At 42.6% G+C, this 72,089-nt stretch overlaps 1 protein-coding gene and 1 pseudogene across 3 annotated transcripts; one reads left to right on the plus strand and one right to left on the minus strand.

Moving 5' to 3' along the window:
- The first annotated feature begins 1,082 nt into the window (after positions 1–1,082).
- Positions 1,083–54,354, plus strand: JCAD (junctional cadherin 5 associated). Of its 3 annotated transcripts, none has more exons than XM_028158856.2 (4): positions 1,083–1,148; positions 21,451–21,777; positions 39,629–43,347; positions 49,962–54,354. In XM_028158856.2, exons 2-4 carry the CDS (start codon positions 21,509–21,511, stop codon positions 49,994–49,996), a joined length of 4,023 nt encoding a protein of 1,340 aa, XP_028014657.2. In that variant the 5' UTR covers positions 1,083–1,148; positions 21,451–21,508; the 3' UTR covers positions 49,997–54,354. The 3 variants fall into 3 exon arrangements, with proteins under 3 accessions (XP_028014657.2, XP_008148625.2, XP_054572574.1); XM_008150403.3 differs by having other exon boundaries at positions 39,629–43,335; XM_054716599.1 differs by lacking the exons at positions 1,083–1,148; positions 21,451–21,777 and adding an exon at positions 36,381–36,384.
- A 2,157-nt stretch (positions 54,355–56,511) lies between these two features.
- LOC103294048 (60S ribosome subunit biogenesis protein NIP7 homolog) lies at positions 56,512–58,863 on the minus strand (annotated as a pseudogene).
- Between the last annotated feature and the right edge of the window lie 13,226 nt (positions 58,864–72,089).

Genomic DNA, 72,089 nt, shown 5'->3' on the forward strand with positions numbered 1-72,089 from the left:
TCAGAGAACTGTGGTAAAGATGAAAAGAAAATAACATATATGAGGGGTTAAGACAGGGTGACAGTGAAAACAACTTTAGATATTATTGGTGTTATTGGTGTTATGGCAGCAAGCACAGCCCTAAAGCCATGGTGTGGTTAAATGTTTTTCTAAAATTTTGCTCTGTAGGGTCTCCAGTCTGCTTTGCTATCCATTTTTGACTCCATGGACTTGACTTAGCCAACATCCTGTCCTTACCCCCAACTTGTCAGCAAAGTTGCACGTATTATGTCTTTTATCTGCTCTCCAAAGTGCAAGGGCTTTTGCCTCTTAACAGACCAGGCACCAGTCTAATTTCTGCTGCAAGAGAAACTCGGAGTGGTTGGGAGATTGTAAATGCTCATTCTGGTCAGAGTGCCCATTGACCTCCTCCTACTCTTGGCTTTAGGTAAATCCTACTCCTGGCTTCAGTTTTCTCATCTGTCACAGCTGACCTCTGAGGTCTCTTCCAGCCTTCAGCTAACACTTTCCTTTTTTTTTTTTTTTTTTTTAAAGAAGGAAACCACAAGCACTAAGCTGTTGTCACCATCACTGTGCTTTGCTCTTCATGCCTTCAACGTGTTTCTGTGTGTGCTGTATACAGAGGTGTTCGTCTGTCTGCTTCATGTCTTTGTGTATGTGTGAGTTTGTATATGTCTGTGAGTTTGTGTGTGACTGTATGAGTGTGTGCATTTCTGTGTGACTGTACGTGAGTATTTTTGTGTTTTGTGTATAACTGTGTGTGTGTATGTGTACATTCTTACAGGGTTGAAGAAGCCCAAACCCAAATATCAGGAAAAGACAGGAGAGGGTGGCCAGCCCACCTGTCCCTTCAGCACGACCCATCCAGGCGGGGACAGAGGCCCATGCTGGGTTCTGTGTCTGGGTGCAGCCCTCCCACCCAAAGAGCCAGAGCCTCGAGGTGACCCGCCCGGCGGGGCGGGCGGTGGGCGGGGCCGTGGGGGCGGGCCGTGGGCGGGGCGGGCCGGGCCGTGGGCGGGGCGGGCGGGCGGTGGCTCCGGGAGTGCTGGGCCGCGGAGGCGGCGGGCGGCTGGTCGCGCTGTTCCCCCAGCCAGCGGGAGCGGCGGCGGCGGCGGCGGCGGCGCGGGGCAGCATGAGGGAGACACTCGGTAAGTCCAGGCGACTCCTCACCCCTGACTCCCACCGTGCCTTTGGCCCGTTCCCACGGCGCTTTACGGGCCTCGCCCCCAGCCTCCAGCGCTCGCCCCGCAACTTCTCCAGCCGGACGTCGCTCGGGTCCGAACCGCTCTCAGCCTTGGGGGACATCTGCATCCCTCCTCGAGACCCTCGGCGGTGCCCAGTCCCGCAGCCCCGGCTCGCCAGGAGGGCTGGTCCCAGCCCCTCAGGTGCCCAGCTCGGACGCGGGGCACGGGGTTCCCCGGCGTCGCCGAAGGCCGCGCCTGGCGTTAGGGTTCGCATCGCCCCTCGGCGCTGGGGGGTGGGGGGGGGGTGGGCGGGAGGGCGAGGGTCGCTGTTCCGTCTCCGCCACAGCCCTAGTCCAGCCACCCCCACCCCTTCCTCTCCCGCGCGCCACGGTTTGGCGGAGTCTCCGCCCGGGAACTGACAGCCGCTGCTCCGAGTCCCGAGGTCCCGGGTTCCCACGATACCCGCCGTGGCGGACCTGCCCGCGGGACGTTGGGAGCTGGCCTCCGCGTCCCCCACTCCCTGCTCGGGACCCCGCCCGGCCTGGGGACCCCCCGCCCCTCGGATCAGGACTAGGGATTAGGGCACTAATCGCCGCTGCTCCCCGCAAGTGCCCGGGTGGCCCGGCCCCAGCTGCGGGTAGTCAAGCGAAAAAGAAAAGAAAAAAAAGGGGTGGGGAGAGGGGAGAAAGGAAAGAGCACCGCCGGAGAGTGCTGTAAATCTCGTCATCCGCCGGTCTGTGGGATCTGGAGCTGCCCGCCCTCCCGGGTCTCCCCGCACCGTCAGCTCCCCACCCCAGATCGCTGTCAAGTCACCCCAGAATGCCAGGGCTTCCCTGGGTGACTGGACTGCAGTGAGGCTGGGCACGTACAGCTGAAAGCGCTGCTCTTGCTCCTTGTCACTGGCCAGAGCAGCCGGGCGCCTCGGATTCTTCTGGGGGTTTGAAAAAGAAGCTGATTTCACTACTGAAAAAAAAAAAATAATAATAACAACGGGAACTTTGTGCTAGCGCAACGTGGACATGCCCTAGTCTTGCTCATCCAACCTCTCCAGGAGCAGAGGACTTTGGGGAATTAGCTTAGGCGGATCACCACCCCCCTTCCCCACCACACACACACCCTGCCACCCACACACCCTGCCACCCCCCGCGTCCCCTCCTCTTAACCCCCAGGCCCATATTCCCCTCCCCCGGTCTTGGGAGAGGAAGACGAAGGAGTGTGGACCACATAATTTGGACGTTTTCCCCGCAGCTTTGTGTTTTCCTTTTCCTGGTTTTTTGTCTTTTCAGATTTGCAGATAACCGTAGGGTTAGGGGTGAGGGTTGGAAGATGATTCTTGATAGGGAAAGGGACTGGGAAATGGGAAAAGACAGCCAGGTATTTTCTTGACAGAAAGGGCAGACTCGATGGTCTAAACTTCTAAACTCAATGGTCACAGGCTGTGCAAGTAAAACAAGAAAATGATGCCTTATGCCAGATAGTTTTTGAATTTAAGAGACTAGATTAAGGACACCCAACAGCACAAGGGTGAGTAAAGGTTTTTGTTTGTTTGTTTGTTTTGTTAATCCTCACCCAAGAATACTTTTTTCATTGATTTTTAGAGAGAGTGGAAAGGGAGGGGGAGAGAAAGAGAAACATGGATGTGAGGATGTGAGGATGTGAGAGAGACCCATTGATTGATTGCCTCCCCCATGGGCCACAATCCTGGCCAGGGAGGGAGCCTGCAACTGAGGTATGTGCCCGTGACTGGTATTGAACCCTGAGATCCTTCAGTCTGAGGGCGCATGTTCTAACCACTGAGCAAACTGGCTAGGGTGTGAGTAAAGTTGTTTTTGGTTTTTGGTTTGTTTGGCAAATCACACTCAGCTTCTATTTCATGGGACTTGTGCTGGTTTTCATGTGAAATTGGGAGTTCAGTAAATTCATTTAGTTTTCCATGATGTACACAATGCGTTTGGGCTTTCTATTTACCTTGATATGAGGTGTCTAATTCTTAGCCATCCACTGAACAAGCTTCCCAGAGGACTCTAAATGGTACTCTGGGCAGGCAGCGTGTAGCAAACTGTTTCACTCTGATTGGAGTGGGTGAGCAAATATTTGTTGAACAGAAGCCTTAACCTGCTGCATCTTTCTCCCGCCAAACATCACCCTCTGTGGTAGAGACTGGAAGGTCAGGGCCTTGGCAAGCCCAAGAGATTTAGGGGGATTCAGTGGGTGGAAGAAGCCTGTGCCAAAAAAGAAAGAATTTTGTCTTCCCACCTCCTTGGAACATAACTTAAAATGTCTAAGTGTTCAATGATTAGTTTGACAAGCTAATCAAAGTAATTTAATAACCCATCTGAGTGGTCACAGATTCCAGGGGAAGATGGTAGCTATAAAATGTAACTGGGTAGGGGTGATACCATAAAGAGAATAAATAAAGACCAATTTTTCAGTAAAAACAACAACAACAACAAAAGCAAATAGGAAAAGATCCTTGGAGTCTGATTTTTTAAATGCAACTTAAAATTTTAAAAAGTCCGAGAAATACTACCAGTAAAGGAAGCCCAGGAGTGTGTGGTTCTGCCAAGTTCTCCTTGTCCTTGCTGAGAGAGCCCTCTAGTTTGGGAGGACAGCAAACACCAACCGTGTTGCAGGAGTCCAGAGTTTCTCTTTTCATGAGCTTGGTGGGACTCCATGCCAGCTAATCTGGAGACTGTAGAACCGTTTAGAACACATAGCATAAAGTTGAAACAATTGTTCTGTTGTGATTTTTATTTTGATAATCAAGGGGTGTATCTCTGAAATCCTCCAGGCCTATTGCTGAACCCATTCCTGTGGTTTATTTGCTTTTTTTTTAACAGAAGTCTTTTACCTTTTGAATGGGAAGGGTTATATCACTCATTAAAGCCTTGTTATTGTGCTTCGTTTCAAGGGCCTGCTGACTTGAGGAATGGTGAGGGACACTCACTTGCCAAGGACAGCAGCCCAGGGAAGCTAGATCAGTCTCCAATGCTTTAAACACTAAGTGTCATTTAAAAAACATAGGAACTGCTTCGATACTAAAACCTCCATTATCTTAGTTTGATTTTGTGGTATCTTATTTAAAATTTGGATTACTACCTTTACTTCCTTTAAATATATTTTTCAAAAATTTTGTATAGATAACAGAGTTGGAAACAGCCTGTCCACACTGGCAAAGATAACCATTAAATATCTTTGTAGTTTGTTGCTTATTGGTTATTTCTCGATAAATCACCTCTTAAGCTAATTTCTTATCTATGTAAATAAAAGAATTTAGATACTATTATGAAAAGACACCAAGATGTATTTCTAAGAGGGGAAGAAAAAGAAAGACAGAGCCCTAGCTGGTTTGACTTAGTGGATATAGCATCTGCCTGCAGACTAAAGGGTCCCATGTTTGATTTTGGTCAAGGGCACCTGCAGGGGCTGTGGGCTTGATCCCCAGTAGAGGGGCATGTAGGAGGCAGCTGATCAATGATTATCTCTCATCATTGATGTTTCTCTCTCTCCCTCTCCCTTCCTCTCTGAAATCAATACAAATATACTTAAAAAAAAAAAAAAAAGGAAGAAAGAAAGACAGCCAGAGACAGAAAGAGCATGCAAGAAACTGTATGTATAGGTAGAAGATTGGAGAAGTAGAAACGAGTTATTGCTGGTTATCTCATTGGGGTTATTGGAAACTTTTACTTTTGCTTAAACTCTAAATTTTGTAGTGTTTACTTTTAGAATAACTTTAAATGACTCTTGTAATTATAAAATCAACAAAAATATAAGAGTTATATAAAATCATTTAAACTTTAAGATTTTTATAAAACCTTGGCTCTTTTATCCTAAAGATATTTGGAAACAAAACTAGTGTATTATAAGTTTAATAGACTGTTTTAGGAATCTTTATATGTGGAGTGTGACATATTTGATGATATTGGAATTAAATTCTAACCTATTATTAAGTTTCACAGTTATTTTTTCAAGTAGCCAAAAATTTTAGAAGATTTAAAAAATCTTATATAATTTCAGTTCGTTTCTTAATGACTGCTAATCTTTCAGAAATGTTAATGGAGGTACTTGGAGGTCTCAAGAAAATGTGATGAGGTCCCCAAAGCATAAAGTGCGACAGAATTTAAAGGTGAAAGAGAAGGAGTGTGTTCACACAAGTTGTGGGGGAAAAGACAGAAAAGTCAGAGAAGATAATATTTGTGGAAAAAAATGAAGTGAATAAAGTTTCTTTTCTTTATCATTGCCTTAACACCGACCCAACCCAGCAAGATTGGGTTCCAGGATGCTTTTTGATCTTAGACCCAAGATTTTTCTTTCTTTTGTTTTTTTTGTCACCATATAGAAACAAGTCAATGATGATTGCCTTATTATAATTATTACTTCACAGATTAAATATGCTTTTTTTGTCTTAGGAGATTTTTAACAACTTGAGGGCTCTAGCAAAGCTGGCCATCACACTGTGTGGTTTGGTAATGACATTGTATGAGAACTTACTCTCCCAGAACTTAAACTGGGACTGTTGAGTTCTTTATCTCTTAAGACTGAAAGGGGAAACGACAATACTATTGCTAATAATAAAGTACATAGTTCTATCATTAAAAAAAAAGCTATAGAAAGCGTTAAAAATTCACGTATCAGTTAAGCAACAGGCTCCATTCCAGTACATTTTATATCTTGACTATTTACCTCTTGTTTAAAGAAAGTACTTTGTTATATATTAATCATAACATAGACCAAAAAGTTTTCAGTTGAAGAAATATTTTCAGTGAACTGTCAACAATTTGAGGGACTAATTACATCTTAAGTATGGAATGTCAGTGAATACAGCTAAGTTTTAGGTTCTCTAGAGGAGCAACAATGTCTAATCAAGACCTTTAGAGTGCTATTTGTAATTTTGTATTAGATTTTATCAGCAAAACATGTAATTTTAGGCTTGCTGGAAACAGGTTAAGAATCTTTGTAGCAAATAAGACAAATGCACCATTTACTAGGCCCTTAGAACCTTATGTGATTTAACCATTTATTCTTTTCTTGTTTTATTCTCACTGAGTCATCCAAATATGTAATGTACTTTCAAAGATATTTTCCTAATCTACCCAAGCAACACCTTGTTTTAATTTTTTTTTCTGTTGATGATATAATATTAAGTTAAAGTATATGAAAGTGCCAACATTTGACGATTTTCTCCTGAAAAATGGTATTTCATAAGGTTCATTTCATGGCAGAACCTCATAAAATACATTTTATGACAGAAACTTATTTTAAAAAAGTATAAAATACAATGCTAATATATAAAAACTCTGGGTCCGTCACATCCACAATGACCGGAGGCTCGACCAACCGGAAGTCAGTCCTGCAGTCAGTGCTGGGTTGCTGTGGCGACTCAGCACTGACTGCTATGGCTGCAGGCCTGGTGACCCAGCACTGACTGCTGAGGGGGCTGCGAATCAGGCCTGGAGAGAGGCCTGAAGAGAGAGCAGGGTCTGATCCATAGCCTCTGTGGCAGCTGTTGATCAGCACTTGCCTCTCTCTTTCTCAGCCTGGACAGCAGCCACACCTCCATTTCTCTCCAGGCCTCCACTGGGGCTGCTGATCAGCCCTGCCTTTCTGATCAGGCCCCGTTGATAGACCCAGAGACGCTGACTGGCATAGAAACCAACCAATCAGAACCAAATCTGGGTGAAGTGTGAGGAGCCAATGGCTGCCTAGGAGGCGAAGCTTTTGACACTGACTGGCATAGAAATCAACCAATCAGAACCAAATCTGGGTGAGCTGTGAGGAGCCAGTGGCTGCCTAGGAGGCGGGGCTTCTGACGCTGACTGGCATAGAAACCAACCAATCAGAACCAAATTGGCCAGGGGAGGGCAGTTGGGGGTGAGATCAAGTCAGTAGGGGAGGACAGTTGGGGGTGAGATCAGGCTGGTAGGGGAGGGTAGTTGGGGGCAAGATAAGGCTGGCAGGGGAGGGAAGTTGGGAGTGATTGGGCCAGCAGGGAGTAGTTAGGTGTTAATCAGGCTGGCAGGGGAGTGGTTAGGGGGTGATCAGGCTGGCAGACAGAAGCGGTTAGGGGCAATCAGGCAGGCAGGCAGGCAGGCAGGCAAGCAGTTAGGAGCCAGCAGTCCCGGATTGTGAGAGGAATGTCTGTGGGATCGGGCCTAAACCAGCAGTTGGACATCCCCCTAGGGGTCTCAGATTGGAGAGGGTGCAGGCTGGGCTGAGGGACATCCCCCCCAGTGCACGAATTTCATGCACCGGGCCTCTAGTAAAATATAAATAAGAACATTAAAAAAAAACAAACACCACAATCCAATACCACTGTTGGTATTTTTCATTTCAGTGTTTTTCTCCCTTTTACATATGTATATAAATGAAATTTGTATTACACTGAATCTAGGGGTTTGTATCCTGTCTTTATTATTTAACTTGGTACCATAGACAATTCCCTGTGCCATTATGTATCTAAAAACATAATTTTATATGTGTGTATACATATTATAGTCTATCATGTGGATGTACCAGAATTTTGATCCATCCCTTAAATAGACATTTAGTGTAATATTTTATTATCATAATTAACACTTGGATAAATATCCTTATACAACTTTGTGTATATCTCTGATTATTTCATTAGGATGGATCCTAAGTAGTGAGATTCATCCATAGTGTTTCAAATTTTTAAAGATTTAATGACATATTTATTACTTTTTTAAAAATTTAAATTCTTTATTGTTGAAAGTATTACATATATCTCCTTTTCCCCCCATTGACCTCTCCCCGGCAGCTCCCCACCCCAGCACGTGTCTTCACCCTGTACTGTCTGTGTCCTTTGATTATGCTTAGATGGATGCATACAAATACTGTGGTTGATCTCTTAACCACCTCCCACTTCCACCCTCCCCTGCCTTTCCTCTGAGGCTCAACAGTCTGTTCAATGCTTCTATGTCTCTGGATCTGTTTTAGTTCATCAGTTTATGTTGTTCATTATATTCCACAAATGAGTGAGATCATGTGATATTTATCTTTCTCAGACTGGCTTATTTGGTTAGTATAATGCTCTCCAGGTTTATCCATGCTGTTGCAAATAGTAAGAGTTCTTTCTTTTTTATAGCAGCATAGTATTCCATTGTATAGATGTACCACAGTTTTTTAACCCATTCATCTGCTGATGGGAACTTAGACTGCTTCCAAATCTTAGCTATTGTAAATTGTGCTGCTATGAACATAGGGGTGCATATATTCTTTCTGACTGGTATTTCTTAGTTCTTGGGATATATTCCTAAAAGTGGAATTACAGGGTCAAATGGGAGTTCCATTTTTAATTTTTTGAGGAAACTCCCTACTGTTCTCCACAGTGGCTGCACCAGGCTGCATTCCCACCAGCAGTGTACGAGGGTTCCTTTTTCACCACATCCTCACCAGCACTTGTTATTATTTGTTGATGATAGCTATTCTGACAGGTGTGAGATGATACCACATTGTTGTTTTGATTTGCATCTCTAGGATAATTAGTGACTTTGAGCATGTTTTCATATGTCTCTTGACCTTCTGTATGTTCACTTTCGAAAAGTATGTATGTTGTCTTTTGCCCATTTTTTGATTGGATTATTTATCTTCCTTTTGTTAAGTTGTATGAGTTCCCGATAAATTTTGGAGATTAAACCTTTCTTGGATGTAACATGGGCAAATATGTTCTCCCATGCAGTGGGCTCTCTTATTGTTTTGTTGATGGTTTATTTTGCTGTGCAGAAGCTTTTTATTTTGATGAGTCCCATTTGTTTATTTTCTCTTTAGTTTCCATTGTCCTAGGAGATGTGTCAGTAAAGATTTGCTACGACATGTCTGCTATTTTGCTGCCTATGGCTTCTTCTAAGATTTTTATGGTTTCCGTCTTATGTTTAAGTCCTTTATCTGTTTTGAGTTTATTTTTGTGTATGGTGTAAGTTGGTGATGTAGTTTAATTTTTTGCATGTAGCTGTCCAGTTTTCCCAACACCATTTATTGAAAAGACTGTCTTGCCTCCATTGTATGCTCTTGCTTCCTTTGTCAAATATTAATTGAGCATTATGGCTTGGGTCGATTTCTGGGTTCTCTGTTCTGTTCCATTGGTCTATATGTCTGTTCTTGTGCCAGTACCAGGCAATTTTGAGAATAGTGGCTTTGTAGTATAGCTTGATCTCTGGCATTGTGATCCTTCCAAATTGTTTTCTTCTTCTTAGGATTGCTGCAGCTCTTCAGGGTCTTTTTTTATTCCATATAAATTTTTGGAGAGTTTGTTCTAGGTCTGTGAAATATGCCATTGGTCATATTAATCACTTTTAAGAAAGGAAATTCCCATTTACATATGACCCTCCACATTTATATACCCACAGAAGGAGAACCCGCATAACTCACCATGCCCTCACCAACAACAAATACTGTTTTTTAAAAATAATAATTGGTTAGTGAATAATGACATTCTTGTTTAATTTACATATCTTTTATTATAGGTGAGGGTGAACATTTGTTTCATATTTTTAATGAGGTATTTGTTTCTTTATTAATTTTCATTTCGTGGTCTAGGCAAATTTTTAAAAGCAAGACAAATTCTGGTTGATTTAATAAGGTTATTCATATTTTGTTTCATTTCACTGTCAAGGGGAGTCTTATAATTGTAAATATGAGAATAAAATATTTTAACTTTTGCAAATGGAAAGGGAGGAAGAAATGGTACCATTTACAAGTCTCAGTCTCTAATGATAAGAATGCCCATAATTGAAATAACACCACCTAGACCATGACATCCACAGGAAGGGTGCTGACGGGTCTTATGATGTATTTTTATGTTCTCCAGCACAGAGCCCAGTGACTGGCACTTTCAGTGTGGAACAAGAATAAGTGCAACACCTGTGCTGTGGAACTTCTGGGATGGAGAATTGCTAGATGGTGTGTGTACTCCCTGGCCTCTCCCCATCCCCCAATACCCATCTCCTCTTCTCAGTGTGTGGCCATTTAGCTCTGCTCTCTTGGTTGGCCTCTGTACGGGAGCTAACGAGGCCAAGGTCAGAGGTTCTATCTTCATATGACCTATTTAGCTTTGTTTGTGTCATGGCCACAATCTGTATTCTTTTCACTGTGGCCAGCTGACATAGAAATGCATGCTGTTCATCACAAGGGAGAACAGGCTAGAAGGGGGAAGATTTCTAGAGCTAGAAGGACCCTGAAGAACCTTTCATTCAACCTTCTTATTTTACTTTATTTTTTTCAGGGGAAGAGACTGAAGTTCAAACAGGTTCTTCCCTTTTCTCTTGTGCAGTGTCTCGGGGTCAATTCAACACAACAGATATGTATTGAGCAACATGGGAAAATAGAAATTTATCCCTACAGTGAGTGGGTGGGCAACTGAACTCTATGCTTAAATGCTGATGGATTGTTAACACTTTCCTAAATCCCTTCCATGTGAATATAAATGATATGGCTAATATTTAAAGAACTTAGAAATCTATCACAATAAGATTGCTTTAAATTGTCTCATTCAGGTCTTTGGAAGGGACAAGTAATCTGATGAAGATCCATTTGAAAATGATTTTGGTAAAGCAAATTTTGTAGGAATTGGTTGGTTAAATCAAAATCAAATTACTTGTCATCTTCTCTGGCCAATAATTATTTCCGCCTTCTCTACTTCTCCTAATGAAAAGACCATTATCTTAGTCACCAACACTCAAATTCATTTTACTTCTTCCCTTAATAATTACTCTTCTTATTTCTTTATTTCTTAACCCTCTCCTACCACCCCTACACATTACTATAGAAGGGATTTGTAACTTCTTGTCTACACATCTGTTCTTGGTCTGGCCACTTCGGTCCACGTTCTTGCTACATTCTTTGTGGAACAGCCTTACCCTTACTTGCCCAAAACCTTTGTGGTTTTCCATTATCTGCTCAATAAAGTCCAAATTCTATTAATGATGTAAATAAGAGTGGCTATTTCTATATAGATAATTTTTTTCTTTTAGAATTCATTTTTTTTTCTCCTGAAAGTTACTCCTCTTCCATTTAGCAGAGATATCATTTGTCTGGCTTTTCAGATTCACATAATAGGTTTTATGATGGCTACATGTTACTGACAAGGACCCTGAAAACTCAAATGATGGGAGAGGTCTGCTGAAGGTCCTGAAGCAATTGCATGGCATATTTGTGAATTATGTGTATTCAGAAATTAATACTAGTATTGCCACTAAGACATTATAGTCAAGTGAGGCATTGAACCTGTGCATGTGTGCACGTGCACATGTGTGTGTGTGTGTTTGGTGTGTGTAAGGAAAGAAGCAGCTAGAAGAACCATCCTAATCCCAGAGAATAAGGGAGATTTTTTCTTCTTTTTAAATATACAGCTTTTCAATTTAATGTCATCATGCTTTCTATCTTTTCTTATTTATGCATTATTTGGTAAAGTGGGAACTTTTGTTGCTATATAGAAGGATGAGCCTAAAATAGTAGCATGGTTTTTGAAGCTAGCTGACCTTTGTTTGATCTTGTATCTGCACTTATAAACTGTGTAATCTTGGACTCACTTATGGGACTTTCATAGATACATCCAGAAGTATGCTGGAGTATAAAATGAAATAAAGTGTTCCAAGCAACTAACAGAGTATCTAGCACATTGCAGATGTTCAATGGATGGTTGATATTATTGTCTTCCATGTGTGCTGCTCTTTTGAGCTTATAGAGCAGTCACTTTCTATTTGTATGTAGAGAGTTTATTGGTACAGGGGAGGATAAATTAACCATGAATTGGAAGATGTTCTTGATGAATTTGTTGTGCATTGACCAGAGAGTATTTTGAGTATTTTACCACCTATCACAAGTATCTTCAGGGGGGGTAAAAGTAATAGAATATAAACCTACTGATGTTATAAATCAATCAGAAAATCTACTACAGGCAAACTTGGCTGTTTAGCACTGTTATTCCTCCACCTCATCTCCTTCAAACCACCAGAATTAGAGACTGCATGTAATAAGCATTTTTCTTTGGGTGTCATCTCATGAATTTAATTTAATTAAACCAGTCTCATAGAGTTAAACAAGAGAATTGTGGGTTCAGCTCTGTCTCAGCTCTGTGTTACTTGTTTTTTGTTTTGTTCACTGTTTCTTCAATTATGTTATAAGTTTCTAAGCTTGTAAGTAGCATTTTTAAAATTAATTAATTAATTTATTTTTAATAAATCTTTATTGTTCAGATTATTGCAATTGTTCCTCTTTCTTACCCCCATAGCTCCCCTCCACCTGGTTCCCACCCCACCCTCTGCCCTTACCCACCTCCACCACTGTCCTCATCCATAGGTGTACAATTTTTGTCCAGTCTCTTTCCACACCCCCCACACCCCTTTCCCCCCGAGAATTGTCAGTCCACTCCCTTTCTATGCCCCTGATTCTATTATATTCACCAGTTTATTCTGTTCATCAGATTTTTTAATTCACTTGAATTTTAGATTCACTTGTTGATAGATATGTATTTGTTGTTCATAATTTTTATCTTTACCTTTTTCTTCTTCTTCCTCTTCTTAAAGAATACCTTTCAGCATTTAATATAATACTGGTTTGGTGGTGATGAACTCCTTTAGCTTTTTCTTATCTGTGAAGCTCTTTATCTGACCTTCAATTCTGAATGATAGCTTTGCAGGGTAGAGTAATCTTGATTGTAGGTTCTTGCTAATCATCACTTTGAATATTTCTTGCCACTCCCTTCTGGCCTGCATAGCTTCTGTTGAGAAATCAGCTGACAGTCATATGGGTACTCCCGTGTAGGTAACTAACTGTTTTTCTCTTGCTGCTTTTAATATTCTCTCTTTGTCTTTTGCTCTTGGCATTTTAATTATAATGTGTCTTGGTGTGGTTCTCTTTGGATTCCTTTTGTTTAGGGTTTTCTGTGCTTCCTGGACTTGTAAGTCTATTTCTTTCACCATGTGGGGGAAGTTTTCTGTCATTATTTCTTCAAGTAGGTTTTTAATATCTTGCTCTCTCTCTTCTTCTGGCACCCCTATAATTCGGATGTTGGTACGCTTGAAGTTGTCTCAGAGGCTTCATACACTATCTTCAACTTTTTGGATTCTTTTTTCTTTTTGCTTTTCCAGAGGAGTGTTTTTTGCATCTTGGTATTCCAAATCTTTAACTTGATTCTTGCGATCCTCTAGTCTGCTGTTGGATCTCTGTATATTATTCTTTATTTCAGTCAGTGTATGCTTAATTTCTAGTTGGTCCTTTTTTCATATCCTCAAGGGTCTCACTAAAATTATCGGCCTTTTCTAGAAAATTCTTGAAAAACATTATAACCATGGTTTTGAATTCTATATCCAGTGGTTTGCTTTCCTCCATTTCTTTCATTTGTGACCTGTTTCTTTGTCTCCGCATTTTGGCTGCTTCCCTGTGTTGATAGAGTGGCTTTGTGTGCTAGGTGTCCTATAGGGCCCAGTGGCTCAGCCTCCCCAGTTACCTGAGGTGGACACTCTTGGTGTACCCCTTTGTGGGCTATGTGCACAGTATTGTTGTAGTTAAGCCTTGATTGTTGTTGGTATCACTGGGAGCACTTGACCTCCAGGCCAATTGACTGTGAGGATCAGCTGTATCTATGATGGGAGAACTTCTGTGCTGGAGACACCCTTATGAGACAAGATTTGCTTCAGTGGGGCTTTGGTGCTCACTGAGTCTGCCCCCTGAGTGTGTCCCTTATGGATCTGAGGAGTTGTAATCTGGATGGTCCTACTCTGACCCCTGGGTACACTGGCTCTTGGATCTCTAAGGAGGTGCTAATTTAGCCTCTGCCTGAGGCCACCCAACAGGAGCTATGGAGAGATCTGCAGATTCCTCTTCTTTGTTTGGGTTTTGGAGGTGCCCAGATGAGGCCCAAGCTGCTGTGGGGCCTTGGGCCTTCTTTTGGATGTTCTGGGTCTCACTGACTCAGCCGTAGTTTATTAGGTAAGTTTAGAATTCAAAGGACCAGGCCATTCATATGCAAAAGCCTCTGCACTCAGTTTGGATGGGGTGGGGTCTCAGTGCGGAGCAAACAGCTATGGCTTCCCGTCAGCCCTGCCCTAAGAGGCCCCTGGGTCTCAGTGTCCTGCTGTAATCTGGTAATCACTGAAAGCACCTCTGAGAGAAAGCTGCCCTTGAGTTTCACCCACTGCCAGACAGTCCAGTTTCTCCCCGTATGAGTCTGGGTCCCCAGAGTCTCACCCAGAACTGGAGTTCAGAGCAGTCAGGAGCTTTTGTCTCCCTCCCGATTGAGAAAGCCAGCTGCATACTCAGTTTCTAGCCCTCTCTGCGTGCACGCCTCCGTACCTCTGCCTTTATTTCCGCAGCTCCTCTGAGTCTCAGTGTGCTTTTCTCTTTCCTTCTAGTTGTAGAATTTCCACTCAGCCAGCCTTCCTGTGGTTCTGGATGATGTCCGTTTTGTCTTTTAGTTGTAGTTTTGAAATTGTTGTGCGAGGCATCAGTTCAGGTGTTTACCTATGCTGCCATCTTGGTTTCTCTCTGTAAGTAGCATTTTAATAACAGAATAGAAAAAAAGTGTTTGCATTTATCTTATCCCTTTGTCTGTGCATTGTACACTCAGCACAGAATCTTTCTTCCATAAAAGAGAATTTTTATAAATCCAGTGTTTCTTCTTTCTGTAACAGTTGACCCTTGAAACTATGGGGGTTAGGGGTGTTACCCCCTATACAGTTGAAAATCCAGGTATAAGCCTTAGCTGGTTTGGCTTAGTGGATAGAGCGTTGGCCTGTGGACTGAAGGTCTCAGGTTCAATTCCGGTCAAGAGCACATGCCCAGGTTGCAGGCTTGATCCCCAGTAGGGGGCATGCAGGAGGCAGCTGATCAATGATTCTCTCTCATCGTTGATGTTTCTATCTCTCTCTCCCTCACCCTTTCTCTCTGAAATCAATAAAAAATATTTTTAAAGAAAGAAAGAGAAAATCCAGATATAACTTTGAATCCCCAAAAGACTTTATTAATAGCCTACTATTGACTGGAAGTTTTACTGATAACATAAATAGTCAATTAAGACATAGTTGGTAGGTTATCCTATATAATAATGAGTTAATATGCTAATTAGACCAAAAGGTGGAACGACCTTCTGGAACGACCAGTGTCTGGTGGGTGGGGCCGCAAGGCAGCCGGGGCACCACTCTCTGCAGGGTGATCAATGTGGGGGCTGGGGAACGGGGCTCTGCAATCGATCACCCCGCAGAGGGTGGTGGCAGTTGGGGCTGCGAGGGCCTAGCCCCTTGTATGAATTTCATGCATCGGGCCTCTAGTATGTATTATATATTGTATTCTTACAATAAAGTAATCTAGAGAAAAGATAATGTTATTAAGAAAGTCATAAAGAAGATAAAAATATATTTATAGTACTTTTTTAAAAAATATTTCTTTATTGATTTCAGAGAGGAAGGAGGACATAGAGAGAGATAGAAACATCAATGATGAGAGAGAATTATTGATCAACTGCCTCCTGCATGTCCCCCCACTGGGGATCGAGCCCGCAACCCGGGCATGTGCCCTTGGCCAGAATCGAACCTGGACCCTTCAGTCCACAGGCCTACGCTCTATCCACTGAGCCAAACTGGCTAAGGCTATTTACAGTACTTATTAGAAAAAAATACACATATAAGTGGACCTGCACAGTTCAAACCCATGTTGTTCACAGGTCAAATGTATGGTCCTAAATAGTTTTTTTCAATCTAATGGTTTGTTTTGCTCAACTCAAGTTGTACAACCAGGCAAGACATTTTCTGAGTGGGTGGCTGGGCCTAGCTCTGATTTATTTCTAGTTAAATCAAGTAATACCACAAAATCCATTAGAAATTACTATCCTAATATCCTAAAGCTCCTAGAAGCCCCATAGGTTTCCTTGGAATAAGTGGCAGCCCATCTATTTTACCCATGAGAAAACCGAGGCTTGGAAGTTAAGTAACTTGACAAAGGCCACTTATAAAATGAAAGGCAGGATGGAAACCTAGGTCATTTTGACATCAAAGTGCGTGCTTTTTCTTACTGTGCTCTGCCACCCTCTCTACATTTGTATAGGACAGCAGTTTTTAACCGGTGAACCATGGCAGGCACACTGATGTGCCACTAGGAATTTTCAAACATGCAGTACCTGACTCTTTTCCCTTAGATTGTCAAATGAAAACAGCCAATACAACAATAGCCATCTGGTATGAATGAATCAAAATTATACCTACTTTTTTATTATCAGATCGGCAAAAAAATAGAATTTATGTTTTGGTGTGCCGCAGAATTTTAGTAATTAGTTTATGTGTTTCATGACATGAAAAAGATTGAAAATCGCTGATGTAGGAGAAAGTCTGCAATCACCTTCCACCGAGATGAGAAGAAACAGCTGAACACACGCTACCCAGAGAACTAGATCCATTAGCATAAGTGTCCCTTTGAGTAGGCTGTCAGCTCTTCTTGTAGTGCTAGAGTTTTTAAACACTTTATAAGTTTTGTCTTTGAAATGGTGGAGTTTAGGGATATAAGCAAGATTATAGTAGGGAAACATGAAAAGACCAAAAGTGAAATAAAAAGAAACAAGAAGCTGTGTCTTGACTTAAGCCAACGAAAGAAGAATAAAGGTGGCAGCAATGCATATCCATTTGTCTCCAGGGACCTGTGACTTCCCTCTGCTTCTGCAGTGCTGGTTGCTCTGTCTGCCAGTGACGCGGTGTTCCCAGGCCTCAGGTGTCAAGCTGCTGGTAGGTCATAGGTAGAGTCAGCAGGGGACAGTACTTTCCCTTCGGGAGATTCATTTCTTTTCTTTTTCTGTTCTTAAGGATAGGAAAGTAGTTTCACTTAGTAGCTATGCTTTTTCTTGGGAAGAACATTTCTGATATGATAGAACAGCTGTATTTGCTGTTGAGAACAGAGCGATGAACTTATTAGATCAAGGAATTTCTCATAGGTTGATAAGGTCTTTGAACTTGCTGAAATTATAGAGGTCGTCTAGTCTAGCCCCCAACCGGTGTAGGAATGATTTTCATAATAGTGCTTTTCACACTGTAGGTTATGACACACTAGAGCACCATGAAATTTCGTGGATGGTGACCATAATTTTTAAAAATGTAATAGAATAGGAAGTGTTATAGAATGTGTTAAGCTGTGAGGGTGCATACTTCTTTAATGTTTCAATTGATGTGCATCTACATGCTTTCAATGGGTGGCTGTTGAAAGAAATCAGGTTCTAAATCCATTCCCTTCACCTCTGCTTAAGAACCTCCCAGCTGGGAACTCACCACTTTGAGAGGCAGCAGTGCCTTCATGCTTGTTCTTGTGGTAAATGTTTCTCTTGCATTAAATGTCTCTAGGTATTCACAGCATGAACATGACATTTACAGTGTGCTCATTGTCTCTTGTCATTGTGTTCGGGCCCAGCCAAGGCTAGAAGTCCGTTCCTTTCCTGAGACTGTAATGAGGCGCATTCACAGCCCTAACCACTCTTACTAGATGTTCCACAATGAGTATTTGGTACAAGGCAACAGCAAAAAAGTAGCAAAGGAAAAATGTCTTAAATGAAGTGGCTGGAAAATTATCCTTACAGGTGATCTTACTGTGCAGATCTACCCTGAGGTGGGGGATTTTTTTGGCCTAGAGACAATCTTCCAGAAGCCTTCCTGTCCCCTTGAGACTGGGTAAGGGTCCCTTCTACATCATCCCGTTCTTATCTCTGTCACAGTGCTATGACACTGGAGAGGTGGCTAGCTTCTGCCACTAATACATGCATATGCCATGTTTTGTTTGCCAATTTTCCAACCGTCTCTACAGCAAAACAATAAGATTCTCAAGGGCAAAAATCATGTCTTATTCATTATTATAGTTTTAGTGCTTGGTGCATTATAGGCATTCAGGAATTATGTGCTAATGTTTTGGACTATATGGAATAGCTTTTACTGTTTTAAGTGACTTGGAAGGAAATTGAAGTCTGTTCATAAAAGACAAGAGATGGGTGCTAGAAAGCAGTCATGACTTTGCAAATCAAGAGTGACATCCGAAGGGTACCAAATGAATTAGGAGATGGTCCAAGCTACATCATTAAAATTAATAACTAATGTATAAGATTTCCATAAGGCAAGTAATCCTTGAGAGACAAACTAGAGCTATTGTAACATAATAAACCCACAATCTTCTATTTGTGTGCTGATTTCCACTTTTACATATTCTTATTTGGCCCCCAAAACAATTTGGTGAGACAGGAAGATAGTGGCATCACCATTTTGCAGACCAGAAAACTGAGCTTTGGTGTGGTTAATGACTTGCTTGCTAAGGGATCGTAGCTGGTGCTGGCATCAAAAGGATCACACCTGAAACAGTACTGTTCGAGCTGCACATATACCTGTCAAGTTGTGAAATCTGCTGTTATAATAACTGACATTTATCCTTTTTAGTGTGTCTTTCCAGCAACCCTTTGAGGTGGTGGATGGGTGATCAAATAAAATGCTGTTGATGTAGAGTGCTGGTATTTCAGGATTGGAAAGAAACTTCAGAAGGGGCCATCTTTTAGTCCAGCAACTCATTGGATACCTGGCTTCTCCTTAGCTCCCCAATGTCCCCTCCTGGTGGCCGCTATAATTGACATGTTAGTGAGGTGGCTCATCTCATCTTAAGTAGAAAAGGATGCTGAAGAAATTAAGCTGAATATGACAGAGGTTAGAGGAACAGGGTGGCTGTTCAGCAGTCTGTGTCTGCTGTTTAGTGTCGGTATGAAGATGAGATAGAAGCCCAGGCTCTGAGTTGGGACTGAGAAAGTAAAGAATGTGAGGCAAAGGGTTGGATGGTGACTGGGAGCACTTACTTGGGTTATGGGGCCTATGGGTCATCCCCTCCCCTCTTCTCCTCTCCCGGGGGCTCCAAGTCCTGCATGATGAAGCTGGCACACTTTGTACTCCTGCTCCCCACAAGCTCTGGCCTCTGTGAAATGAAAAAGTTAGGACTTTCCAGTAATCAATATGCTTTTTTTATCAGACCTATTGGTCAAGTTATGGCTCTTAGGGGTTTGAATCTTTAAAAGATGTTTATGGCTTGATCTGGGCTATCTTGCCGTTTAAGGGTTTGCTAAGTATGATTGTCATACAGACATAGCCATATGGCCCAACTTACCTAACCCCAGAAGGAAAATAAGTGACATACATGTTTGTGAGACTCACTTCTTACCACTCTAACAATGGACTGTAACAACCAACTCTGGTGGACACTGGCATGTCCCTCAATCTATGTGATGGCTAGTTGAAGTGCAGTGCACTTTGCTTTTAAAGAGCCTGACATAGCAAGAGAAAGAAATGGTGAGTGTCACAAGACCTACTAGTAAACTCTAACTTTAACTGTGGTGCCGATTTGATCATGACATTGAGCCAATGAGTCTGGGGACCCTGGTCTAGGCTACCGGGATTCTGTTAATGTTAGTTCTTTACAACTGAAATAATTGTACCCCAAATCTAGTTTAAATGTCAATTCACCCTCTCATACACATACACATGCAGTTAATCTAGTGAACTCCTAATCATTCTTCAAAACCTACCTCAAATGTCCCTTTCTCTCATTTGTGAATTCACTCAACAATTATTTATTGAGAGCATATTATGTGCCAGATTCTGAGGGTGTAGCATCAAACAAAACAAAGACCCTACCTTCCTAACCTTGCCTCTGTGTCCCCATAGTCCTGTCTGTAATGGAATCTCGTTCCTTTGCAGCCTGTAGTCCAATGACTTATTCAATTGAATGAAAGGGCAAGTGCTTGCCTCTCTGGTCCTTCCATTTCTCTCCAAGTGAATGACCCGAGTTGTACAACTCCCGAAAGTACATGCAGCAGTAGTGTCAGGGATGGCAGAATTGCTATGGAGATTTTTCTACTAGTGCAGCAACTGCCAGAGCTTGTCAACCTCACATAAGATATAGGAACCTCATAGAAAAGTATAGCCTTCCAAAGTCTCATACACTCCATGCTGATAACCGAGCCTTTGCTGCTGCTGGAATCCAGCATGTGGTGAGGAGGAAGGACACGCGTAGTCAGAAGAATCATATGCCTCACTAAGAATCCCCACCGACAGGAAGCACACGTGTCTCCTTTCACCTGCACACGGGCAGCAGGCATTTCCTGGCCATTGTTCCAGGGGCCGCTGCAGCGCTATTTCCGTCCACCAGTGAAGTGGGGCTGGAGCTGGCCAACTCTTACAGGCCTGGACTTGGTGTGCTTCTTGCCCAGGCCAGCATCACGTCTGGGGAGCCCGATTCAGATTCATCTGACCAAACTACCTTCCACCCTCTTAACAACAAGAAGACTTAGGAAAGAAGATTCTCTTGTATAAAAAGAAACATGGCAGCCCCACCTGCTTTCAAAAACACATGCTTTCATGCAGGTTCCTGTATTTTTTTTTGTTTTGTTTATATATATATTTTTTTTTTTTTTTTAACTGTGGCCTGAGGACAGTTTATTCCTGGGAAGTAGCTGCCATGAATTCATGTACCATAGCAGGACTCAGATGTGGACACCACTGGCCCAGAGATGTAGAATGTTTCTCCATGATTTATTGGGGAGAAATTTGATTCTTAAAAGTTTAATGTGGAAAGGAGAAGTACTGGATGGTACAGTGGGTTGGGTGTGTATGCTTGATAAGGGTGTCACATGTTTTCTTATTATGAGCCTCACAACTTAAGATCTGTTTTCAGCAGCTGGTTGACCTCCCCGGGGCAGCTGCCCTTGCTCAGTGTATCATGCTCGAGTATGTCATGGCTCCATGTTGATTAAAGGTCCTGTGCTGCCCTTTTAGAGTGAAAGGTATGTCTACAGAATGAAAGCAGGGAAGTATAATAAGATTGAGCTGGACACTAGTAGTTGCTCTTTTTAGAAATACCAAGTAGTAATTGCAGCTTCTGAGTCTGTATTTATTTTGTCCTCTCTCCTTATGCCTGTTGTTTTCAGATGACTGGGGCAAGGGATGGTGGACACTGTTAATCATTTCATTGCTCAGACACCAATCTGGACTCCTCTACAAGAGGCAGTCATCCGACGGGTCCTCAGAATAAGCGCCACACCCTACAGAGCCCCTGCTCACCCATGCTCTCCACTCGAATAAGACAGAGAATCATTTCAGGCAGCAATCCCCATCCCTACACCTTCTGTGCAGGAACTGCACTGCGTTCATAACCAGGGTCTAGTTCAGGGTGAAGGAGGAGGTGATATCAGACGCGGCTGCAGGGAGAATTAGTGAGTCCTCATGAACACTTTCTGTTGTCCCCTCAGTGTGGGTTCTGCCATGACGACCGTTCCAGTCGCTGAGCTTGGATGAGGCCAGTGCATTATGTACAGTGTAGAAGACCTCCTGATTTCTCATGGATACCAGCTGTCAAGAGATCTTCCGGCACCACATGAGGGTCGCCCGCCAGCAAGGGCGAGGGAGAGAGTGGGCCATGGCTTGCTGAACGGATGTGAGGATGCCCCTGCTGCCTTCCTACACAGTAAGGCGTCCCTGGGGACAAGACATGTGAGTGATTCTGAAAATGAGCACCATGCACTGAGAGCCCGAGGAGAGCCCCAGAGCGCCTCTGCTGCCAGGATGTCTGAGGAGGGGTAAGTGTGCACCCACCATGTTCTTCTGACTTGGGGTTTGGCAGTAGGTATGTAATAAAATCATCCACTCCTTATAATTGGCTGGGGTCAGGCGGGGACAGGCTGAGGGACAAGAACGCTGCTGTCTGTTGAGGTACTGGGATGTTCCAGTAGCATTGAGCACAGGGCCAGGCTATAGTAGGCCTTCAACAGGCAGTGGTGAGGAAACAAATTCTGTCCTGCTAAATACTGCATTTCAGTACTCAGCTTCTCTTCTCTCGTAATTTCTTGATATTGCCTGAGCTAGGAATCATTTAAAAACTCTGGAAAAGCTAGTTTATGTCAGGCACACATTCCTAGTACTTTAGGCTTTCTCACTAAGATGTTTCAGTATTTGGTATACAGAGTTGAAAGAGGCTTGTGTTCCCCTCCGTTTGTGAAGAACACCTTTCTCCTTATGTATCCATATAATTCCACTGGCTCCCGAGCCATGTTTCCCTTGCACACATACTGGCCCCAGTGTGGGTCCCATCTGAATATAGCTGCATCTATGGGTGTTTGCTTACACCAACAGAAAAGGCCGGGTTGGCTGGGGGAATAGGAGGGTTAAAAAAGAGGGAATTTCGGCAGCTTGCCACAGAGCCAGCATGGGAGAGGAGCCCTGCAATCTCATCCAAGCCGTTTTGACCTAGAGGAAACCTTTGTCATCACTTCATAAAACTGTTTGTCTTTAATGCTGTGTTGAGACCAGGCTCAGACCAGGGAAGGAGGGCTCTGCCTGTATTGAGCATCTTATGAAATTGTAATGTAACTGGCAAGAAATGGACCTGTCTTTAAGGGAAACAAACCAGCACACAGAAAGGGGAGTGAATAAGTCTAAAGGGGCTGAACTAGCCTTTAATGGTTAGAAGCCACCTTTTTACAGAAATAATCTTTTTTGTTTGACAGCTTTCAGGCAAAAAGTGGGAGGAATTTTGTTCTTATAGTTCAGAGCATCTGACACCTTGGTCATTAAGTAAAAGTGAAGGTGATCACCCCTCTTCATGCCCAGTGTAGTAAAAGTAGGTTTGTGTGGACAAGTCAGACCATTTCTCTGGTTAAGGGGAAGAGTTATCATTGATGGAACCAGGTCAGGGGGAACCCAGAATGGAAAAGAACTTGAAACTACTTTCATATAACCTTGCCCTTCACAAATCACACTTGTGTCCATTGCTCTCTTGAGCTTAAGTCTCTTTTGAGCCATTTCCCTGACCTTTGGAAGAGGGTGCTTATGGATGCGTTGGCTGAGAATTAGGCCAGCTTAGTTACTACAACACAGATTTGCTTATCTGTATATTCTGCCTTGTATTTCAGGGTCCAAAGAGCTTGTTACAGTGTTAGGCATACGAGGCATTTATTGTATAATCATGGATTCAGTTCATTCTTCCCACCATTGTAACAACTGTTGAGAAGCAGAAAGCTTAGTTTCTAACGAGGTACTGACAGTGGCTGTGGAATCCCTGGAATGCATGGCTGTGGAATGCATGTGCCATGTAGGCTGTGTGCAGTCTCCCCCAGTCTTGAAGGTCTAGATCAGAGGTGAGAATTGGGTTCCCTGAGTGGGAGGTGATAGAATCCACTTTAGAGTTCTGTGTGGGCAGTGTGGCTCCCAACCTTGTCCACAGTTTGCTCAGGACTTTCTAGCCCCTTTGTGGTAGCAGGCTCCTGGGGATCTCTAGGTGTCTGGGCATCACCTGCTCTGCCAGAAGTCTTTCCTTCTGACATCAGTGAAGTGCCCAGATGAGTGGCTCGTGTTACTCTGGGATGTATTCATACAGATGACAGAGATCTTGACAGATCTGGCCTCTTCCCCCTATTCTGAGGTTGACTGATTAACTTGGGAGGTGTATTCTAGCTTTGGGATTGAAGGTTGCCTTATAGGGTTGAAAGAGAAAATGCATAGGGAGAGATTAACTGGGGAACTTATATGCATATATATGCATAGTCCATGGATACAGACAATAGTGTGGTGGAGGCTTGGGAGGAGCAGGTGGAGGGTGGAGGGGGTCAATGGGAAAAAAGCAAAGGGGACATCTGTAATACTTTCAACAATAAAGATAAATTAAAAAAAAAAGAGAGAGAGAGAAAATGCATAATACATGCTTACAGATATCTGTGACAGTGCCTAAAGCCTCAGAGACCAGCTGAGTTGGGTTGTAATGAAATGATGTCTTTTATTTGTTGGCTTGTTTTTAAGTAGTCAATAGAGAACTGAAAACAGGAGGTGAACAGGAAGGTGGGCAGAAGGAGGATTATTGTCTCTCATCAGAAAAAAAATGTGCTTTGGGAGAAAATAAATAGGTGCTAATAGTTAACAGCTTAAAAATTAAAAACAAGGAAAAGGAAAATTAAACCAATAATACTTTGGCTTCCATAAATTCTGAATCTGGGTAAATAAATGATAGCGGGCCAGGTCCCAGCCTTGAGTCACTGGATGAGTACAGCGGTGGCCTTGCAGCCTGGCCTGTCCCATAGGACCCTGCTGGGTCTGTGGGGGGAAGGTGAGGTTCAGAATGGCCCTGTGCAACTCCAAGCCATCAAGGTGACTGGGAAGTGTCACAAGGGCCTCTCCTTCCTGTAGTTTCTCTGGTGGGTTGAGGCCCACCCTAGAGTGGGTCCCCACACTGCAGCCGTCCTTAGCACCCCACTGACTTCCCGGGGAAGATGACCATCATAGTTATTTGGAAGACCCAGGGGCTGGACAGAGTCGGTTTGTTTTATTCTGGCAGGATGGTGATGTAGGCATGCTGGCAATGTTGTTATTTTATAGCCAAAGAACGTGAAGCCCAGAGAATGTCGGTGACTTGGCATGGGCCACTGGAAGCAGTGGAGGGGAGCTGCCAGGCCGGCTGCTAGCTGCTTCTCTGCAGCAGCATGGGGCCGAGTGAGGCCTGCCCTGTCTGGAAGGGGCACTCAGTCCTCTGCGTGCCTTTCACAGTTGCTCAGTGCTGGACCGTCCTTTCGCACTTCCTTGTCCTCTGCCCTCCCAACAGCTCGAATGGATGTGAAACTGTTCTCAGAGCCCAGCTATGCCCCTTTCCTGTATGGAGCTGTGTAAGGAATACATCCTGTCACCCCTAAGTTAGAAACACCTACATCACTCTGCTTCTCTGTGTACGGTGCTCAGGGGTACATAAATGAAGTTGGGATTGCCCATAATCTGGAGTGCGGTGAGAATGGTCAGGATTTAGTTCTTCCCCCTGATATTTAACATCATCTTAGAACAGAGTTTATGTAAGGGCTGGTTATATTGAGTAAAACTTAAAAAAAAAAAAAAAAAAGAATGCAGACATGGAGACTTACCCAGATTTCCAAACATTCAGGATATGTATTTCCTAACTTGTGAAGAGGCTATGCTTCGAGCTTCCAGGATCATTAGATCACGTGATACCGAACACCCAACATGGGCCGAGAATGACAGTTCTGTTGTGAGGAGAGGTGAAGGACTGACTGAACTTGCTAAAAAGCTCTTACGCTCAAGCAGTGGAGCCAGGACCAAGAGTCCATTCTTATTTTACACAGTTGTTTATCCAAACTGATGTCTAGAGAACTATTGTTTTCCAAAGCTACATTCAGCGTGTTGCACTGGCCGTCTCAGGGCTGGTAACTTTACAAGCAAAGCACAAATGATGGACTCTGACCCTGATTGTGCGACTCCCTGCCCAGGCGCCTTCCTGGCCCCATTGCCTGCGTTGCCAACCCCCAGCTCTTTCATGCGCCCTGCAGGCCTCCTCCTCTGAGCCACACGTGTCTTTCCTATGTCCTCTTCCATTTCCAGGGTGTCAGCCACACGGGGAACCATATGCTCCCCACTCTCTAAGCCCTGGCCAGAAGCCCCCAGAACCCTCTCCCCATCTTCCCCGGAAACCCACCTTACCAGTTTGACTTTTTCAGCTTCCTCCAGTTGAAGTTACTCTCCCCTGTGTTCTTCCAACACTTTCTCTTAGTCCACAGGATCGTCAGCTTCCTGAGGGCTGACACCATTCTCATTCATCTCTGATTTTGCTAATTCCTGTTAAAGACTTTTGCATTTATTAAACACTCAAACATCTTTCAGAAATACATTGGATGAAACCTAGCCCTTTTATGGCAAGGCAGTTGTGTAAGTGCTGAGTGTTTCAGGTCATTGGCTACGTGAGATGGGAGATGGAGAAGGTTTTGCCAGGGAGAGGAGCTGTGTGAGCCTAGTTTGGGGAGGTTCCATTGTGAAAGGAGGCGTGTCAGCTTTCTGTGCTGGACAGTTGAGGTAGCAGTGCTGATGGCTTTGTTTGGACCCACTAACTCTTGGGGGATGAGCAGATAAATGTAGGGATGAGGAAGTAACTGACTCAGAAAAACTCCCGCAGGCCCACTAGCCCTGGTGGTAAAGTCTCCTTTGTCGGTGAAGTCTGCAGGTGCAGGAAGCTGAGCCCACCTGAGTGGACAGGAGGCAGTTGTTGTGAGAATGTAATAGGAACTCTCATGGACCATCCACAGGGAGGAAACATAGACTCACAGGCCTCATTCCATGTGGGGATGAGGAAGCTGGGAGCCACAGTTGGTCCATTGATGTCTCTCTGGGTTGGAGTTGCCCCCTGGGGGGGCTCTTTGGGTCTCTGTCCCACAATGCTGCTGTTTCTGCATCTCCCTGCATTCTCCCTCCTCTGCTGACCAGCCTCTTTCCTTCACAGACAGTTACTCTTCCCAGGAACTTGGGCTCACAATCGGTGACTTTTGTTCTCCTTTTGCTTCTACATCATGGTTTAACTCCAGAGCCCCTGATGATCACTGCCCATTTCTCTTAGAATTTTGAGAGAAAGAATCCATAGTTTTGGGCAGTGTGGGGATGCTATGGCCAGCCATTGGGAGCAGGGAAGGGGCTGGATAGGGGAAGAGAGGTTGGACAGGGGAGTCTGAGCTTTATCCATTATGGGTGAAGGGGCTCTAGATGAGGGCAGTTTCCAGGCTGGGTGGGGTGCTAACTATGTACCCTCAACCCTGTCCTCTTCACAGACCATTCATTTAGTAGCTCTGAAGACTTGGCATTTCCCCTTTGCATCACTGACTCCATAGAGCTCATCTAGAGGCTAAACCACGCCTAAGTTTTCTCAATGAACAGGTTGTGATGCTGAAACTGCCTGAAGGCTTTGCAAGAAAGTCCTTCACACGCTACAGAAAAAACCTCACAGGCCATGTCAGACATCACTATGGTAATCCTGCGTGTATAGCTGGAAAACCAGGAGTGTCTGTAAAACAGCACCCAGTCAGCATTCTATAGATCAAATCATTTAATGCTAGACTTTTATTATGTCCTAATTTTTGCCATACAATCAACAACAGATACTTATTGAGTGCATCTTATAAGTGGCATCTCTGTCCTCTCTCCAGCAATACAAAAAGGACGTTCCTGAAAGCTTCTATTTACATCTGTGTTCAAAGATTATAATGAAAAGTATTCTTTTAGTCCATCAGTTTGCACTAAGTTTAACTATTTATGCACATACTATCTTGTTCCAAGGCTTGCTTGCCAACACCCACACCCCCACACACACAGACTAAGGAGGAAAAGAGGAGACAAAGGAGAAAAGCTAGCTGTTATCTGTATGTGGAGGAAACTGCTGCTTAAAATCCAAGTAGCCGCAACTACCATTAAACTATATAAAAGACTGTTATCAGGCATTCACGGTTTCCTTCATGTTTCCTTTGAAATATTATAATCAGAGGAAACTGTAAAATAAAGTAACAAAGCAGAGATTTGAATCTAAAAGTGACACCATAATAGGTTCTTCTCTGCTTAGCCCCAGGAATTCTGGTAAAAATTTTTGTTAGTTAACCATGAGAATGACTTGTAATTATCTCTTGCCATCAGCGGCAGTTGTAACTAATTAGAGACAGAGCAATCTAGGAGAGTCTCTGATGTGGTAGTGACCTGGGGTCTCATCTTGGGAGGTTTATATTTGATCAGTAAACATCCATTCTAGCCAGTGCTACTGGATATAGTAAACAGTTAACTTTCAGAGGCTTTTTAAGCTTCTCTCAAATCATATCCTGCTTATAATGGTTTTCCAAAAAAGGAATGCTGCAAGTTTAACATCTGTTTCTATGTAGCTCTTTCTCTTTACAAAACCATACTTCCACAAACATTACTTGTCTTTAGGCTGCTTGCTTCATATCCTAAGTGTTAGGTGTTGTTATTTTGACCACTTCACAGAGAAAAGTCAGAATTGTTTGAGCTGTTGTGCTCATAAGCACACATGAAGGTTCGGACCTCCTGTTTTTCCCATTGTCTCTTTGTAGGCCCTCTCCTGAGGTGCGTTGTTTTTGTTCATAAGCAGTGTGAACCCCTGGAAGTGCCGGGACCCTAGTTCTCTCTCCTGCACACACTCTTATGTTGCTTTACAGTCATCAGTTTTTCCCAGCAGGAAGCAGGTCGGGCCCTTGGAACATGAGACTCCTGGGAGAGCAGTGATGAGGAAGCACTTCCAGAAGGGGAAGACTTCGGCAGCGCAGCCTAGAGCTTCATTTGTATTGGTAGCCGTGTCATCACCAAGAGGAGAGTTATTAGTGTTGAGTTTATTCTTTAGCTGGGGCATTGGATTAGTTAGCCAGTTGGGAAATACCCAAATGAGAGACACTGAATAGTGAAAATATGAAACCTGGGTCTAAAAACGAACCGAGTGGGTCTTCAGTTCCAGTCACTTTGTTTCAAAGATGACTGCAGCTGACCATTGAACAACGTGGATGTGAATGCAGGCTCAACCAACTGTGGATGGAAAACAGTATTTTTGATTAGCAGTATTTGTGGATGCAGAGGTTTGAAGGTATGCCTGTTCTACTCCATTGCATAGAAGGGATTTGACCATCTTTGGTATGCACATGGGTCCTGGAAATGATTCCCAGCAGATACCAAGGGATGACTGGTAAGTAAAACATATACTCAGACTTTTGAGCACAGAGGGATTGACACCCCCAACCTCTGGGTTGTTCAAGAGTCAACTGCATCCCTCTGAGTTCTTAACAAAGTACAAGGAGCCTAGACAAGAATCTAGCTGACACACTGACATGTACCAGCTGTGGGACCTCAGGACTTTAGTTAGCTCCCCTGGGTGCAGTGTCCTTGTCTGTCTATGGAGAGAATGTGGACTGGTTCTTTACAGGCTTTCTGGTTTACTCATCTCTGGTGGCTGCCTCCCCTGCTTTTCACTGCTCTAAGCTTACCTTCCAAAGAATAGAGGGTCAGAGGCACAGAGAAAACTCCATAAATGTTCATTGAATAAATGAATGAATATATAAAAATGAGGGGTGGTGATAGAAACATGAAAGGGAAGTGAGAAACTAGGATGTGATTTTTTTTTTTATTGTCTATGGTGACAGTGTATGGACTATACTAGTGAAGATATTTTAACTTGGTAAAATATAATCTATCCTTATTAAAGAAAAAATAGAAAAATACTGAAATAATCTGCCTTACCTATTGGATATATGTGAGACAGTGAATCGTAGTTTGCTCTTCCTGCTTTGTTGTCATAAGCTAAATATTGGTTTGTTCTACATCATCATTGTGGAAACGGGTGTAGCTCTTCCTCAGAGACCAGGCAGCACCGGAGGGACAGAGTCTGTTATGACAGTCAGCTATATCATTGTTTCCTGTGATTGTGAAGGCCTATAGATTACAACCTAGTGAAAGACAATACAGATCTAAAATAATCACCATGTTGAGACAAACAGTTCTCCTCTCTCCTCTGTGCCCCTCACCCTCTTCCTTGGATGATGTGAGGAAAAGAGTTTCAGAATTATGTACTCCACTGAGAATTTATTTTCATTGGATTAACAATAGTAATAATAACTACACACAAGAGTTTATTATATTAGACACTTTGCTAAACAGTTAAATGTATTATTTCATTAATCTTCTCAACAAACTTCAAAATAAAGGAATTATTACCATCTCTTTAATATAAATGAAGAATCAGAGGCCGAGAGAGGTGGAGTCTGTTGCAGAAGGCATACAGTTAGGACGTGGTGTGTTGGCATTTGAGCCCACGACGTCTGGCCAGTGCCCAGGGCAGATGCCCACTCTTTCCCGGCAATATTGCCACACTGCTCCCTGCTGGTGCATTGAAATCTTGAAGTCCCCCATGGCCTCATGGCCTTGTGCGAGTGCCACAGCCTTGACTGGCTTTGAGGGTTGGCTACATGCTCACCGGGTTTCCCCCCTCCCATCTCCCAGGCCTGACTGCAGGCACCGTCTTTTCATTCCACTCTTATCTATAAGGCCTTCCTCCCTAAAGCTTGGAGATTTGTCAGAAGGTGATTAGTAACCTGTGGTAAATGCAGGTGCAGCCACCAAGCACTCAAATGAGGAGGCCCACATCTTGAAGGAGGGAAGAAAGGCATTTGCCCCGACTTTCACCTGCGTTTTACCTGCAGTGAACTGCAAGTCCAGTAGTCTCCACTGATGGGTGCCCTTGGTCTGACATGACCCTCAGTTCTCCACAGGCTCGAGGAGGCCTCTACATCATGATGGTACACAGATGATGTTTTATATAGAGGGTTATTTACACAGTATAGTATATTGAATATACCAAGGCATGCTGAACAATCAAATAGCAGGCTTCCGGCACAAAGAGCATTAAGAGAAAGTTCTGTAGCAATAGGTAGCTGACCCTATCACAGAAATATGTCAGACATCTAACACTGGGGCTGGTGAACATGACTCACTCTAAAGAGATGTCTCAATACCTCTGCCCGCCTAGAGGGAGAGAGCTTCTTTGAGGAGTGTGAGGTTCTTTAGGTGGCACGTGCTACCTTTATGCTCAGATTGTGCATCTGGGTAATACTGACTGACCCATTGGAGGGGAGCGCCTTCTGAAATAATGACTGCAGTGAGGTGCTGCAGCCCACCCTGGTCCAGGACGTGATACCAGAGTTTGAAGGCGATGGCAGGGCCAGCATCTTGCTAGGTGGCAGACCTGCAACTGGAAGAAGTCACTGGGCCTGGGACCACTTTAGTGGGGCCTCCCACACTCCACCCAGGCCTCACAGGGAAGCAGAGCTGATTAGACTCTGGGGTCTGCCCAAGGGGACTAGATTCAGGATTTTGTTCATGGAGGAGGGAGGGCATCTATCCCATCCCCACTGGCAATCGGGCACAGAACTAGATGTAGCAAGTTGGTACAGCAACTAAGGATCTTGGAGTCCACTGAGAAGGTAATGCTGGAGTGTGTGAAACCATGGTTAAAGTCATTCAAATATTGCCATTCTAAGTAGGCTTTTACTTTTTTTTTTTTTAATATACCCCCATTTTTTTAAAATTACTTTATTGATTAAGGTATCACATATTTGTCATCAACCCCCTCCCCCCGTTCCCTTCCCAATCCCCCCCACACGCAAGCCCCCCTCCCCCTGTTGTCCGTGATCATTGGTTAGGCTCATATGCAAGCACACAAGTCCTTTGGTTGATCTATCTCCCTTGTCCCCACCCTCCCCTACTTTCCCTCTGAGGTCTGACAGTCTGATCATTGCTGTTCTTGTTCTTCAGTCTATGTTGTTCATCATTTCCCCTAGATGAGTGAGCTCATGTGATACTAGGAATACACTTATAGGGACTGAGAATGAGACAAGCAATAATGGTTATGCTGAGAGGCAAATGAATCAGTCTGTAGTGAGTTTCCTTCTGGGCCAACAGTTCTTTTGAGTCCCGGTTTCTATGTCCAGCAGTTGTTAATGTGTTCATAACAGCAATGATATTTCAGTTCTGGATGGTGGACAAATGGTGGTATTGCAGGTCCGATCCTCTCTGGTTTGGTCCTGGGCAATCTGCAGTGACGCATATCTGCTGACTGCTAGTATGGCAAGGCATCGTCAGCGTATTCCATCTCTGGACTGTTTCTCTTCTGACTTCATGGCTGGAGCACTCCTGTCAATTCCTCTCTGTTGCAGGAATCCACATGTCTCGGAGTTGTTTTCTGAAAATATACAAACATATTCTCGACCAAAAGTTAATAAAGGAATATTTTCTATAAATTTGACTTGCGATCCTTTTTCATTTTTTTGCCCAAATGATTTTCCTTTGGCTTGTTTTGACACCATGTATGTTTTACCTGGGTGACTTGCTGTTAGCATTACAAATGAAAGTTAATTTTCTAAAGTAAAAATTTTCTAGATGTAATTTATTTGCAGGATATTTTTCCTTACATGATATTCTTCTACTATCCCCCCTTTTTTGGTTTAAATATTGGGAGGCTTTTGGAAATTTTATGCTGTAATCTTGATAGCTTTTAAATTTTACTTTTTTTCACTAAAATGTGACTGCTTTAGGTTCATTATATGTTATGCAATTTTACCATGAGATGAACTACCAATAAAAATTTTAGTTAACACTTTAGTAACAGCTTTTTTGTCCAGTACAATTGATTTTTCTAGAGTATTTGCTTATTTTGATTGGCCAATTTAAATTAGTCTGAAAACTTGACTACTATTTTACTGTCAAATTTAATACTCTAACAACCATCTTGTTTTACCCTGTAATTATTAGTGGAGAGGATTATTTGCCTTCTTGAGTAGGCCCTGAGCATTCCTGGTGCTAGGCTGGATTTAGATATCCTAGACCCCAGTTCCCCGGATCATGGGTGCAAGACATCTCCATCAAGTCTTGTTGCAGTGAGGGGGCATCTGCTGTCGGCCAAGTCTCTGTTACCTGGGTCCCTAGGCTTTTACTTTTAAAAGAAAGGCAATATTGTGGTTGGAAATGAGTCACGTAAACCAACGGAAATGTTTCTTAATTTTTTCATCATTAGCTTTTATATATTCAGTGACTAGGTTTACCTGTTTTCCTTTAGACATGTTGTTTTTCACATGTTTATATTTCAAATATTTTCCAAACTGTTTTTATCGGTTGTTTTGTTGGTATCATGCCTCTTTTCTGTGATAAAGCACTGAGTTGTTCGCAAGTGTAACTTCTGTCTCTCTCTGTCCTGTTCTCCCAGGAATTCTGTATAAAGACCTTGTTTGTCTCATTGAACTTGTCAACACAATTTATTTGGGCTATCGCATTCCACTCTGCTTTCCTTATCTTTTTCCCACCCTGTATTACTGTGTTTTTGTAAAATGTGCCATTGTTAATATTTTTTAAATGTAAATTATTAGTCTCATTTTTTAAAAAGAAAAATTTTATTTGATCATATTTCCTCAAAGATATTAGAAAAAAAAATCTTGGTTTTGAAGCCATCTCAGGTAGCACACATTTTATCTGGTAATAGACATTATATATCAAAGCCAATAAATATCTACCCTTGGTAATTTGTCTGAAGGAGAAATTTATCAGAACTATCACCATGTGGGATTCTCTTGTGCCTGTCCAAGCCAGGGTCATACTAGGTACAAAATAGATATTTATCAAATAAATGCTTTATAGTTAGTTTTCTATGTCATATGAACTATTTTTTAAATAGATTACTTAAAATTTCCCAGATAACCTATGTTTTCCTTAAATTGGGATTTAGGTGCATTGTGCAAATAGAAAAAGTTTAACCCAGATGCTTAGCCATTTTGATGAGTTGTATATGGTATTTTGACAAAGTTAAGGTGACAATGTAAGATTTGGGGGAGGGGAAGAAAACTGCCACATTACTTGTGTTGGTAGTTGCAGTCTGTTTATATTCTTGTCCTGTTTATGTCTCTTTGTCTTCTGATTATGCTCATGGCACATAGATAGACAAGTACCACCTTGGGATTTCAGCCACCTCTTGGCATTTAGGTCCACCACGTGTTTACCGAGAAACCAGAATACCCACTGAGAAAATGAGCAGAAGCCACGCAATGTGGTTTCTTTTATAAAGTTGTGCATCCCAGGAAAATGTTTGTGAGAGTGTAAGGAGCACGAATGGTGCTCATTAAAGCTGTGTGGTGTACAGAGCCCACTCACCGCCAGCTAAAGGACAGAGGCAAGAAAGGAGACTCTGATGGAGGGCGTCAACCACATACTCCCTAATGATTTATTTCACTCTCACTTATTTGGATCTGTGACAATTGAAACTTATTAAGTTCTAGTTTTTGTCTTGCCTTTGGACTTTCATGGAGTCTAAAACCCTATAGCCAGTAGGTGCTGAGGACTTTTAAATAGTTCATCTTCTACAGTGTTTCTCAGGCTATGGGTGAGAGTCACAGAGGATTTCCTAAGGGAAGGGACCATGGCTTCCAGAGCTTTGGACTGTGATTGCTGGCTCACCTGAGTGGGGAGGGGTGTGTGTGTGTGTGTGGGGGGGGGGAATGTGCAAGCCCCTCTCCCTGCTGCGATGCAATGACCAATCCTTATAGAACCCGACCCATGAAGTGTTCTGCTAAGTACCCAAAACCTAAATGTTCAAAACCTAATTTTGATGACAACAAAAGCAACAAAGAAATTGACCTTTAGCCAAGCCCAGTGTTAAGACAGCTTGCACTGTGTATGACAGTAAATGCAGAAGCATTTAGGCTGCTCAGTGGCAAATGCTTTCTTTCAAGTTGATTTCAAATATTTTCTACTTTTTCAACCCATAATTCAGCCTTACTTTAAATGGATGCTTAACAAGTTATCAGGGGTGGTAATGGAGATAGGATTTGAAGAACTCCCTCACTTTTTAAGGCAAAGAAGTGATTCCAACATAATAGTAATAATAATGATAATAATAATAATAATAATAATAATAATAGATTTTTACTATTCGTTTACCATTTAGGCTCCTGCAGAACAGCAGCCTTCTGCTTATTTGCTGGGAATAGACCTCCTACAGCCCACTCCCCTCAGCTGCCCCGTTCCTGGGCCTTTACATGCTGCGGTTGCACAGAACTCGTGGCCTAGGAGCTTCTCCCTATTCCCTGTCAGCTTCACTCTACCGTGCTATCAGCTGAAAAGTGGACTGTGTTGTAGAAATTGTTTGAAACTACAAATTACATGTAGACACATGACAAAACATGAGCCTTACTAATGATCAAAGAAATGCAAATTAACACCAATGAGAAGTTATTTTCACTTACTTAATAATAAAAAAGAAAAGATGGTAATAACCAGAGATGGGAAAGGTTCAGCAAGGCCAGCTGTCCTCTGTACCACCTGAGGAAAGGTAAAGGGGAGTGGCTAATCTAAGGTCGGATTTGACAATGTGAATAACATAATGTCCCTGCTCTGCTACTCATCCCTTTTCTAAGGATTCATTCTAAGTAATAATCTGACACATGTTTAGTGTATGTGAATAATAATTTTCTCAAAGTGCTTTAGAATGTAATCTACATAGATGTCCAACAGTGGTTAAGTAAATCATAGACATATGGTAGAATACAAATCCATTAACCCTTTGCACTCGCTTGCTTTTTTCATCGAGCTGCTACCGATGCTAATCGTGTCGAGTCACACTCGACATCCGAGTGCAAAAGGTTAAAATTATGCACTTGAGGAATTTTTCATTACATTGGAAGAAGTAAAACAGTGGCTAACTGAATGGGCTTTATGGTCACACTTCTTGGGTTTTAATTCTTTCTCCCCTCTACTTACAAGCTGTGTGATTTGGGAGAGTTGTTTAATCTCTCTGTGCCTCAGTTTCCTTATATATATATAAAAGGGAGAAATAATGGTGGTTATAGAGTTAATGAAAGAATTCATTTGGCATGCTTTGCAGAGTGCTTGATACAGCATAAATGCCCAATCAATGTTAAACAAATTAACTTTTGTGCCTCAGTTTTCTCCTTTGTAAAATACAAATGAGAGTAGTCCTACCTCAAAGGAATGCTGGTGAAGCTTAAGTGAGTTTATGTCTACAACACACTTAGTATGAACCTAGCACATAGTAATAGCTATGTTTAATTGTTGGTACTACAAGTGGTAAGAAATCTATATATATAAAGAGCCAGGGTCGTAACATCCAAAATGACCGAAGGCTCGACCGAATGCCAGGCTGCTCACACAGCAGGCAAGAGGGCTGAACTGCTGACCTCTCGGAGAGAGAGAGAGGCGGGGCTGATCAGCAGTGGCAGTGGCTGCTAGCGAGGCCCAGAGAGAGAAGCAGGGTGATCAGACCCTGCTTCTCTCTCCTGGCCTCACCAGCAGCCAAGCCTCTCTCTCTCTCTCTCTCCCAGAGGTCAGCAGTTCAGCCTGCTTGCCAGAAGCCTGGGGCAGCTGCTGATCAGCCTCACCTCTATGATCAGGCCCAGAGATAGACCTGGAGATGCTGACTGGCATAGAAAACGACCAATCAGAACCAAATCTGGATGAACTGCAAGGAGCCAATGGCTGCCTAGGAGGTGGAGCTTTTTTTTTTTTAAATATATTTTATTGATTTTTTTACAGAGAGGAAAAGAGAGGGATAGAGAGTTAGAAACATCAATGAGAGAGAAACATCGATCAGCTGCCTCTTGCACACCCCCTACTGGGGATGTGCCCGCAACCAAGGTACATGCCCTTGACCGGAATTGAACCTGGGACCCTTGAGTCCGCAGGCTGACGCTCTATCCACTGAGCCAAACCGGTTTCAGCGGAGGCGGAGCTTTTGACGCTGATTGGCATAGAAACCAACCAATCAGAACCTACTCTGGGTGAACTGCGAAGGCAGAACCTAAGGTGGGGGCTGAGGAGGGGTTTTAAGGGCAACAGCTGTTTGGTGTAAGGTGTAAGAAAGTGATTCAATTTTTTAATGATCAGTTTGGCAGTATAGTGCATATGGCTGGCTATCAGTCCAGCTATAGGGATTATGTGTTTTTGTCTGCCAAGAGCATCTCCTCCTGCTGAAAAAAGGCTTCCCCCCATTTAAGCAATCCTATCCTATATAATCTATACTAATAAAAGGGTAATATGCTAATTATACTGGGTCGACCAGCCATCTTCCAGACGTCTGACTTCCTTCCAGACAAAGCCATGGTGGTGGCGACTGAGGCAGAGGCAGTTAGGGGCAATCAGGTTGGCAGGGGAGGGCAGTTGGGGGCGAGATCAGGCTGGCAGGGGAGGGCAGTTAGTGGCGATCAGGCAGGAAGAGGCAGTTAGGGACGAGATCAGGCCGGCAGGGGAGGGCAGTTAGGGGCGATCAGGCAGGCAGGCAGAGGCAGGGGCAATCAGGAAGGCAGGCAGAGAGGTTAGGGGTGATCAGGCCAGCAGGGGGGCAAGGTAGGGGTGATCAGGCTGGCAGGGGGACAGGGTAGGGGTGATCGGGCCAGCAGGGGGGCAAGGTAGGGGTGATCAGATCGGCAGGTAGAGGGGTTAGGGGTGATTAGGCAGGCAGGCAGGCGAGTGGTTAGGAGCCAGTCATCCTGGATTGTGAGAGGGATGTCCCAGATTGGAGAGGTTGCAGGCCATGCTGAAGAACCCCCCTCCATGCACGAATTTCGTGCACTGGGCCGCTAGTGTTCTCATAAAACAGATGCCTACTAGAATACTAAGGCTATTTGAAAATCCACATCCTTGCACACACACAGACTAGAAAATAACTGTCATATCAAAATAACTGTCTCTTGATAGAACCATTTTAAGTAGTGTTTGGTAATTTACTTTCCCATATTTTTCCAAAATTTCAACAATGAATACATATTACTTTTATAATTTTAAAAGCAAACAACAGTTTTAGAGTTGAAACTTTTTCTGCTTGACCTGTGGTTAATCAAAATAATTGAGTGCCCCAAACTTCCTTTCAGTTAATGGTTTTTCTGTATTAAAGTCCTAATTTCTGGTGGTTTGTAGGCAGTCACTTAATATTTCTATACAATATAATTGTGTTCAGATTTTTTCTTCAGCTGCATTTGAACAGTGATCTTATTTTATTTTATTTATTTTTTAATCCTCACCCGAGGATATTTTCCCATTGATTTTTAGGGAGAGTGGAAGAGAGAGGGAAAGACAGAGAGAAATATCAATGTGAGAGAAATACATCGATTGGTTGCCTCCTGCATGAGCCCCAACCAGGGCCAGGACCAGAGAGGAGCCTACAACCTAGGTACGTGCCCTTGATCAGAATCCAACCCGGGACCCTTTGGTCTGCAGGCTGACACTCTATCCACTGAGCCAAACCAGCTAGGGTTGAACAGTGATTTTAAACTTTGGATGCATGGTAGACTCATTTGAGGAGATATTAAAATATACTGGTCTTGGGCTCCTCAATAAACTGATTAGATCCAAATATAAGGGAGTGGGCCCTGGGCATTGACAGTTTTCAAAGGCTCACAAGGAAATTCTAATGTACAGCCAGGTGGTGAACAGCAACCTGGAGCCAGGCTGGCATTTATACCAGACTGTGCTACCATTTCCTGCCTGGTATATAGTTCTGCCCATGAACAGAGCCCCCTCTCAGTCTCAGAGTCAGCCCTGGAAGTATTTCTCACATGTCTGAAGGGAAAATTCCCCTGAAGTGCTTGTTAAAAATATTTGGTTGAAGCATCACCCTGTACACCAGAAGGTTGCGGGTTCAATTCCTGTTCAGGGCACATGCCTAGGTTGCAGATTTAATCCCTGGTCAGGGCACATATGGGAGGCAACTGATAGCTGTTTCTTTTTTACATTGATGTTTTGCTCTCCCCTGTCTTCTCTCTCTAAAACTCAATGAAAACATATCCTCCAATAAGGATTTAAAACACACACACAGCTGCCTGAATCCTAACCCACTGACTTCCAGGGGGAGAGACTTGGTAATGTGTGTCTTTACTGAGCCCATATGAGGGAAGTGTGGGAACTGAGCTAGAGCCATGGTTCTGTCTCAGCCACATACTGGGAATCCCTGGGGGACCTGGGAAAATGCTGATGCCTAGTCCCCCTCAGGCCTCCCCCATTCTAACGTGGTGGAGCTGGGATACTGCCTGAGCATCAGGAGCAATGAAGTCCCTCCAGATTCTAACACGCAGTCATGGTTGACAACCACAGGCAGTGATGATTCTCAGAGTGAGGTGCTGGGACCAACAGCACCAGCATCACCTGGGGCCCATTAGAAATGATCACTATGGTCCACATATGAGTGAGAGCATGTGGTGTCTGCCTTTTTCTGACTAATTTCACTTAGCATTATACCCTCAAGATTCATCCATGTTGTCCCAAATGAAATATTTTCTTTTTCTTTTATGGCTCAGTAATATTCCAATGTTTCTATATACAAACAAGAGAAAACAAAAACCAACTCATAGATACAGAGAACAGGTGGTTACCAGAAGAGAAGAGGGTTGGGGGTGAGCCAAAGGTGGGAAGGGGATCAATCAATTATATGGCGATGGATAGTGATTAAACTTTTGGAAGTGATAGCTTTGTAGTGTATATAGATGTTTACTTATAATGTTATACACCTGAAACTTAAATAATAATTAAAAATGTTCTTTATGGAGCCTCATCAGGCCTGCTGAATTAGAAACTGGGGATGGGACCCAGAAGCCTGGGCCTTAGTAACCCTCTCGGATTCCTGTTACACACTGAAGTTTAAGAACCACAGCAACAGGGTGGGCCTGTGAAAAGCAGATTCTCAGACTTGTTCACCCAGAACTCAGTGGTCTGGACTGAGCAGGGAATGGACTCCCAGGGGCCCAAGACCACACTTGAGAATCAGTGCCCTCAGGTTTATCCTTGTTCCCCTGGGCATTCAAAGTTATAAGGGCCTTGACATCTTTCAAGTATAACCAGTGTCCTAATGTCTGTGGGCAGCCTGTTGCTGCCATTCCTAGGCCCTTGGATGGCAAAACATGTGACTGCCTTCCAGCCATAATTAGTGGGATGTGTTTTCTTTAAAGTTGACAAGTACCCTAGTGGGGGATCTATTTTTCAAAAGTTCTCTACCACATTTGACTTGGATCACCAGTCACAGAAGCAGTGTGTGTGTCCTCCCTTGGTGTAACTTCTGTGCCTCTTATTTTATAGGTTTTATCATCAACCCAGGCTGGCGTGGTCCTCTCAGCACCAAAGTGGTCACAACCATGCCTATTGGAGAAGAGGACAGGAGGTCGGTGGCTTGCTGACTCCGAGAGACCGAGAAGACCTGGAGGTCAGAGGAGTGACCCAAGCCCATAGTCTGCCCATCCACACGAGAGAGGGTTCATGGGAAGTTGGAGGAAGGACAGAGAATGTGATGAAGAAGGTGGTTTGGGAAGAAAAGCTGAGAATGGGAGGCCCTGACAAGTGGCAGAATGTAAGCCTGGAAAGCTGGAATCAGACAAGGAAATTAGGAAGACAGATGTCTGATGGTGATGGGGAGAAACTGTTTCAAGATCTGTACCCATTCATGCAAGGAGAACAGGTGTTGAATTCTCAAAGTAAAAGGAAATCCCAGTCATTGCCTAGAGTTCTCTCCCCTAAGAGCCTGAGTTGCATGGAAATTCCGTTAAGTGACGGGTATTTACCAGATGTTTCTAGAATGCCCTTTTACCCTCCAGATTGTGCACCAAATTTGGAATCCACAAGGAACCCTGAGAAGGGTGGTTCCTCTGTCCCCTTACTGTGGCCAAAATTTGGGAGACCCCTCAAGCCTCCCTCCTATGACTCCCACCAACACTCCAGGGCGGGAGTGGAAAACAGCGACCATCTGGACAGCCAACAGGCAGACCTGAGTGTTTCCTACAGGCAGGAGGTCGGCCTGCCTGACTCTGGTTTGGAGCCTCCAGTGTACGTGCCTCCGCCATCATATAGGTCGCCACCCCAGCACATCACAAACCCCTATGGGGAGGATGTGGCCCCCAGGCATGTGTATGATGGTCGCCATCATCCAATTGTGGAAGCTGCTGCCAGCTTTCAGTTTCCTTCTGGTTCCCTTGGGACTGGAAATGAGTTCCTGAAACAGCCCCATTCCATCACTGCTTACGACGGCTCTGTTCAGTATATTCCCTTTGACGATCCACGGATCCGACATATTAAACTGGCCCAACCCCAGGGTTTCTGTGACAAAACAAAGGTGGATGAGAAATTGTACAACTCTGGTCCAGTCTCTGCCCCAGAGCCAGCTCATGGAAGCATGCATCATGATGGTGCTGTTTTAAACCCACAGGGCATCATGCCTGCATCAGAGAGAGAGAGAGGCCCTGCCCTTGCCGATCCCAGCCCCCTGTGGCTATGGGGCCAGCTCCCCAGGGATGGAGAAAATGGTGGCTTTCCTGACCAAAGAGACCACTGTGTTATGAGAGGACAGTGGCTTGACGTGAGAGACAGCCAACATGGACAAGCAGAAAGCCAAGCCTCCTCCCCAAACCCACAGGGCGAGAGTACCTGTGAAACCCAAACCAAGCTCAAAAAGTTTGAAACTGGGATTAAGACCAAGAAAAGTTCAAAGAAAAAAATGAACGAGACGATATTTTGTTTGGTTTCTATCCCAGTGAAATCAGAATCACATCTGCCAGATATAGATACGAACAACAATGACTTAAAACAGAGTGCTGATAAGAAGCATGGGCTTGATAAGAGCCCAGCTCTGCAAGAACAAAGTCTGCTGAGCATGTCTTCCACCGACCTGGAGCTGCAAGCTCTCACAGGAAGCATGGCTGGGAGAACAGAGTTTGAAAAACAAGATCTGGGGGAACCAGAAGAAGACAAACAAACAGATGACCTCAGATTCATTCACCCCATGAAACACAGAGTACTCCAGTATTCTGGCTCGTGGCCAGGGCACCAGTACAAAGATCAGCAAACACAAACCACTTTCACGGAAGAATCCAAAAGCCCGCAGCCCCTCCCTGCTAAGTCAGGAGGGTCACCTAATGCAGTGCTGACTCCAAATTTTCTGGACCCTCCTGCCTCCGAAGCTCAGATGCACATGACATTAGCTTCCAGTGACCAGAACCAGAAGCCAAATGTTCATCATCTAAAAGGTCAAGTGTCCCTCAACCCTTCTAGCTACAGTGCTTTTTCAAGGACTTCCCTACTCATAAAGCAGGCCCCTATGCCAAAAGTGGGCCAGAGTCAGCCCTGCATGGATGACCGTGGACGTGGACCCAGTCCTGTGCCCAGAGGCGAGGTGGTGAAGGGGGCAACCACAGGTCCATGCAATAGTCAACAGCTGTTTGGTCAATTTCTTTTAAAGCCAGTTAGCCGTCGTCCATGGGATTTGATAAGTCAGTTAGAAAGTTTTAATAAGGAGCTTCAGGAAGAGGAAGAGAGCAGTCAGAGCAGCAGTGGCAGTGAGAGCAGTGAGACAGGATGGCAGCCAGAAGGCCATGCTGGCTGCACACTCAGGAATCTGGGCTTCAGTGGAGAGAGCCAGGAAAGGAGAGGGAAGGAACCGCCAAGGGGGGTGGTGCCGGAGGAGCCTGTGTTTAGGTCGGGAAGAGTTAAGAGTAAGTCTGAGAGTTGGAGTGAGGAGCAGAAGCCTGCCACCTGCCACCAGGGTGCTCGTCCTCAGTGCCTGGGCCCCTTGCAGGTGGAGGACAGCAGAGGTGAAGCGTTGCTGTCAACTCAGGGAAGCTTGATTACAGAGAGGAGAAACCAGGAGGTCGGGAAAAGAATAAAGGAGCTAGCAGTCAGCCCAAGTCCTGTGAAAAGAATAACATCTAGGTCACGTGACACTGTGTCCTCATCTGCTTCAGCTGAACTGAGAGAGCCCCAGGATGGGCAGGAGCTCCCCAGTGCTTTAAAGTCTGTGGAGCCCAGCCAAGCAGCCCCTCCCACGCCCGGTGGTGGGGAGGAGAGGAGCACGGTGGGCCCCCTCTCTCTTGCCAGCAAACCTTTCGGACTCTCGGTACCAGACTTGAGGTCCGTGGGTCTGACTCCAGCACAAGAGTGGAGTGCCAGTAAGTTAGATGGGTCTTCAGGTGACAAGAGTGCAATAGAAATCCCCCCAAATGAGTCCCTTCAAATGAGGGCTGCGAGGATACTGGGCATCGAGGTGGCCGTGGAGTCCCTGTTGCCGGGCGCCAGGAGAACAGGACATAACCAGCCTTCCGAGCCTGATGGCAGTGCGCGAAGGTTGGTGTCCCCAAGGGAGGAACCAGTGTCCAGTACAGCACAGCCGGATGAGCCCACAGTTTCCAATGATGCCTTTTATGGCAGGAGAAAGTGTGGCTGGACCAAAAGCCCTCTGTTCGTAGGGGAAAGGGACAGTGCCCCGCAGGCTCCAAGGACTTCTGAACACTCTGGTGTGGACAGGGTCGTCCCCAGCAAGGCCACTGACCCAGAGTCTCAGCCCAGTGACCTGGAGTCCTTCAATCGCAAGGGCATGGGGACAGAACCACCCTTCAGGTCTACTTTGTTCCATTTCATAGAAAGGGCTCCAAGTGTGGCAGGCTCAGAAAAGAGGCTCAGAAGTACTTCCAAAGTGATTGAAAGTTTACAAGAGAAACTGGCTTCCCCCCCCAGGCGAGCCGACCCTGACCGCTTGATGAGGATGAAAGAGGTGAGCTCCATGTCTCGGATGAGGCTCCTGAGCTCCCGGAGCACTGACTCTGTGGAGGATGCTGAGGAACTGAAGGCTGAGAGGGGCCCAGGAGCTCAGCCAAGAGGCCTGGTGTCTCTGACCACTGGGGACCTGGCCCGGAAGGTGGGACATGCATTCTCTGTCTCCAAGGGCGCACTCTCACTGCAAGAAAATGGGCATCTGGCACCAGGAAGAGAGAAGAACTTGGATCGGGACTTCTGGTGCCCCGGTGAGGAGTCAGGCAAGTGGCAGGTGTTTGTTTGTCTTTTAATTCTCACAGGAGGATATGTTTAGAGAGAGGAAGGGAGAGAGAAACAATGATGTGGGAGAGAAACACTGATGGAGGTGTCACTTGGTTGCCTCCTATACACGCCCTGACCAGAGATAGAACCCACAATCCTTTTGGTGCACGGGCTGATACTCCACCCAATTGAGCCACCCGGCCAGGGCAGGCATTCAGTATTAATTTGGTATCCTCAGAACATGAAAAAATACCAGGTTGATGGATAATGAAAATTTGCATATTCATAAAAGATCAAATTGACCCTGCAAATTATTATACCAGAAGATGTTTCATTTTACAAAATATTATATAGAAGTTTCCTGAAAAATCAAGATCTTATAGTATATTTTAAATGATTGTCTTTATAGAAATTACATAAACTACTATATCAAATTATCCATATAAACAGCATATTAGGCCCCTTACTGTGATGAGGTGAGTCAATAAAGTATTCCAACTTTGGTGCAGACACCTTGAAAAATCTTGTAAGAGACCATAGCATAGTATATTTGCTCTATACTCTCTCCCAAAATAATAGGCATAGGCATTCACCCAAATAATCCTCATTGCTCTTCATTAACCTTATAAGAAAAGATATACAGGTTGATTAAATAAACTACTGCCCCACATTTCACCTTCCAAATTCCTTGCCCTTCTTCCCATTTTTATCTGTTTTCACTACCACACCATTTATGAAACTTTAGTACACATAAATGAACAGTTTTCACTTTCTCAACACCCACCCCTAAAAGTCCACTCATTAACTCTGTTTCTTTAAAGGCCCCTAAGTTCTGATTTTGAAATCCCAGGCGACTCAGTTTGGGCAACAGCATCCTGCAGGCGTTTGGGCCTCTCCATCCTTTCACCTTAAGGTGTCTTTAGAGCCTTCTCTGTTTCATAAAGCCAGGGCAGGTCCCCTATGACAGTAACGGTGACTTTCCTCAAACACAATTTCATCATCTCAACTATGACACAAATAGGCCAGGAGAACCCCTGGCATCTCTGTTTCAGACACTTTCTTCAGGGGCTGGGGGTTATCAATTATGTATTTAAAAATGATCAGATGACTTGAGGTAGTTATCCAAAGGTCTACATCATAAACCACAGACTGGAGGAACCTTAACTCATTAATTCAGACCTCTTCACAGTAAGCTGAAACTGTGCCCCCTGAGATAAGTGTTACCCCACTCCCCTAGGAGCCCAGTCGGACCTCCTGAGCCAGGCCCCTCCTCCTTCCGGTTGCCCCAGTGGGGTGGTTCCACACCCTGCTTCTCTGTTTTCTATTTTGAAATCCAAGGGTGTATTTATTTGTTTATTTACTTTTTCATAAGGAGAGATGTCATCTAAATATCTCCCTTTTCAAAATGTCAATATTTCTTTCAGCTTCCTCTTACTTGCTTTGAAATAGGTTTGAACTTTGTGGTAATTCTTATTTATTTATTTTACCCATTTTCCCAACCTCCCATCCCCTTTGTCAACCATCAGCTTGTTCCCTATATCTGTAGGACTGTTTCTGTTTTGTTTTCAGTATTCATTTGTTTTTTTCTGTTGTTGTTTTTAGATTCCACATGTAAATGAAATTATATGGTATTTGTCTTTCTCTTTCTGACTTATTTCACTTAGCATAATACCATCTAGGTCCATCCATACTGTCACAGTGGCAATATTTCATTCTTTTTTATTGTTGAGTAATATTCCATTGTATATATGTACCTCAACTTTTTTATCCATTTATCTATCATTGGTTGCTTCTATATCTTAGCTACTATAAATAATACTGCAGTAAACATAGGGTTGCACTTATCTTTTTTAATTAGTGTTTTTGTTTTCTTTGGATAAATACTCAGAAGTGGAATTGTTGGGTCATTTGGCAGCTCTAATTTTAACTTTTTTAAGAATCTCCATACTGTTTTCCACAGTGGCTACACCAATTTACAATTCCACCAACAGTGCACAAGCATTCCCTTTTCTCCACATCCTTGCCAACACTTGTTGCTTGTTGATTTTTTTTTAAGGACAACCATTCTAACAGGTGTGAAATGATATCTTGTTGTGGTTTTAATTTGCATTTCCTTAATGATTAGTGATGTTGAGCATCTTTTCATATGTCTGTTGGCTATCTATATGATCTCATTGGAAAAGTGTCTATTTAGATCCTCTGCACATTATTTAATTAGATTTTTAATTTTTTTGGAGTTCAGTAGTCTGAGTTCCTTATATATTTTGGATACTATCCCCCTGTCAAATGTATCATTTGTGAATATGTTCTCCCATTCAGTAGGTTGCCTTTTCCTCTTGGTGATGGTTTCCTTTGCTGTGCAAAAGCTTTTTAGTTTAATGTAGTTTAATGTGTTTACTCTTTCTTTTGTTACCCTTGCCCAAGGAGATATGTCAGGAAGAAAATATTACTAAGAGAAATGTCACAGAGTTTACTGCCTGTTTTCTTATAAGAGTTTTATGATTTCAAATCTTATATTTAAGTATTTAAATCATTTTTACTTTTTGTATACAATGTAAGAAAGTGATCCAGCTTTATTTTTGCATGTCTCTGTCCAGTTTTCTCAACATAACTTATTGAAAAGACTGTCCTTACCCCCTGTGTATCCTTGCCTTCTTTGTCATAGATTAATTAACCATATAAGCAAGGATGAAATCCAAGAATTTAAAAGTAGATGGAAAAGATCCATTTAAAAGTAGATGGAAAAGATTACCTCTCTGTAATCAAGCTTCCCTGAGTTGACAGCAACGCTTCACCTCTGCTGTCCTCCAGTTAGAAGAATCCAAATATTTTTGTCAAACAAAAAATCTACTTGGCACTTTTAAAATTTTTCCAGAAATGCAGTATGATTCTTAGGAGTGTTAGCCAATGTTGCTCTGTGCCTTATGCAAAATACTACATTTTTGAAATAACTGATTTGTCATGGCCTTCTTTAACCATCTCATTTGACAAATTTGGTCTTTGCTGAGGACAAGAACCTTTGCCACTATGGTGGAAAATTGTTACATGACCCATTTTTTGAGCTGTGGGGATTTATTAGGCTTCAGCATAATTCCTCCTCTTCTGTTCCCCCCAAAATATGCCCACTCATGTTTAAGTGCTAGTTAAAAATACATTGTAGCCTTTTAAGATGAGTTTCTTTATCTATAAAGTTAGGATGATTTTGTCAGTCCTACCTCATCCTGAGAATTATAAGGACTTTAAAATAAGACAAATCCTATTAAAATAAAACACCAGTTTGTAAAGATTTCTATGTCCCAGTCCATGACCACATATTACAGGTAGTATTTTATAACATAAAATTTCTAGTTTCAATAAAGCACTCCCTCAATTTTAGTTTACCATTTGACATGTGAATGGGATGGGATAGGTATCTGAAAACACTTAGATAATGCCAATTTTAATTTTATTCAGCCATTAAAAACACCTCCCCTGTGGCCTTACTTTTTTTTTAACTATAGTTACTAATAAGTAGAAGTATTTTTTTCTTCTCTTCTGATGCATTTGTTAATGTATAATAAAATGACCAAAAATCTGAAGGCAGAGAGCTACTTATGATGACAGACAGCTACCCCAGGCATTCTTAAGTAATTGCACATCGAACACTACTAGGGAAGATTTCTTACATGTGCAGTGGCCCAGGTGAAACTCCATCGGCCTTTCATGTGATGGCCATCAGGCCTCAGTATTCAAATTAGTTCTTTGGAGAGATCATATGACTGAGTTAATAACATTTTTCACAAATGTTAAATTTTCAGTGTTGCTTTACAAATTAGAATAAAGCTTTGTTGCTGGTAAACTTGGACTTTGTTTTACTTTTGCTAAATTTTATTTTATTATTCATTTATTTTAATCTTCAGTGGAGACATGCTCATTAATTGATTCTAGAGAAAGGGAAAGGGAGAGAGAGACCAAGAGAGAAACATCACTGTGAAAGAGAAACATCAATTGGCTGCATCTGGTATACACCCTGACTGGGACTGAACCTAAAACCGAGGTATGTGCCCTGACTGGGAATTGAACCTAAAACTTTTCAGTGCATGGGTTGACGCTCCAACCAACTGAACCACATTGGCCAGGGCTTGCTAAGTTTTATTTTGAATACAAGACTCCTCATCTCTATCCCCACCCCACCCCTGCCTCCATCACCCCAATGTATCAGAACCACTTCACTGTTCCTGAATGCACAGCCCACTCAAATTTAGATTTTGTTATGGAATTTCAAAATAAGAATATATCATGTTTATCTATAAGTGCTCCCCGCACACACACCACCTTTCAGAATTTTATTATCTATGTGGTATTGTAGTACCTATCATCATAAAGTGTCTTTATCTCAGTTTAAAGATGGGCATTTCAGCCAACATCTTTTCAGTGGGCTTTTCGGGCTCTGGTTAAGAAATCAGCAGCTCAAAACTAAATCAGGGAACAGAATGCTATCTCCACTGGATGGATTATGTTCCAATTCAGAATGTAATCCCAGGCACTGATAGTGTTCCATTAACTTCCATATATTCTCTTAATGTGCTTGTGGAGGAGAGACTGCCTCAGGGCTGCAGTGAGGAAAATTTGGGAAGGTTTCGTGATGCCACATAATGATATTAGAAGGCTAGACTGTAGCACATCTTTAAGGGGGTGGTCATATGTGAAATATCCATTGGGGCAGGCTTAGTGACTTCTCTTCATCTAAATATTACCCACAAGAGCCAGGATTCCAGCTCCTCAGAGAACTTCTCTGTTCTCTAGGCCTGGCTGGCAGTGTGGTAGCTCTGTCACATGTGGTTCTGAGCACTTGAATGTGGCTCATCCCAACTGACATGGGCCATACGTGCAAAATACACGCCAGAGCTCAAAGCTTAGTACAAAAACAATCTAAAATTTCTCAGTTTTTATATCAATTAACTGTTTAAATGGTATCTTGGGTCTATTTGGTGAAATAAAATATAGCATTAAAATTAATTTCCCCTGTTTCTTTTTATTTGGTTTAACGTGGCTACTAGAAAATGTAAAATAATATATGTGGCTCATTTTTAATGGACCCAGATGCTCCATGACCTGAGGAAGGAGCCCATGTTCTTCAGAATTCTCTTCCCACTCTTTCTTTTGGCCCCTAACTTCTACAGTGGGGCCCTGGAGGGCAGGCACGTTCGGTGGAGGTGTCCCCAAGTACCTGGCCCTGAGACCATCAGTGCCCATGCCTATGTGAGGTGAGGCCTCACAGATGCTCAGCCTCGTCCCCACCTCTCCCCAGCTGCAGTGCACCCTTTCCAGAGTCACCATACGAGACAGCCCACCTCATTCTCAGTGGAGAAGAAGACCTCTTTGCTCACAGGCGGTCCCTGTCAGAGTCAGTTCACGGGGAGGCTGGTGCAGCGCAAAAGTGGTGCTCAGCTGTTACCATCCCTTCATCCCACTGGGTGGTGTTCTGGGTAAGAAATCAGAAGGCACTGGCTCTTGGGACTCTGCTGGCTTTAGTCTGATGGGCACTTAGCACAGTGAATCACCCACTGAGGAACAGCGAACTCCTCTTCCCAAATGCAAAGACTGCCCTGTTGGTTTATAGAGTCAGAGTCAGAGTGCTCTAGATGCTGTCTCAGTTGTCACCGTTGTAGCTTCATGCAGTCAATATATTGTAGTTAAGTTAGCAGGTGCGAGGAGGGTGTGCTGCTGGAGACACTGGAATCTGTGTAGGCTCATAATACAGTTCTCCAGATGACTTGAGAAGCGATTGTTTGTAATACTTTTTATAACTATCAAATTGTGCCATCCTTCCAGAGTTCTCATGTATTCTCTCCTAAAAAGTTAGAAAACCTTTGAGCTGCTGTGGCAGGAATTTCTGACCATAGGAGGCAGATGTGTGAGCTTCAGGTTTGCCTGGACCCAGAGATCTGTGACTCCCAAGTGGCCACAGTCAGCAGCACCGGCTGCAGCACTGAGGGCAGGTTAGGGCTGCTGTTTGCTGTTTGTTTTGTGGGGTGTCCCGTCTGGGAAATCTAGGACATCTGACCCCGTTTGGGGTTTTCCAGTGTGGGCTACAGAATGGATCCGTGGGCGGCCCAGACTCATACCTATGTGTGGAAGGGCCCAGAAGATTTGTGCTAACAGGCCTATGTCCAGCCCTGGGCTGGCTGGTGGCAGTCAGAGGCAGGAGGCCAAACAGTCAGGATTTCAGAGTCCTCGAGCTTTCCGGTGACAGCATTCAGTTATGGAGATGCACACAGCAAAGCAAACTTCCATTAGAATTGTAATTTACCAAAACATTTAAACAATCCTTGGTATCAGCCAAACACACTGCTGCTGGTTAACAGGCATCACATTTAAGGTTAATTATATTTCATTATGAACATCAGGAAGAGACCATCAAAATATTAAGCAACTCACATTTTTCCATCGGTGATCATACATGTCCCTTTAAAACAGCTTTTTGATGACAGTTTTTCACTCAGTGAAAACAAGATTGTTGAAATGGATTTTGCTCCCTAAACATATTTATCTATGGTCTGAGGATTAAACAGGAAACAAACTAGTTGAATATTACACTAATTTTTTTCCTATTTTTTTTATTTTTTCACAGATTCGTATGACCCTAGCAGAGTGGAGCGGGTGTGATGAGATGCCAGTGAAGTGCACCCACCATAGTTGCAAATTGAGTGTTCTGTGATTTTGTCTATCAGCCAGCTTGCCCTGGAAACTGCTGGCTGTTAGTGCTCTGTGGTGTCACTCCCACTGCCACCAGGAGACTCGTCATGCCTTCAGAATCGCTTTGTGGAAGTAATGAAGTAGTCCATTGAAACTATCTGTTTTTATAAATGAAGAGTTAATACCTGTATTTAGAAGAGTCACATGGACTCTCCTGCATGATGGATTTAGCCAAACTGGTAAAATGTTTGGTGTTAATCTGCTTCTGTGACAATTTGAACATGGAGAATGGAGTGAATGATTTTCGAAATGACTGTGAATGCCATAAATTCCCTTTCACATCTCCAGGGCCTGTGGTCCATGCTCATGTAAAGGAATTTGGGACAGCGTTTCTGCACTTTGAGTTTAGGGGAAATGTGAATGACTATATCTGATCCATTTTTAATCAATTTGGCCTTCTGCTGCTGGAAGTAACTTCACTTTTAAGTAACTTGCCATCAGAGACTAAAAGCAATATCTTTTTAAGTTCCTAAAAGATTAAAACTTACTATAACGTACTAAGAATATTATTTATCTAGTAATGAAGTGCTTTACTCGTTTGCAAACATGCCATGTCTGCTTTGCACTCGGTATTATCTATTTTTATTTTCTGTATGGACGTTTAGAAATTCTTTATATGAAAAATGATTGCTGGTTTAAAATAGACCATTTTAACAAAGTAACTATATTTCTTTTTACAAAAATGCTATTTTTCTATGATGTAAACAGTTGTTAGGTGGCAGATTTTTAAGGAAGTTTTATTTTATTTAAGAATCTGTATCCCTTTGTGTGAGAGGGCCCACAGAGGGCTCACATCTGCGCTAAAGCACATATCCCTCACCCACTCACAACTCGGCTATTTTTATTTTATCTTACAAAGAGATCTCAATATAGACGTTTTACAGGATTAACTAAACTTTTCACAAAAGTTTTTTTTACAAATATAACTAAAAGGTTATATGTGAAAAATAATCCTCTCAAAACCAGCCAACGTCCACAGTTTTTGCTGCCATATCCACTAGAATTACCAAAAAGTGTAGTTTCATTTATGTATATCTATGGGGGTCTGCCCTGAGACCATGCTTTCCTCCCCCCACCCTTTAAAAATATGTATTTTTATCTAGAATGATCCTTACTTAATCTCTGCATATTTTAAAAATGTGCTAGAGACATATATATGCCATTACAAAAGTATTATGAGGCCTATGTATTCTACTGTGTTTACTATTGCATTATCCTGCACAAAGTGAATGCATTTTTTATGCATTTGTCCCTTCTAAGTAAGGTATTCTTGTTAGCTAACATTTTCTCCCTTTTCTTCCCTTTTCTCTAATATAATATATTAGAGAGAGAGAGAGAGATAGAGAGAAACATCGATGAGAGAGAAACATCATCAATTAGCTGCCTCCTGCACACCCCCTACTGGGGATCAAGGCCACAACCCCGGGCATGTGCCCTGACCAGAATGGAACTGGTGACCCAGCGATCTCTTGGTTCCTGGGTTGATGCTCAACTGTTAAGCCACACCAGACAGGGGCATGGGGCTTTTCTTCCTTCTTTCCTTCTTTCTCTCTCCTTTTTTTTTTTTTTCTTGAGAAACCACCTGATCTATTTTTAGACATTTCAGATTCCTAAAATGTGAATTGTTGGGTGGTCTGCAATTTGGCCCTAAAACAATTCTGACTGGGCTTTCCTGGCCTGTTTTTATCTGTAACATATGATTTTATTTCATAAGAACTTCATGTATTTGGACTGTAATAAACAATACAGGATCTAAATAATTCTGAAAAATCGTTTTGAATACACTTATCTGTAGTCTTGGTTCCTACCTATTACTCATAGCCACTTCTTTCCTGATTTTTGGCTCTTGTGAAAAGTTGTAGTAGGCTCTTGTTTTCACAACACAAAGAGAAGGGCCAAGTGTCTGCTAGGCATAGCTTGGATTGTTTTTCCCAGGAAAAATTTAGTGAATAAGAGGCTTATTACTCTGTCATGGTCACTGAATCACTTAAGTAATCTGGTAGAACTAAATGAGGGTGGTCACATGTTTCCCTCTTTAAATGCAAGTGAAATGCATATATATGCATATGTTTACATATACATATAAACATATGCAGATATATATGTACATATACATATAGCCACATACATATATACATATATTTGAACTGTGTTCTGACTTCCTTCTAAATTTTGTTGATCCCATATAAAGACTTCTTTTAATGAAAATAATTAAATTTTAGTTTATTCCTCACGGGAAAGAGAAGAATCCTAAAGAGAAAAAAATTAATGTACCTTATGTGTGATACTTTTACTTTGTTTTATTCTAAATTATTATAGTTTTCTGAAACCACTCTGAATTTAGTTGAAATTATCAATATTTATACTTCTAACTTTCATTTCTGGATTCCAGCTTGAATATAGTAACTTTGAAAATTTGACTTTTAAACTTGCTTATTCTAAGGTAAATAATACAGTCTAATCAGAAATAGCTTTCCCAGAGGTTTTGAATTTAATGATAGTTATTCTTTTATTACTTCTATTGTTCATACATACATACCTCTTTGTTATTAGTTGTGGCTGAATTTTTATTTTTTTTTATTTTGTGTTTGTCATTGTTTTTCTCAATGTTTGACTAACTTTTGGTGTTTAATAATTTGGGGCTTATAAAATTAAGTTAAAAGTTTTAACTCTGACTATTTGAACTAAAAATTATATGAGGAATTATGTATGAAATGTATTTGTATTTCTTAATTGTAAAAGTAAGGGAAAATATTGGTAAGCTCTAATTACCTCTTTGAAGGAAATTTCTGAATGATTGAAAACCAAATATCTTTATTATCATTTTCAATCTTTCTTTTCTGCAAACCACAGAAAACTTCTTAGAAGTATAGCCCCTGACTGCAGCTTCAGAATCCTTTTCCATGTTGTTTCTAACTATTTGGGTTTCTTTTTTTAAAGTCACTTAAAAATGTGTCTACTCTGAGATTCTGGTGTCCATACTAGAAGTGTAGGTTGAGGTTTTGATTCATGTGGAAAATCTAATTAGAACTTTTGCTACTCATCTGACTGTTGGTGAAGGGTTGGTGTTAATGCAAGTTCAAGAGCATAAACTCCAATGATTCTAAAACTAGATCCTGACCATTTTTTGTGACAATAAAAGGACTTACTTTGATACAAGTTTGGTTTAAGGGCTTCTGAGGGGAAATGATGAGCCCCATCCACCATTGACACAACTACTTCCCAGCTCTGAGCAGAAGAGACCGATGGGAGATAAGATTAACTCACATTTTATCTGGTCCCCAAGGATTATGTTATGTGTTTTGGCTATTTTGTTGTTTTGTTTTGTTTAAAATGGTTAAATAATACACAGTTAAGTATCAGGTTAGCATCTCTTGGAAAGTGGCCAGTGAAGCAGAATTCTCTCTAAATATCTGAGCTTAGAGAAACGCTTCCAGTTTTCCAAGTTCTTGTAGGCAGTTACTTTCGTGTTTGGGCCATTGTTCTGCTAGATCATCTGCAGGGGGCAGGAAGTGTAAGGGATGGAGTGAGGGCTGGGAGTGTCTTTCTTGAACTGAAGCTGTTAGAGTAGGCTTATGGGGGAGATGCATTTTCTGGTATGCTTTTCACTGCAGATTCTGTACATCTGTTTGTGGGAGGAGAGCTGCTACTCAGGACAGGATTTAAGAGACACATTCCAAGTGACCTTTAAGAATCTGCATGGTGGGAGGTCCTTTTCCTGAACTCTGGGTTGGTCCACTGTGGACTCAACCAAGGAAGATGATAAAATAACATTAAAGAAAGAATGGTCCCCAGCCTGCATGTTAAGGAGTGGTTAAGACTGCAACTCAGATTAAAGTCCTTTGGAAAGATCTCTATGGTCTAGCAAACTGCCCGTGGAAACAATCCTTAAGTTCATCAGCAGTGCCGCGAGATGGGCAGTGCAGTGAGGTGGGCAGAGTGCTTGCGTGCGCGCATTGCTGGCGTTGACTTTTGAGAGCCCCTGTCACAGTTGTGTTTAGTACAGGGGACAAGAAGGGCCTTGTGCTTGGCCTCTGACTGAAACTTGAACCCAAAGGCAAGTCTGGCTATTTGTCCCAATGCCTTCATTTGGGGTGAGGAGGAGCGCTTCCCCCACTAGTAGTCCCTTTCCCCTGTGGAAGCCAGAGGGGCAGCTGAATGTCTTCAAGGAGCTCTTGTATTTCTCTGCATAATGTAAAGACGTGCTATTCCAGGATGACTGACCTGCTCAATGACACACATGTTTCAAATAAAGATTTTGCATGAAAGTACCTATGTTCATTGTCTTTGGCTGTGGGTGCCAGAGCTGCTCTGTAAGCCTTAAAGGCTGGTCCCCAGAGGGCAGCAGGCTGTACCGAACACAGCTCAGATGGTGTAAGTAACAGAGGGGTGTTGAAGCTCCTCTTCACGATTTTCACAAAGGCTTGCTGACGTGGGGGCTTGGTTTGCATTTCGAGTCCATCACTAACCATGTGGCCTTGCACCCTTCTCTACCCCAAATTCTGTTTTCCCATCTAACCTCTCTTACTCTTTGACTATAAGAATCAAATACCTAGAAAAGCCCCTGGCACACTGGCATTCCATGCATGGAAAGTGCGTGTAGACCTGTACTTTATGGGGAACAGAGTAAATAAATGTGTGTCTGGCAGCTTGTAAGTTTTAAGTCCAGGCCGGCCTTGCTCTTCATTCAAAGATCCATCTCATTTCTAGTGCTGGGGTTCTAGAAGCAGAAGCACATGTTTTAAATTGGTTCCTAGCAGCTCAATAAACATAGAAGCTGTTGTTTCTGAGTTTGGTCCTTCTTTCCAACTTAAGCTCCTTGTCTTTCCCATTAGCTTTTGTAGATGGTTGTCCTTGTCCCTTCCTTGGCTCTGTGTGTGTGGGTCTCAAAACTTGAGTGTACCAGGGCCCTTGCAGTAGTCTGAAATTTCAGATCATGTTGAGATGTGGGTTTTAAAATAAGACCTATTCCCAGTTGGTTGATAATTGAATCCATATATTAAAATTTAACTGAAAAAGACCTTGACCAAACCTAGGAATCAGAGAACCCAATCCTGGGCCTGGCTCTGTGTTAACTAGCTGTGACCCACCACCTCTCCTACTCTCTGGAAGTGGAGAAGAGAGATTGAACTAACTGTTTTTTTCCAACTTTGAGATTATATAACTGCCCTGGCTGACATGGCTCAGTGGTTGAGTGTCAACCTATGAACTAGGAGGTCACAGTTTGATTCCTGGTCAGGGCACATGCCTGGGTTGCTGGCTTGATCCCCAGTCGTGGGGTATGCAGAGGCAGCTAATCAATTATTCTCTCATCATTGATGTTTCTATCTTTCCTCTCCCTTCCTCTCTGAAATCAATAAATATTATTTTAAAAGATTATATAAATATTTCTTAGAAAAATTGCAAGTCCCATAGGGTCTTTGGCCCTGCCTGAAAAGTCCAGAAGTAAAATGATTTCAAAACTATGGCTGCACATGACTGCAGACTGGGTCATGGCCAGGGAAGGAAGCCCTGCCATTGCTTTTTTTTACCAGGGTGGTCCACTTCCCCATCCCACTAATTTGTCATGCTCTCTCCTCCACGCCATAGCTATGGAGCAGCCAAGAGGCTGGCAATCTTGAATTCTCCCAATATATTATTCTTAGGTGAGAGCAGGGCACTGAGGTGTTTATGAGCCTGGACATCAGCCCAAGGCTCACAATTTGGCTGCTTGGGGTTCTTTTTTTAAAATTCTTACCATTTATTCAACACCTGTCATTTGCCAGGTACTGTTAGATACTTTACAATCATGATTTCTAATTCTAAAATCTGTTCTTAAATAGATGGTTAAAGCTGTTTTTTTAAACAGAAGAAAATGCAGCTCATTAAAGTTTAATGACTCATCTAAAGCATCACAGAAGCTGGTAGGTATTAGAACTAGATTTAGAATCCACGTTTTCTTCCACACCACACAACACCTACTACAAGGAAAAATAGCAGAATAAATTGCACTTAGTATTTTATCCAACTTGCATTTCATGGCCTAGTATTCTCATATAGCAATATCTATCTTTCATAGTATTAATAAATAAGAAAAATGGTTGTGTTCTTACCATGAGTTTTGAAAACAGTGTTATCACAGATAACAATAATAAGCTATTCTCGTCCTCAATAATAGGACAATTTTCTTTTACTGAAAATAAGAAGCCCTCTGATTGAAATATAAAACACAATATTCTATTTAGTAACAAACACCTAAAACACCATTTTTGACCCATTTCTGAGTCCAGCCTGCATTTGTCCATAATAGAGAGAATATTAAACTAACAAGTCCCTGGAGAGATCACAGTGTTGACAAAATTCAACATGATGGTGGAGTCTTCACAGACACAGGAAACAAAGCTTGGCCCTTCCACACAGCCATAAGTCCATGGGATGATTACATTTTAAGTTAATGTTTCTTCAAGTCACACATATTCCCCAATGTCTGCTTGATGAAATACCACAATCGCCATGGGGTCTACTTTCCTGTAGTCTTGTGTAGACTTTGCTGCCACCCCAAAATCCAAAGGGAGGTCTGCAATGGAGTACACCACCGCTCCCCATACTGAGAAGTATTTTCAGTGATTCGACCCAGATTCGCATACAGGAAGGACTGCTCTGCTCCAGCTTTATCCACACTTTGTACTTGCCATAGGGTGTGAGGTAATCCAGAGCTGTGATGTGCAATTGGAATTTGTGAGTCTTTCCCAAGCAGGTCCCCAGCAACATCAGCTTGTCACCAGAGATGTTGGCAGCCAACTTCAGGATCTTTTCACTCACACACACAGTACACCCCGTAGGAGTGCAGCCTGAAACAGTAGGTGCCATCGGGCCTATTGTCCAGCAGCTGAAGATTCTCCCTGATGTATTTTGCTATCTTCTCAAACATGACACGGGCCCCATTTTCCCACTTTTGGAACACCGGATCCTGCTTAGGATCCTTTTAAATGCACTTAGTTTCAGAGATGTTTGAGTCTCATCGGGTAAGCTTCTACCCCACACATAAATCTTCCTCCAGGTTGTCAACTTGTATTTATTTCACAGGCTGGAAATGCTGTCGGCCACTCCATTGCTTAGAATTTTAGGGACAACAGCTCCATGGAAAACTAAGTGCCAGCCCTTTCAGTCCCAACTGGCCACTGGTGTGGATTCAGCTGGAGAACCCAGTTCTTCTCTGAGCTATGGGAGGTTTGTACCTGATCACAGAGGCTCCATTTACTGTTTCTTCTCCTGGTTGCCTTTCTCTCTTCTGTGCTTCCTGCTGCATTAACTGGATGTTTTTACCTTCCTCAACCACACTGCTGTATTTCCAAGATTATGATAGCAGGGTCAGCTTGTGGAGAAATAAACCCAAATGTGCATTTATCTAGAGTTTCTTTGGGGTATTTAAAACCAGTTATCAACATAGGGAAGAGGGGAAGACAAGGACACTAATATTGTTGGGTCCCTCCTATGTACCCAGTATGTTATACGCATTTTATTTAATAAACATCATTTGACAAAAAGACAATGGGTACAGAGAAGAATAATTCTTTACAGAGGCAACAAGCAGCAAAACAGGGATTCAAACCTATTTCAATGCCCCAAAGTCCATGCTATTTATCTTAGCTTACTGTACCCCAGGAGAATGAGAGAATGATCCTCCAGTAAGTCAGGAAAGTCAAAGGTAACAGCTTATAATATTAAATGAATTTGTTAAGATTGGGTTCAGCTGTTTATGTCAGAAAATTGGAAACAATCATGACTTAAACATGATGAAAGCTATTTCCCTCACACTTCAAAGGAATCCAGAGGCAGGCAGTCCAATATATTAGTGCCATGACAATTGTATCTTTCTGTTCCAGCATTCTCACATAGTGCCTTCCATCCTCAAGGTAACCTCATGGTCCAAGATAGCTTCTAGAGTGCCAACCATCTTAGATACTTCCCAGGTAGCAGAAAGGAGGAACAATTCTTCTTAGCTTTCTTTAAAGAGACTTCCAGGACTATTCTATACTTTTCTGCTTATATTCCATTTGCTGGAACTTGACTGGTCAAACTAGCTGCAAGGGAGTCTGGTAAATGTAGTCTTTTAAAGTGGGCACCATTGTGGGTCTGAATAAAAATCAAAATTCTATGACTAATAAAGAGAGATGATGATAGTTATTGACTGGCAACCAGCAGTCAATGCCATACTTAAACTATGTCAGGGCATTAGCTTCAGGGGGGATGGATGCTCACCAACCAGCAATGCCTCCTATGTCTCTGTGGAAGGCGTTGTGATGAGAGCCTTGCAGGTAGCAATGAAGATTTTGTCTCACCAAAGATTAAGGATGTTGTCCCATATGGGGAGTTTTTAATAGTGCCTCCTTTCCCAAGAGGGAGCAACCGCGAGGCCAAAAGGGCCAGCTATGAAGAGCCACCTTAGCAGACCAATCTTAGAGTCTATCAATCGCAAACCCTTGTTTTCCTGGGTGAATCACCTTAAGCAGAAGAAAATGATTTTACCACATTGGTGCCCATGGTAAACAAAAAAGTGTGAGGTGAGTGGCAAACAGAAGTTTAGATGCCAAGTTTCTGGTTTCTGGCTTCTGGGAACAACAGACTTTGTTCACCCCTATCTGCTCTCCTATGGACACTCATTCCACCTTCTTCCAAGGCAGAGATGTGGATTCTGGGCTGTTTACATCAAGGGTCCCAATAATCTTCAGGAGAAGATCTCAGGGTGATAGGGCCAGCGACCGCGGAAATGGAGGGAGCAGCACAAGTACCTGCATCCTCACTGGAAAGGTTGTGCCACTCCCTTCCTGCCTGAGATTAGACCCTTTCCACCTTGGCCACCCTGCATTTTACCACAAGGGAACCAGAACTAACTCTGAGCAGTTCAGATAGCAGGTATTACCACTGAATAGTCTGCTTTTCTAATTATTTTCTTTCATGTCAGTTGCAGTGGAAGAGTTCTGAACTTTCTTTCCTGGTTTGTTGAGATTTTTATTTGTAGAGTTATTTTTGTTGAAGAAAATACAACCCAGAAACACTTTTTTAATTTTTTGTCAGACTTTGTGACTAAAGTAAAAAATGAAACAGAAACCACAAGAAAACATTTAAAGATGTCAGGTGGGGAAACATTGCCACGGATGGCATGTTCATGCACCATAAATTAGCATGGCATAAAATACTATGCCCCCTGGTGGATCTCTCTCTGAGAGGGAGCAAAAGAATTCACTTCTGACGGGGTGAGTGTGCTAAGCTAAGTTGGAGGGGAAGCCGGGAAAGTGGGGAAAGACAACTACTAAATTTCAACAAACCTTGAAGACATGTCATTATTTGTTTCATCATTAAAAAGGAAGAAAATGCTATTAAATTATTTCTTGCCTTGGATTTAAGTGTATCCCAATTTCAGAGATGTTAAGATGTGAAAAAGAGAAGTGCCTGTACAGCTGGTGAAGTACAGTAACTAACATTCATTACTCACTCTCTGGGGTTCCACAGACACACCTCTCCCCTGGGGGCACACCTCTCCCCTGGGGGCGCTGCTCAGCTGGTTCTGCAATGACCTGTGATCCAGGAGTTCCTGACCATCTGCACAGGCAGCAGAGACTTTTGGGCTGTGGCTTTGAAACTTGGGTGTGTATTCCAATGCCTGGAACTTGTTAAAAGAGAAAAGGAGGCTGATTTAGTATGTCTGGCAAGGGAACTAAAACACTTATTTTTTAACTAGGACATCACATGATTTCAATGCACTCAGTCCCATAGACACTTAGGGAAATTCTCTGGAGTCTTCAGAAGTGTTTCAATAGACCAGAAACCAGAGCTTCTCTCAGTCCTTCCTGGCTCAGAGTGCCCCTGCATGCTCATGCCTCTCACTGGCTGGCCTTAGCCTTCTCTTCTTTTGACAACACCCATTCACCCTTCAGGTCTCACTTAAGTCTCAGGTTTTTCAGCAGCTTCTCTGACCTAACCAGGTGAGCTTGGTACTTAGGTCTAAATATGATCCCCCCAAATTTATATGTTGAAACCTAACACCCAAGGTAAAAGTGTTGGGAGGTAGGGCCCTTGGGAGGTGATTAGGTCAGGAAGGTAAAACCCTAATGAACGGGATTAGTACCCTTATAAAAGAGACTCCCAGAAAGTCCAAGATGGTGGCAGATTAGGTGGAAGCTACACTGACCTTCTCCTGGTACCAAACTGGAATTCCAACTAAAATATAGAAAAATCATCCTGAATAACCAACTGAAGACTAGCTGGAGAGAAGCCTTATAACCAAGGACATAGAGAGGAGGCCAAATCAAGACTGGTAGGAAGTGTGGAGATGTGAGAGAGCTAGCTAGACTCCCACAGGCAGCAGCAGAAATTCTGGAGAGATAGATATCTCATCTGCGGGGGCGGGGGGGGGTGGTGTTCCCCCTGAGAAGTCTGGAGTCTAAACCCCAAACCTGGAACCCCAGCCCAGAGCTCTGTAACTGGGAAAGGTGCTCATATAACATCTGGTTGTGAAAAGTAGTGGGGGTTTTGGTCTACCAGGGATAGATGGCTAGAAATGCAGGTACCCTCTTAAAGGACCAACACATAAAATTTCATTTGCAGCCACTCACCTAGGGCCCCAGCAGAGAAAGGGCAGAGTAGACTAGAGCTGCGTGAGGAGAATCTAGGGTTGGTGTCTCTGGGGAGAGAGCTGTGAGGACAGCTGCCTGGATCCCTGTGCTGAGTCATTCCCCCATACGGCAGAAGCCATCTTTCTCAGGCAGACCTTTCCCATCCATTCAACATTAGCCTGGAGGGAACAAATAGCCTCACCCTTTGGAATCCTTCTTGCCCCACCCTGTGGAGCTTAGCCCTGACTATAGCCAGAGGTTCATTAAGTGGCTGAGGCTAATAGACAGCTTGCAGGCAGAGGCAGATCCCTGGGTGCTTTGAGTCTTTGCCTGACCTGCTCCTGGGCCTGGGGCTAGTAAAAGCAGATCTTGGTGCACAGCTTGGTCCTTTCCACATGCACCAAGGCCCAGCAGAGGAAGCCATAAGTTGTGGATCACTTATAGCTCCAAACAGGTGCTCAAGGCTAAGTAAAGGCAGTGTCTGACATTGGCCTGCACCAGAGTCCCTCAGAGAGGCCCATAACCAGTAAACACAGTAGATAGTTTCAGACAACAACAGAGCAGGATCCAATAAGTGTCACAAGCAGCATATCCACAGGGAGATATTGGCAGGCACCAAATCCTACTGAAGTGAATTCTGTTTCATGTGATCAGCACCTGCACAGCAGCCTGCATGCTGTGTTGGGGGTTGAGCCTCACTGTCAGCCAGCCTGAAGGTTGAGCCCACACACGAATGGGCAGTAGCAATCAAGACTCAGTTATAAAAGGAGGGCCCACATAACATAAAAAGGGTCATTCTTAGAGCACCCGGTTCTGGTGATCAGGGAGACTGTGCCACTGGATACCACAGGCGACCTACTATATAAGGCCACCCTACAAAGACAAGGAGTTTAGTAAATCTACATAATTCATAGAAACAAAGTCAAACAGGCAGCCAATATAGAGAGACAAAGGCCCCAAATGAAGAAACAAGGGAGTTCTCCAGAAGAAGAATTAAATGAAGTGGAGATAAGCAATTTATCAGATATAGAGTTCAGAATAATGATTATAAGGATGCTCAACAGCATGAGAAAGGATATAGAAACCATAAAAAGACTACTAAAAATGAAGAATGCACTGAAAGAAATAAACAGCAGGCTCAATGAGGCAGAGGATCAAATCAGTGATTTGGAAGATAAGGTAGAAAAAAACACCCAATCAGAACAGCAAAAAGATGTAAAGAAATGAGGACAGTTTAAAGGACCTTTGGGACAACATGAGTATCAACATCCATGTGATAGAGGTACCAGAAGGAGAAAAGAGAGACCAAGGGATTGAAGCCTATTTGAAAAAATAATGACAGAAAACTTCCCCTACTTGGTGAAAGAAATAGACTTACAAGTCTAGGAAGTGCAGAGAACCCCAAACAAGAGGAAGCCAAAGAGGCCCACACCAAGACACATCATAATTAAAATGCCAAAGGTTAAAGACAAAGAGAGAATCTTAAAAGCAGAAGGGGAAAAGCAGTTAGTTACCTACAAGGGAGTGCCCATACGACTGTCAGCTGATTTCTCAACAGAAACTTTGCAAGATAGAGGGGATGGCAAGAAACATTCAAAGTGATGAATAGCAAGGATATACAAGCAAGATTACTCTACCCACCAAAGCTATCATTTAGAATTGAAGGTCAGATAAAGAGCTTCACAGACAAGGAAAAACTGAAGGAGTTTATCACTACCAAACCAGTATTACATGAAACATTAAAGGGTATTTTTGAAGAAGAAGAAGAAGATGAAGAAGAAGAAGGAGAAGGAGAAAAGAAAAAGAAATGAATATTAAATTGGCAATAAATACATATCTATCAACATTTGAATCTAAAAATCAAAATAAACAAACAAGAAATCTAATAAACAAAATAAACTGATGAATAAAATAGAACCAGAGGCATGGAAACATGGAACAGACTGATGACTCTCAGAGGAAAGGGGTAAAGGGGACAGAAAGAGATTAAACAAAGATCTTATATGCATATATGCATTACCTATTGACAAAGAAAATAGGGTGGTAAAGGCCTGGGGCGGGTGGGAACCAGGTAGAGGGGGACAATGTGGGGAGATATCTGTAATACTCTCAACAATAAAGATTAAAAAAAAAAAAAGAAAAAAAAATGCCAAAAGTTAAAGAAAAAGAGAGAATCATAAAACTCACAAGAGAAAAGGCAGGCAGTTACCTACAAGGAAACTTCCATAAGACTGTCAGCTAATTTCCCAACAAAAACAATTAAGGCCAGAAGGGATTGGCATGAAATATTCAAAGTGATGAAAACAAGGACCTACAACCAAGGCTACTTTAGCCAGAAAGACTGTCATTTAAAATTGAAGGAGAAATAAAGAGCTTCCCAGACAAGAAATAGCTAAAGGAGTTTGTTACCATCAAACCAGCATTAAAAGAAATTAAGTTAAAGGGCTTGCTTTAAGATGCAGAAGAAAAAGAAAAACAAAACACATGAACATTGTTAAAAAACCAAAATGGCAATAAATGTGTACCTATAAATAATCACTTTTAATGTAAATAGCTTAATGCTCCAATCAAAAGACACAGGGTAAATGAATGGGTAAGAAAACAAGACTCATGTATATGCTGTCTTTGAGAGACCCACCTCAGATTAAAGATACACACAGACTAAAAGTAAAGGGATGGAAAAAGATATTTCATACAACTGGAAAGGAAATAAAAAGCTGGGGCAGCAATACTTTTATCTAACAAAATAGAATTTAAAACCAAGGATATAGTAAGAGACAAAGAATGATCCTATATTATAAAAGCCTAATATGCAAATTGACTGAATGGCAGAATGACCTGTGGAACAACCATTTGCTATCATGTGCACTGACCACCATGGGGCAGATGCTCAATGCAGGAGCTGCCCCCAGTCTGCAGGCCCCAGGCCAGCCAAGGCGGGTGCCAGTGGGGGTCCCCCGGTCACCCCACCAGTCACCCCACAGAGGGAGATGACCGGCAGCAGCGGTCGGGGGTAGGGCCGGCCAGTGAGCGGGCCAGTGCCACCCCCCTGATTGTCCCCACTAGTTGCCTCCAAGGTGGGTGCCAGCGGGGGCCCCCTTATCACCCTGCTGGTCGCCCCACAGATAGGCCCTGATAGCCGGCCAGGCCTAGAGACCCTACCCATGCATGAATTTCGTGCACCGTGCCTCTAGTATTACATAATGATAAAGGGATCAATCCAACAAGAGAATATAACCCTTGTAAACATGTATGCACCCAATATAGGGGTACCTAAATATGTAAAGGAAATCTTGATGGACATAAGGGGAGAGATGGACAATAATACAGTAATAGTAGGGGATTTTAACACCATATTGACATCAATGGATATATCTTCCAGACAGAAAATCAATAAGAAGATGACAGCCTAAAGTGACACACTAGATTAAATGGATTTAATTGATAGCTTCAGAGCATTCCACCCCAAGGCAGCAGAATATACATTCTTTTCAAGTGCACATGGAGTGTTTTTTAGGATAGACCACATGTTAGGACATAAAACAAGTCTCAAAAACTTTAACAGGGTTGAAATTATATCAAGCATCTTCTCTGACCATAATGCTAAGAAACTTGAAATCATTCACAAGAAGAAAACGAAAAACACACACACAAAGATATGGATGCAAAATAACATTACTAAACAATGACTAGGTTAACAATGAGATCAAGAAGAAATCAGAAATGTTGAAATTAATGAAAATGAGAACACAACAACCCAAAATCTATGGGACACAGGGAAAGCAATCCTAAGAGAGAAATTCTAGCATCTCAAGAAACAAGCAAAAGCTCAAATAAATAATCTAACTTTACATTTAAAGGAACTTGAAATAGAACAACAAAGCCCAGAGTAAGTAGAAAGAAGGAAATAATATAGATCAGAGCAGAAATAAATGAAAGAATCTAAAAAAAACAATACAAAAGATCAATGAAACAAAGAGCTGGTTATTTGAAAGATAAACAAGATTGACAAACCTTTAACCAGACTCATCAAGATAAAATGAGAGGACCCACATAAAAAAAATCAAAAATAAGAGAGGAGAAATAACAACTGACACCTAAGAAATACAAAGGATTGTTAGAAAATATTATGAACAACTATATGCCAACAAATTGGACAATCTGGGAGAAATGGTTAAATTCCTAGAAACATATAACCTCCAAAACTAAATCAGAAAGAATCAGAGAATCTGAATACACAGATTACAACTAGTGAAATTAAAACAGTAATAAAATTTTAAAAAGTCTCCCAACAAACAAAAGCCCTGGACTTGATGGTTTTACAGGTGAATTTTATCAAACATTCAAAGAACTAGCCTATCCTTCTCAGCTATTCAAAAAAATAAAAATAAAAATTCAGGAGGGAAGACTTCCAAGCTCAGTTTACAAGGCCAGCATTATCCTAATTCCAAAACCAGGTAAAGACACTACAAAGAAAGAAAATCATAAGCCAATATTCCTGATGAACATAGATGCTTGAATCCCCAACAAAATAGTGGCAAACTGAATCCAGCAATACATTAAAAAGATCAAATGTGATCAAGTGGGATTTATTCCAGGCATACAAGGATGGTACATTATCTGAAAAACAATAAATGTGACACTACCTAAACAAATTGAAGGATAAAAACCAAATGATCATATCAATAGATGCAAACAAACAAAACAAAAACATTTTATAAAATCCAGCACCCATTTATGATAAAAAAATTCAGGAAAGTGGGGATGGAGGCAACATACATCAACATAATAAAGGCCATATATAACAAACCCACAGCCAACATCATACTCAATGGGCAAATTCTACAGCGTTCCCTTTAAGATTGAGAACAAGACCGGGATGTCTGCTTTTATCACTCTTATTCAACACAGTAGTGGAAGTCCTAGCCATAACCATCAGACAGAAAGAAATAAAAGGCATCCAAATTGGAAAGGAAGAAGTAAAACTGTCATTATTTGCTGATGATATGATACTGTATAAAGAAAACCCTAAAGATTCCACCAAAAATGCAACTAGAACTGGCCGGGCCAGTGTTACTTAGTGGTTGAGCCTCCAGCCACAAACCATGGTTCAATTCCCAGTCAGGGCATATGCTCGCGTTGCGGGCTCAATCCCTGGGATAGATGGACCTGGAAAGTATTATGCTAATTGAAATAAGCTAGTCAGAGAAAGATAAGAACCATATGATTTTACTCATATGTGGAATTTAATGAACAAATTGAACTAACAAGCAAAATAGAGACCAACTCATAGGTAGAGAGCAGGCAGACAGCTCACAGAGGAGGTTTGGCGGGCAGAGGAATTGAGAAAAAAGGAAAAAAAGAGAGAGAGAGAACTCATGAACATGGACAATGGTATGGTGATTGTGGGGGTAGAGAGGGATGGGTGCACGTGGAAGAGGGCACAGGGGATAAATGGTAATGGAAAAAATTAAATTCTTAAAAAGAGGATTACACGGGAAAAAATAAATAAAACTCACTACCTAGGCCAGTGATGGGCAACCTTTTGAGCTTGGTGTGTCAAACTTCGCCAAAAAACTGAGCATAACTCGGGTAGTGTGTCACTTTGAGGAAAAAACATTATTTCGCGATATTTATAGTTTAAATAACATAAATGTATAATTGTTATATATAATTGTATTTAATAAACCAAAAACTAAATATTTAACTTACCTGCTTAGTGACTTCTTTGTTCATCCGTCAGTCGGTTTCTTTTGTTGGTCTTGATATTTAGCTTGTGTGGGGTGCCGTGAACTAAGATAAGTGAGGGGGAGGGGGAAATTCTTTAACTAACCTGCCTATTAGTGACTTTTTTGTTGCTGAATTTCATTGGCTAAATCTTCAATTGAAGGTTGGTATTTTGTACACTTCAGGCCCAAGCAAGCGCTACTAACTTCATCTGTCAATCTGTTTGTTTTGATATTATTTAACGCTGAGAATAAGGCCTCACAAAAGTATGTAGAGGGAAAAATTGTGAGTAAAGCCATTGCTATATTTTTCAGGGTGCTAAAAGTGTCTGGTAGTCTGTTCCAGGCACTCCAAATTTCCTGTTCATAGTGGCACTCCTCTTGATTCTCCAAGCGGCACCTTTCCAGATTCTCAAGCTTTGACCTCAAGTCGACAAACACCTGAGCCCAGATACTGTCTTGAAATTCTGCAAGTTGCATCTCCAAATCATCAATTTGCATCCATTGGAAACCATTTAATTCCAAACTACTGTAGACTACTACATCAGGATACTTAATTATTTTCATGGTCTGTTCTAGACTTCTAAATTGACTAAATCTATCACTAAACTGGTCAAGTAACGAGTCTCAAACATGCTGGTACTTCATATGCAAGAGTTCCATTTCATTTTGTACAGCTGCACTGGCCTTCTCAAAATACTTCATTACTCGAGGAAAATACTTATAAGTTTTAGTTTCTACATCTCGCTTGAAAATTTTAACTTTACTTTCAAAAGCTTTTATGTATCCAAACATAACGTCAATACTTTTGCCAAAACCTTGTAACTTTAAGTTCAGTTCATTAATATGAACAGAGAGATCTGTAAAACACATCAGTGTGTTGACCCACTTATCATCATTAAGCTGAGGAAAGTTTCCCAGATCCTTATCATCAAGAAATACCTTAATTTCTTCAAAGCACTCCACAAAGTGCTCAAGAACTTTGCCTCGGCTCAGCCATCTTACATTATTGTACATCAGCAATCCACTGTAGGTGGAATCAACCTCCAGTAAAAGTGCCAAAAATTCTTGCTTGTGAAGGGGGCGAGCAGCTATTAAATGAACTATTTTTGTAACAACTGACATTAAGTCATTTAACCTTTTGCACTCGGATGTCAAGTGTGAAGGTTATTGAATGTATCAATAATTTGAAATATAAAAAAATCCAAAGAAATAAGTTTGTATGAAAAGAAACTCCAGTTTTTTATTCTACTGCTGTGCTTTGTAAAATCTGGGGTATTTAAAAAATTAAATCCCGCGTAGAATAAAGGAATCGAGAAAAACGCAAGCAAGTGCAAAGGGTTAAGTCGGTGAATCCTGCCTTGGCACATAAAGCCTCCTGATGGATAATACAATGAAAAGGCACAATCGGATGTCCAATAGCTTCTGTAAACAATTTGACAAATCCGACTTTTTCCCCCACCATATTTGGTGCCCCATCTGTCGTCACTGACACAACTTTAGAAATATCAATGCTTAGGTCACGAAATGTTTGCATAACAACCTTACATATTTCGCTTCCTGATTTACTTGTTGACACTGATACTAACTTTATCAACTCTTCTCTCATTGTGAGACCATCAGAATATCGACCAATAATGGCCAACTGAGCATGTGATGTGACATCAGTAGTTTCATCAAGAGAGATCGAAAAATATTTACACTTCCTTATGTCTTTCTTTAATTGATGTTGTATGTTTGTGTTCAGTCTCATTATTCAGTCTTTTATGATATTTCTACTGAGTGGTAATTCAGATATTCTCTTAATAATTGCATCTTTATTCTGCATATCGTGAAATAGAACTGGTACACATCTTAGGAGAGTTTCTTTAATAAATTCTCCCTCACTGAGCACTTTTCCATGCTGAGCTATAGAGTGAGCAATGCTCAAACTTGCAGATGTTAAATTTGTAGAGCCTTTCATAAATTTAAGGATGGAATTAGATTGGCTCTTATAAAGGTGTAGCTGCCTGGAAATGTATTCCTTCCTTTCATCCTCACTTTTTCCAAGAGCTGGGAATGATTAGTTTCAAAATGTCTATTTATATTCCACATTCTGCTTACTACCGTTTTAGTACATAGAACGCAAAATGATCTGCCATTTTTTTTCTATAAAGCCATACATCTCAGTCCATGTCTCTTGAAAGGGTCCGCCACTGCTACTACCACTTCCTTTACTTAACCTTAGTTTTTTATTTTTTGGGTTCTCCATCAGGGGGGCAGTGACAGAAGATGGAATTATAGATAGCTTGTTAGGCCTGCAGGCAATTAGGGGTTAACTAGCCTAACTAACCACAAAATGGTGCATATAACTGTCTTTTAGGAAAGGGCAGGGTTAATAAGCAGAAATAGGGGTTAATAAAGATGCACAACAGTAATAGTGGTGAAATGGAGTCTGCACTATGGAGCAAGATGGTGTTCCTTATGTGAATTAAAATGGCTGCCGATATTTCTAATGGTGGGAAACGGCACCCATAGCACGCCACAAACCCTCGCCTCTCCCAGCCTCCCCCTCACTTATCTCAGTAATGAAGGATTAGAAATCCATGACACCCCAGAACAGTAGATAAAGGTTGCTGTGGTTAACTGTTATTTGGTTACTGGTAATGGCAGGGCCCCCAGAGATGCGTCCCCGCTGCGTTCCGCTGCTCCCTGCTCTGCTGGTGGAAGTGAGGGCAAAGATCCCGGCTTAACCGGAAGTCCCTGAACTAGACTCTCTGTGCCGGACTTCTGTTGTTTTGGCCTACAGACCTCCGGCACAGAGTGTCTAATAGGGGAGGATGAAACATTTGCGACTAGAGTCTTTCTAACTCCAAGACTCTAGTCGCAAATGTTTCATTCTCAGGAGCAGCAAATGTTTCATCCTCAGCATGCGGCCGCCTCAGTGGCCGCGTGTCATCAGAAATGGCTACGCGTGTCAGTGCTGACACGCGTGTCATAGGTTCTCCATCACTGACCTAGGCAGAGAGAGAGAAAGAGAGCGAGAGAGAGAGAGACAGAGAGAGGAGAGAGAGAGAGAGAGAAAGACAGAGAGAGACAGAGACTCCAGTGAGGTCCTTTGCCCTTCCACCACAACCAGAGGACACAGGAGAAGTCTTCGGCCCAGAAGAGGGCCCTCACCTCCCATGCTGGCACCTGACCTCAGACCTCCAGCCTCCAGGATTGAGACATCAATTTCTGTGATTTATAATGCACCCAGTCTGTAGTGTTTCGTTACAGCAGCCCAAACAGACTAAGGCATTTAGTTTTAGCTCTGAGAAGCTCTTCCCCTGCACAGCACTATGACTGTAATGCAGTGTATGTAAAGTGTTGAGTGTCACTGTCCCCTCCTCCTAGGCAACAAGCATCCTGAGGGTTTGGATTCTATGTATCACCTGAATCCATGGAGCCTAAGAGTCTGGCACAGATAGACAGTATCGGTTATCAAACATTTTTTTAAAGCCAGAACACGGCCGTTCAGATGTTAAACAAAAGGAGGAAGTAGGGGCCACCAGGTCCTCTATTTTATTTTGGTAGAGCAGGAAGTGAACACCATAGCACAACAAAAATTTACAAGTCTGGAAGTGTTTACACCAAAGTATTAACAATCGTTATCTCTGGAATTGGGATTGTGAGTATGTATGTATTGTTTATTTGGATTTTTCCATAAGGAATAGCTATTGCAGGAAAAAAGGAGAAAGGTTAAAAGAGAAAGAGAAGGGAAGAAAATGGATAGTGAATTGAACTGGATCCCGAGATGGTGGATGGGATAGGAATTGCATGGGTTAAGATGGGGTAGTTGGGGTTCTACTAGGCGAAGGACACATGGGGAGGGAGACTCAGGGTTGCCCTACCAAAGCAGAGAGGGCCCAGCATCCGGCATTCAAGAAAGGTGGCAGAGGGCTTGAGCAGGTGTGGGCAGGAGGAGAGCAGGATGCACCCTCGGGGGTCCTCACACAACCTCAGCTGGGCCCTTACTGGCTTGACATGTGGGCTGTGGGGACTCATCATAGAAAGGGCACCACCACTGGAGAAAGCCAGCAGAACACACACAGCCTCTTCTAACCCATTCACTCACAAGGTCCAGTCCAGTTTTACCCTCAAATCTGACTTTATGTAAGTCAGCACAAAGTGACTTCGGAGGTCCATTCCTGTTGGCTCATGCCTACCATCCTTTCAACATGGAACAATGCCTTTTATTACAACTAAAGATAAAATCCAATACTGTTTGATGTGACTCTTGACTGAAATTTACTCTGATATCAATCACTCAATTATTGATATCAGGTTATTTTCCTTTTTAATAGGAGAATGGGGGTTCTTTTTTTTTTTTCTTTTTAAAATATATTTTATTGATTTTTTACAGAGAGGAAGAGAGAGGGATAGAGAGTTAGAAACATCGATCAGCTGCCTCTTGCACACCCCCTACTGGGGATGTGCCCGCAACCAAGATACATGCCCTTGACCGGAATCGAACCTGGGACCCTTGAGTCCGCAGGCCGACGCTCTATCCACTGAACCAAACTGGTTTCGGCAGAATGGGGGTTCTTTTAAAAAGGCCTCTGAAAGTGAGCTGGAGATGTGGTAGCCAGCCTCCAAAATTAACTCATAATCCTTGCTCTAAGATATTCATATCCTTGTGGCATCTCCTCCCACATTAAATAAGCCTGAACTTTGTAATAGATCAGCATTTTGCAAAAGTAATGGTTTGTTAATTCTGAAACTAGGTCATAAAAAAACTGGATTTTAACTTGCTGACTTGGATCCCTCACTTTGAGGGAAGCCAGCTGCCATGTCAGAAGGACACTCAAGCAGCCCTGTGGAGGTCCACATGGTGGGGAGCTGAGGCCTCCCACTAATAGCCAGCACCAGGTTGCCAGCCATTGGAGTGAGCCACCTTGGAAGTGAACATTTTAGCCCAAGCTCGCTGCTCCTATATGCTGACAGAAACAATGTGAAATGATAAATGTTTATTATACTTCTAAACTGCTATGTTTGGAGGTGATTTATTTTGCAGAAATAGAAAACTATTTTTGACCTTGAACTGAAAAAGGAAGTTAAAAAGAAAAAGGGAATCTTGTGATTTCTGTTGGAAAAAGAAGAAATATAGGAGTAAGGCCTGGGAGGGTTATTTTGGTAGCTATGGCCAATAACATGTTAGCAGATATGATCTGAGCAAAGGCTTGAGATGTGCTCACTTGTACTTTTCCTCTTGTGCTTCTCCTATTACCATGAGGCTATGCCCAAGCATTCCCATTATTCTGGAAAAATAGTAGACACACAGAGGTGAGCCACTCCAGTTACCCTAAGAGCCATAGCTTGACACCTGGGGTGCCTCATAGAAATGAGCAAAACAAATGCTATTGTGCTAGGTCCCTGAAATGTTTGTGGTTGCTGGGAATCACAGTGAGAGTAGCTGCTGACTGAAACATGGGCTTAGCAGTTTTATTTATCTGCTACTGCACTTAGGAGGAGAATTGTGCACTCTCAAAACATTTATGAATTGTTGTCTTGCAAATACCTTGGGTCAGAGTCTTCAGGAAGATCGAGAGTCTCTTAAAGAAGGTGTGTGCTGAAGAGTGTCTCTGCCCTTTGACCCTGCCCTGCTCTGCTCACCCAACCCCATTTATACCTGAAAGTCAAGTTGAACTTGGACTTTTCCTC

This window comes from Eptesicus fuscus, chromosome 5 (genome assembly GCF_027574615.1).
Source record: "Eptesicus fuscus isolate TK198812 chromosome 5, DD_ASM_mEF_20220401, whole genome shotgun sequence".
NCBI classification, from domain to species: domain Eukaryota; kingdom Metazoa; phylum Chordata; class Mammalia; order Chiroptera; family Vespertilionidae; genus Eptesicus; species Eptesicus fuscus.

Coding starts and splice junctions, on each gene's coding strand:
- JCAD (XM_028158856.2), top strand. CDS start 21,509: ATGTACAGTGTAGAAGACCTCCTGATTTCTCATGGATACCAGCTGTCA. Junction 21,778..39,628: donor GCCAGGATGTCTGAGGAGGG/GTAAGTGTGCAC, acceptor CTTATTTTATAG/GTTTTATCATCAACCCAGGC. Junction 43,348..49,961: donor GTGCCCCGGTGAGGAGTCAG/GCAAGTGGCAGG, acceptor ATTTTTTCACAG/ATTCGTATGACCCTAGCAGA.